Genomic DNA, 72,089 nt, shown 5'->3' on the forward strand with positions numbered 1-72,089 from the left:
TTTCCATGATGACACTTTAAGCACAGTTGAGTATAGCATTTGTGTAAAATCAGATTAATATGTCCTAAACTATCCATTATAGAGAGACCTCGGGGGATGACCATCATTTTAACTGCTAAAAATAGAGGGAGAGAAAGGTCAGGTGATAATGGAGCACATCTGAGTTCCAGCTCTCTTGACAAAAATTTACTATGATTTCTGTAAACTTTCTTTTCTTGTATTTATAACATGCATTCCTCTTTATTTTATGTCTCATGGTTTGCATTCTTCCAAATAACTCAACTATAGTTATTCTTCATTTTGGATTTGACTCTGTAGAAATTCTCTGAGCATTTTTTCACCTCTTGAGTCTTAAGAGAGTGTTACACTTTCTTAAGGTTGTATTAGATGATGCCTTCTTAACACTATGTACAACAGAAAATTCTAAGAACAAAGATTCTGAGAAGGGGTTTAATCAATTGTGTCTCTTCCCTTGGGTGAGGTAGATAGATCACTCTGTGAGAACAGATGCCAACATCCTGCTCAACCATGCCCAAAAAGACACAGTTAGCAATATAGAACTATCCACTGATGAGGTGCAACTGAATTTCATTGTATTGCACTTTTATTGCAAAATGATGTACATTATTCTAGTGTTAATTAAAATATCAACATTCAAACTTTAAATGACTCAGTGAGAATAAATGTTCACCATGATTACATCAAAGTTTTGGGGCTATAGTTAATATTCTCCACATTTTCTTGACCTTCTGGATGCATGACATAAGTCAAATATAGAAAAAAATCCTAAGCCAGTATGTTTGGTTTTCAGATTCAGAAAGAAGAGAATTAATGATAACGGATTTTGCCTAAGCATGAGTAATTCCCAGACCTCTTGGGAAGTTGTATTGTACTTGAGCCAACTTCTTCATCCATTCCATTATACATTTCTACTTTCTATGCTCCAGGCTTTGGGAATATGGAGGTGAAAAAAAGCATAGTAATTCAGGGCCCAGACCATCCCTGAGTAAGTTCTGTAGTTTGATTAGTCTGAAATGCTTGTGTGCCTTCATGAAAAATATTTATTATGCCTTAACTATACACCTGGAAACAGGTGTTGGGATATGTCAGTGATTTAAATAAAGATTTTCACCTTTATGGGGTATGTGTTCTGGTGGGGAAGGCAGAGAATAGAACAATAGACATAATAAAGGTAAATTTTATGGAGTGCTAGAAGTGATAAATGTATTTTAAAAAGGAAAGGATCCTGGCAGGGAGAATCAGTAATACAGTCATGAGGGAGCAGTGAGGAAAAATGTACAGGTTGCAATTTTAAATAAGGTGGTTGGGATAAGCCACAATGAGAAGACATTTGAGCAGAGTTGAAGAAGATAAAAGCTTATGTGCATAATTGGGAGAAAAAACATTCAGGGAGGGGGAACAGCCAGATCCGTTGACCTAAGGCAGGAGAATGTCTGCCATGTTTGAGCAACATGGATGGTTAGTGTGTATGGAGTGAATTGACACCAGTATGAATATGTGAATGTCTTTTAATGCCCAACCCAAACCTGGATGGAAGGTTTGGGTGCAATTAGCCTACAACATAATGAAAAAGGAACCAGTAAGTACTGAGCACGTCATTTTTACCCAGCACCTTATGCTTTCTTATTTCATCTTTACATTAATCTATTGAGGTCATTATTATAATCCCATTTTACAAATTGGGGTGGTAACACATAGATAGGTTATAAGACCAAGACTACAAAGCTATTAAGAAATGGGGCTGAGATTTGGTCCCTTCAAATCCTGAACTCTCAAACTACACTGTCCAACCTCACTAGTGCTTATGGCTTTGAGTTTCAGTTTCTAAACAAAGCAGCCAAAAATATCTAAGGGTTACTAAAACTCAGCCCCAGGGCTAGCACATAGTGTCATATTGGCTAATGGGGTCAGAAGTGACTGTGACTCCCACTTGTTTTCTCTCACTTGCTTATTTCCCAGAACTCCTTTCCTGGTTTACGGGAAGAGAAGTTGAAGGTGACCTATGTATGGCTCATGGACATTAAGAGTTGCAGCCTCTATGAAAAACAACCTGCCAAAGAGAGCCATATGACCAGTCTCTATGTCCCACTTAAGGTCCCCGTTAGGTCACATTCCTGAGCAGTCATCTGATAACAGCTGCTTCCTCTTCCCAGCATGGAACTGCTGGAGTATTCTGGGAGCAGTCAGCTGGGCTAAAGTCATCAAGGTCATTAACAACCCTGCCTCTAGGTAGAGGTATGAGTCATTCTGGGAGGAAAACATACCCATTTTGGCATCTCAAGATGAGCACAGATCAAGTTCCCTTTTCAAACTCCTGAGCATCTGAAAAGCATTGTTTTCAGATCCAGCATCTTTTCTGACCACAACACTATGAGATTAGAAATGAATTACAGGGAAAAAAATGAAAAGAAAAGACACATGGAGACTAAACAATATGGTACTAAAAAATCAAGAGATCACTGAAGAAATCAAAGAGGAAATTAAAAAATACCTAGAGACAAATGACAATGAAAACATGATGATCCAAAACCTATGGGTTGCAGCAAAAGCAGTTCTAAGAGGGAAGTTTATAGCTATACAAGCCTACCTCAAGAAACAAGAAAAATCTCAAATAAACAATCTAACCTTACACCTAAGGAACTAGAGAAAGAACAAACAAAACCCAAAGTTAGCAGAAGGAAAGAAATCATAAAGATCAGAGCATAAATAAATGAAATAGAAACAAAGAAAACAATAGCAAAGATCAATAAAACTAAAAGTTGGCTCTTTGAGAATATAACCCAAATTGATAAACCATTAGCAAGACTCATAAAAAATAAGAGGGAGAGGACTCCAATCACTAAAATTAGAAATGAAAAAGGAGAAGTTACAACAGACACTGCAGAAATACAAAGCATCCTAAGAGACTACTCCAAGCAACTCTATGCCTATAAAATGGACAACCTGGAAGAAATGGACACATTCGTAGAAAGGTATAACCTTCCAAGACTGAAGCAGGAAGAAATAGAAAATATGAATAGACCAATCACAAGTAATGAAATTGAAACTGTGATTAAAAATCTTCCAATAAACAAAAGTCCAGGACCAGATGGCTTCAAAGGTGAATTCTATCAAACATTTAGAGAAGAGCTAACACCCATCCTTCTCAAACTCTTACAAAAAATTGCAGAGGAAGGAACACTCCCAAACTTATTCTATGAGGCCACCATCACCCTGATACCAAAACCAGACAAAGATGTCACAAAAAATGAAAATTACAGGCCAATATCACTGATGAATATAGATGCAAAAATCCTCAACAAAATACTAGCAAACAGAATACAGCAACACATTAAAAGGATCATGCACCATGATCAAGTGGGATTTATCCCAGGGATGCAAGGATTCTTCAATATACACAAATCAATTAATGTGATACACCATATTAACAAGTTGAAGAGTAAAAACCATGTGATCATCTCAAGAGATGCAGAAAAAGCTTTTGACAAAATTCAATACCCATTTATGATAAAAAAAAAAAAAACTCTCCAGAAAGTGAGCATAGAGGGAACCTACCTCAACATAATAAAGGCCATATATGACAAACCCACAGCAAACATTATTCTCGATGGTGAAAAACTGAAAGCATTTCCTCTAAGATCAGGAACAAGACAAGGATGTCCACTCTTGCCACTATTATTCAACATAGTTTTGGAAGTCCTAGCCATGGCAATCAGAGAAAAAGAAGAAATAAAAAGGATACAAATTGAAAAAGAAGAAGTAAAACTGTCACTGTTTGCAAATGACATGATACTATACATACAGAATCCTAAAGATGCCACCAGAAAACTACTAGAGCTAATCAATGAATTTGGTAAAGTTGCAGGATACAAAATTAATGCACAGAAATCTCTTGCATTCCTATACACTAATGCTGAAAAATCTAAAATAGAAATTAAGGAAACACTCCCATTTACCATTGCAACAAAAAGAATAAAATACCTAGGAATAAACCTACCAAAGGAGACAAAAGACTTGTATGCAGAAAACTATAAGACACTGATGAAAGAAATTAAAGGTGATACCAACAGATGGAGAGAGATACTATGTTCTTGGATTGGAAGAATCAATATTGTGAAAATGACTCTACTACCCAAAGCAATATACAGGTTCAGTGCAATCCCTATCAAATTACCAATGGCATTTTTTTACAGAACTAGAACAAAAAATCTTAAAATTTGTATGGAGACACAAAAGACCCCGAGTAGCCAAAGCAGTCTTGAGGGAAAAAAATGGAGCTGGAAGAATGAGGCTCCCTGACTTCAGACTATACTATAAAGCTACAGTAATCAAGACAATATGCTACTGGCACAAAAACAGAATCATAGATCAATGCAGCAAGACAGAAAGCCCAGAGATAAACCCATGTAACTATGATCAACTAATCTATGACAAAGGAGACAAGGATATACAATGGAGAAAAGACAGTCTCTTCAATAAGTGGTGCTGGGAAAACTGGACAGCTACATGTAAAAGAATGAAATTAGAACACTCCCTAACACCAGACACAAAAATAAACTCAAAATGGATTCGAGACCTAAATGTAAGACTGGACACTGTAAAACTCTTAGAGGAAAACATAGGAAGAACACTCTTTGACATAAATCACAGCAAGATCTTTTTTGATCCACCTCCTAGAGTAATGGAAATAAAAACAAAAATAAACAAATGTGACCTAATGAAACTTCAAAGCTTTTGCACAGCAAAGGAAACCATAAACAAGATGAAAAGACAACCCTCAGAATGGGAGAAAATATTTGCAAATGAATCAATCAGTCAATGGACAAAGGATTAATCTCCAGAATATATAAACAGCACATGCTGCTCAGTATTAAGAAAACAAACAACCCAATCCAAAAATGGGCAGAAGACCTAAATAGACATTTCTCCAAAGAAGACATACAGATGGCCAAGAAGCACATGAAAAGCTGCTCAACATCACTAATTATTAGAGAAATGCAAAGCAAAACTACAATGAGGTATCACCTCACACCAGTTAGAATGGGCGTCATCAGAAAATTTGCAAACAACAAATGCTGAAGAGGGTGTGGAGAAAAGGGAACCCTCTTGCACTGTTGGTGGGAATTTAAATTGATACAGCCTCTATGGAGAACAGTATGGAGGTTCCTTAAACAACTAAAAATAGGGGCTTCCCTGGTGGCACAGTGGTTGAGAGTCCGCCTGCCAATGCAGGGGGCACGGGTTCGTGCCCCGGTCCGGGAAGATCCCACATGCCGCGGAGCGGCTGGGCCCGTGAGCCATGGCTGCTGAGCCTGCGCGTCCGGAGCCTGCGCTCCGCAACGGGAGAGGCCACAACAGTGAGAGGCCCACGTACTGCAAAAAAATAAAAAATAAAAAAAATAATGTAGATAAAATTTACTTGGAGATAAAAGCTTTTGGAAAAAGTTATGGAGCATGAAGCTTGCCAGCCCCTTCTTATATTGAACATTCATGAGAATGATTTCTATTATTTAGTAAATCAGAGATTGAGAATTTGTAGTAAAAGGTACAACCTGAAGTTAGTATAAAAATTATATTTATTATTAAAATAAACAAAACTTTAGGACAGATGAAGCACAAAGCCACGAAGATAATTAATTGCTTTTGAGTGTGATATAGGCTGAACACAATGAAAAGTAATAATAATTATTTTTTTCAAATAAAATTATTAGCCTTTTGCACTGTGCATTGAGAAAATCCCTAATCCAGGGGCACTCACTTTTTGAGCCAAATAAGAGTCTATCAATTTCCAAAGCAAATCCCCTCATTGTGCAAGTATGAACTAATGAACACGAGAGTTTATGAGCCTTCCTCCAAGATAATTCTATTAAAATAACTGGGAGGCCTGGAACTCTGAAGAATGTTGGTCGTTTTTCAAATAAAATCACTCACATTTTTGACAATCAAATATTACATGCTAATATTTTTTCTGTACAAATCTTATTATTCAGAATCTAAATATTGTTTTTAGATTATAATTCTGCTTTAAATTAAAAAATTATATTGGATACAAACTTGGACTGGATATGTTATACCAAGCTGGTTGTTTCTTCCACAATTATTATTGTAATTAAAGTTCCTTAATGTTCTTTGTCTAGTGCAATTGCCTGTGAAAAGAAAATTATTTTAGATTATGAAATACAGTTACCCTTGAATGTTATCATCTTCTTTGGTCCATTATTCTCAAATGTTAAAATATTACTTCTTCAAGAACTTCAGGGACTTCCCTGGTGGAGCAGTGCTTAAGAATCTGCCTGCTAATGTAGGGCACACAGGTTCAAGCCCTGGTCTAGCCTTGGATGGGGGAAGATCCCACATGCCGTGGAGCAACTAAGCCCGTGCACCACAACTACTGAGCCCACATACCACAGCTACTGAAGCCCTCACTCCTAGAGCCCATGCTTTGCAACAAGAGAAGCCACCAGAGAAGCCACCGCAATGAGAACCCCGTGCACTGCAACGAAGAGCAGCCCCCGCTCGCCACAACTAGAGAAAGCCCGCCATACGCAGCAACAAAGACCCAACACAAACAAAAGTAAATAAATAAACTTATAAAAACAAAACAAAAAACTTCAGTAAGAAGAAAACAAAATTGGGAGCTTTATTCATGAAACCAAACAGATGCCTGTGTTTAAAAATAAAATGAAAAATATTGGAAAATTTAAATTGTAATCCAAATAATTAACTCTAAGCATTTACATGTGCCTTTATTTTTCTAGTCTATACTAAGAGAAGAGCCAAAGAGAAAGATAGAAAAACAAAACAAAACAAAGAAAATCTCTGATCTATATATTTTAATTTAACTAGATGTTAATATTTAAAACAGCATAGCTTCAGACTCACAAACTTATAGAATCTTCCAGAGGCATTTATGCATTATCATCAATTTTGTATCTGGAGACAATGTGATAATATGATCTGGTATGTCCTAGAAACTTTTCTTTTTTTTCCAAATTCTTTATGACATCTACCCATTTCAACAAATTGACACTATCATCTCAACTGGTTCAATTTGCAGTAACATCAAATTCTCATATCATTGCATGGTCTATGTTTATAAAATAATTATAATTTCTTTTTCTTTTTCCTATCATCCATATCAGAATTTATCACACACCTAACATTTTGTTTACTGCACTCACCAGACTTGCCAGATCCTGATAAAGATATGGAAAAGGAAAAGCATGCAGGAAAAAGAAAAAACACCACTTGACATTAATATACAGAATATGATCCTGACAATCAAGTTGTCATAAAGGCAGAGCACTTCTATTCTTAACATCTGTTTGCATGAGTGTCAATGCTTCAGAAAGACAGGATGTTCCATTAAGAACTTTGAGTGGTGATCATGGAGAGGGGTGGTTAGAGATGAAGATCTGGGAAAATGAAAAAGTTAGTATGCTCCCTGTTTCCAAAGATGTTTCCATGGACGAAGTCTGAGCTGCAGGGAGAGAAAGGGTTAATGAGATAAAGATAGAGGTAGAGGTAGTGGCAGAGGTAGAGATACAAAGAAAGAGAGAAGAGAAAGAGAGAGAGAGGATACACAGAAGACTATGATAATCCATTGTATTTAATAAATACCAAAAAAAAGCATTATTGTCCAGAACATATTTTAAAAACCCTCACAAACCATTAAGAAACTGACACATAACTCAGGAGAAATTGTCAATTTTATTTCCAGACACCATGGAAGGAAACCAGTATCAATAAGACTTGGAAAGATTCTCAACCTCACATTTCAATCAGGAAAATATAAAATAAATTAACAATGAGATACCATTTCATACCTACAAGGATGTGAAAAGTTAAATCATCACAAACGTTGGTATGGTTACACAAGGGAAGTTCTCGTATGTGTGGGCATAGAAGATGCACATGCCCTTTGGCCCAGCACTTCTACTCCTACATATTTATCTTACAGGAACTCATGCAGATGTACACAAGTAAACATGTATACAGATGATTTTTTTTTTTTTACAGTGAAATGAAATAATTTTCCCTTGGCAGAGGACTGACAAATTATATTTTCTCCAAAGTATAGAATACTCCACAGCAGTTAAAATTAACAATTTAGAGCTTCATATTTCAAAATGGATAAATCTCAAGAAAATACAACTTTGAGTAAAGAAAACCAAGTAGCAAATCATACATATAATATGAAAACATATATGTAGATATTGTAAACTCACAGAACAATAGTATACAAATTTAATGGATGCATATACATGTAGTAAAAGTACAAAAACATGCATGGAAACAGGACATACTAACTTCTGGTTAGGGGTTACCCTTGGAAAAGGTATAGGAGAGAAAGTGAATGGAATGGGTTGGGAGGTGAGGTGTTTTTGTAATATTTTCTTTCTTTAACAAAAAGAAAGTTGAAGAACTTCCAATGATGTGATCTTGACAGCAAGGTTGGTTTTTAATCTCCCAAAAATTCCTCCTGAAAAATAAACAAATCAATTAGGATGGAAAATGAGAAACCCATTGAATGCATCAAAATAAAACTAGAAGGCAAGACATTTCCATAAACTTCAGATTATGAATACAAATGATAAATCACCTACAGCCGTAGGACAAGAACATGAGCAAAGTTGAGTGGCAGGAATAGTGAGAAATGAATGGGAACAACCTAGGTACCCCACAAACCCAGGGTTCAAAAAAATTGTCAGTAAATATCCATTTCTGAGGAAAGAGAACATTGCATATTCTGGGTAGAAACCTGGAAGCAGATCTGAGAATGACTAGTGAAATGGAAAAGCCCCAGGGTTTGCAATTTGCAAATGAATTTAAACAGTTGCATGGAAGCATAAAAAAATCAAAGTTCTGAGCTAATTTCAATTTATAATTAAATGACCATAAAATTAAGTCACAGTTAACTTCCATTTATAAGTTAAATGACAGAACAAGGAAGTAAACAGAGAAATCCAGAATGTGAGACATTCTATAAGACAACTAATCCAATTTCTACAAGTTAGCACCTGGAGGGAAAAGTGGGGAGGGGAGAAACTTCTCTGAATGAAAAGCAACTTAGAGACATAATCAATTAAAGTGGGGACCTTGTTTAAATCTTGATTCAAACAAACCAATAAACACATTTTGGAGACAATTTGTACATTTGACTTTGGGCTAGGTATGAGATGATACCAAAGAAATATTGCCAATTTTATTATGAGTGAGAATAATATTCTGATTTTGTTAGAAAATGTCCATAAATTTTAGAGAACCATACTGAATCATGTAGGGATAAAATTTTGCTGTGTGATATTTGCTGTAAAATGCATCAAGAAGGAAAAACGAAAAGGAGTTTTAAAAAATAAGTCAGTTATACAAAGCCATGGTAATCAAAACAGTGTGGACCTGGCATAAAAACGGCTAATGGAATAGAATAGAGAACCCAGAAAGAAACCCTTGTGTATATGGTCAAATGATCTTCAACAAAAGTGGCAAGACCACACAATGGGAGAAAGAACAGTTTTTTCAGCAAATGGTGTTGAGAAAACTGAATATCCACATGCAAAAGAATTAATTTGGACCCTTACCGTACATTATTTACCAAAAATTAACTCAAAATGGATTAAAGTCCTAAAAGTAAGACCTGAAACCATAAAACTACTAGAAAAAAACATAGGGCAAAAGTTCCATGACACTGGATTTGGCAATGATTTCTTGGTATGACACCAAGAGCACAGGAGCAAAATTAGACAAATAAAACTATATCAAATTTAAAAACTTCTGTGCATGAAAGAAATGGCCAACAGAGTGAAAGGCAAACTTCAGATGGGAGAAAATATTTGCAAATCATATATCTGATAAGGAGTTATATCCAGAATGTATAAAGGACTCTAACAACTCAATGACAACAACAACAACAAAATTTTAAAATGGGCTAAAGACTTGAATGGACATTTCTCAAAAAAAAAAAGACATACATATGGCTCACAGGTACATGAAAAAATGCTTCAGCATAACTAATTATTAGAAAAATGGAAATCAAAACTTCAATAAAATATTACCTCACATCCATTAAGATGGCCACTATCACAAAAAATACAGAAAATAACAAGGGTTGGTGAGAATGTGGAGATATTAGAAGCCTTGTTCACTGTTAATGGGAGTGTAAAATGGTGCAGCCACTATGGAAAACAGTATAGAAGTTCCTCAAAAAAATAAAAATATAGTTACCATATGATCCAACAGTCCCACTTCTGCATATGTATTCAAAAGAATTGAAAACACAATTTCAAAGAGATATTTGCACACCCATGTTCATTGAAGCAGTACTCATAACATCTAAGAAATGGAAGTAACCCAGATGTCCATCAGCCAATGAATATATAAAGAAAATGTGGTAAATACATACATTGTACTGTTATTCAGGAAGGAAATCCTGTCACGTGCCAAAACATGGATGCAACTTCAGGACATTATGCTAAATGAAATAAGCCAGTCATAAAAAGACAAATACTGTATGGTTCCACCTCCATATGGTATCTAAAATAGACAAATTCATAGTAACAGAAAGTTGAATTGTGGTTTCCAGGGATTGGGGGAAGCAAGAAATGAGAAGTTGTTCAAAGAGTTTCAGTTTTGCAAGATGAAAAACTTCTAGAGATTTGTTGCATAACAGAATGAATATAGTTAACACTAATAAATTGTACACTCAAGAATGGTTAAGATGGGACTTTCCTGGTGGCACAGTGGTTAAGAATCCGCCTGCCAGTGCAGGGGACACAGGTTTGAGCCCTGGTCCAGGAAGATCCCACATGCTGAGGAGCAACTAAGCCCGTATGCCACAACTACTGAAGCCCACTCTCCACACCTACTGAAGCCTGCATGCCTAGGGCCCGTGCTCTGCAACGAAAGAAGCCACCACAATGAGAAGCACGCGCCCCACAACGAAGAGCAGCCCCCACTCACCGCAACTACAGAAAGCCCGTGTGCAGCAATGAAGACCCAATGCAGCCAAAAATAATAAATAGATTTATTTAAAAAAAAAGAATGATTAAGATGGTAAATGTTATGTTGTGTGTTTTTGCCACAATTAAAAAAATAAATAAAAAACAGATTCAGTGAATGTGACAAAATTTTGGTAATTGTTTTATCTTATGATTGGTATTTCTTGTACTAGACTCTTTAATTTTGTATCTATATCAAATTTTAGTACTTTTTTAAGAAAAATATTGAAATAAATATAGCAAAGTATTAATACTTATTCATTCAGGGCAAGGAGTAATTGGGTGTTTTTGTATGTTTGGAATATTTCATAACTGGAAAAAAGTAATAGATATAGAAAATTGGCAATATTGGACCTTAAGTTTATCCAATTTGAGTCTATGGGTCCCAATTTCAAATTAGTATAAGAAAGAGACTCCTATACTAGATTAATCTATTGTAGAGAAGACCAGTAGAGAAGACCACATAGCTCAAACAGGGCTATGTGGGGAAGATGAGGTCAGATCCAAAGGACTGATCTGTGCTTTGTAGAAACTCTGAAAATATATATTATAGGTCAGAAGTGCAGGATAGATTTTCACTGTAGATAAGAAAATGAGACACAGATGGGGAATAAGGCCTGGATATATTTGGCTGTCACAATTAGATGCCACTATCTAGTTGTGTCAGTAATAGATCCTGAGACTCCTAAACTAGTTCTTTTTCACTTTGCTGAAAGAGAAAAAAGTGCTTGCAGAATCCCAAGGTATCTGCTGCTATGCCCTGATGGCTAAAGATAATGCATGATTTTTTCTTTAGGAAATGCTAAAAAGCTGTCAGTTACAGTCATGACCCAGCCAAGATGACTCATGAGCTTTTACACAGTTTTATTATTGAAGACATAAAAGAGCAGAAACTGATAATAACATTAACATCAAAACAGAACCGCATTCCCCAAATCAAACAGGTCATAAGTAGCTATCAAAAAATAAAAAACAAAACAAAACAAAACCTTACCAGTTACTGAGGAAATCTGCTCTATATTTCACACCCACTCTATTGTGTGTTTTTTATGTTTTCTCAGAGTTAGAAGTTTCTGAATATGGCCTATTAAAGACATGTTGAAGCTTATTACTTATTGTTTATTTTGAAATAATTAGAAATTTATAAAAGTTGCAATAATGGAAAATTCACTTCATCCGCTTTCTCCCAGCGCTTACATCTTTCATTAACTACAGTACATCAAAACCAGGAAATTTATATTAGTACAATGTTGTATAGAGTTCTATGTTATTTTATTATATGTGTAGATTCCTATAACCACCACTGCAATCAAAATACAGAGTTCTTCCATCACCACAAAATTTACTGATATCGAAATCAAATATAGAAAACTTGCCTCCCTTTAAGTCTTTTAATTTTCTTTCTTAATTAGTTCCTCTACAAACAGCGAGATTCACATCAGAGAATATTGTACTTTTTGCTTCAACTGTTTAAACAAAAGTTAGAACATTTAAGAGAAGGAGACTCTTTTGTATTCACCCATAGTTGTTCTTTCTTCCTTCTTATGTTTTACAATTTCTTCTTTAATAATTTCCTTTTATAAAATTTGTATTTATTTATTTATTTATTTATTGGCTGTGCTGGGTCTTCATTGCTACGGGTGGGCTTTCTCTAGTTGCGGTGAGGAGGGGCTACTTTTTTTGTTTTTTTTTTTTTTGCGGTACACGGGCCTCTCACTGGTGTGGCCTCTCCCGTTGCAGAGCACAGGTTCAGGACACGCAGGCTCAGCAGCCATGACTCACGGGCCCAGCCGCTCCGTGGCATGTGGGATCTTCCCGCACCGGGGCATGAACCCGTGTCCCCTGCATCGGCAGGTGGACTCGCAACCACTGCGCCACCAGGGAAGCCCAGGAGGGGCTACTCTTCATTGCAGTGCGCAGGCTTCTCACTGAGGTGGCTTCTCTTGTTGTGGATCATGGGCTCTAGGTGCATGGGCTTCAGTAGTTGTGGCACACGGGCTCTAGAGCTCAAGCTCAGTAGTTGTGGTGCACAGGCTTAGTTGCCCCACAGCATGTGGGATCTTCCCGGACCAGGGCTCGAACCCGTGTCCCCTGCATTGGCAGGCGGATTCTTAACCACTCTGCCACCAGGGAAGTCCCAATAACTTCCTTTCTTATTCAAAGACTTCCTTTAGCCATTATTTTTGTCTATATTCTGCTGTTGACAAATTCTGTCAGTTTTCTTTCATCTGAAAATGTCATTTTCCTCGACATTCCTGAAGAATAAGATACAGGATTGACTTGTGGAGGCGAGATACAGGATTTGGGGTTGATGGTTCTTTTCTTTCAGTACTTGAAAAATGTGGCATTTCTTTCTGGCCTCCATGATGAGAAATCCATTATCATCCAAACTGGTCTTTCCGCTGATAGGTCGTGTCATTTCTCTCTTGTTGCTTTCAAGTTGTTTTCTTTGTTTTTAGTTTTCTAAAGTTTTATTTTGATGTACATTGGCATGGATTTCTTTGGGTTTTTCTTGTTTGGTGTTTATTCAGTTTCTTGAACCTGTTGCTTTGTGTTTTTGTTTTTTTTTTCCATGTTGGTTTTATACCAAATTTGAGACATTTCTTTGAGTACTTTTCAACCCCACTCTCTTTCTTCTCTTTTTGGGACTCCTATGACTCAAACGTTTTGCTACAGTACTACAGATCCCTGAGATTCTATTCCTTTTTGTTTTTCAATCTATTTTCTCTCTGTTGTTCAGATTAGGTAATTTCTAATATTCTATCTTCAAGTTCACTGGTTTTTTCTCTGTCCTCTCCATTCTGCTTTTGAAATATCCACTGAGCTTTTTATTTTCAACTATTTTATTTTTCAGCTTTAAAATTTCAACCTGGCCTTGCTTTATATTTTCCATTTCTTAGCTGATATATTCCACTTTTTCATTTGTTTCAAGTGTATTTATAGTTGCTCATTGAGACATTTTTATAATGGCTCCTTTCAAATCCTTGTCACATAATTTCACCATCTGGGTCATATTAGTGTTGACATTTGTTGAATGTCTTTTCTCATTCAAGTTGAGATTTTTCTGGTTCTTAGTATAATGTGTGATTTTTTAAAATTCTATCCTGGACATTTTGGGTGTTATGTTGTGAGACTCTAGATCTTATCTAGATCTTCTGTTTCAGCTGCCCTCCATAACACTATGTCAGTGGGGGAGGCAGATACTGCCAGGTGGGGATAAAGATCCAGATTCCCCACTTGGTCTCTTTTGAGACCAAAGGCTACCTCATTACTGCTGAATGGAGGTAGGATTTCAGGATCCCCACTAGGCCTCCATGACATTTCCCTGGTTGGGTGTGGAAGGGGTGCCACTGCTTCCCACATGACCTTCACATAGCTTTGACCTCCACTGACACTGCAAGAGGGGAACTGTTTTAGTACTGGCTGGTAGTGAAAGTTCCCCAATCAGCCTCCTATCATACCACCTCATTGCTGCCAGATGGGAATCCCTCAATGGCTTCCAGTGACACTGTGGGGAGAAGCTTGTTACTGCTGAGTGAGGATGAAAGTTCCATCTCCCCACTTGGCTTCTCGGACACCATACTGTGCCTTATTACAGCCTGACAAGGGTAGAAGTCTAGGCTCCCAACTCAGCTTTTGCTGACAGTGATGGAGCTAGAGCTTCATTTTGTTCTATGATGTATTTCTGCAGTAGAGTAGTTATTGTCTAAAGTTTTTTTGTCTTGTCAAGCTGTCCCTTTCTTTGTTTTTTGCTAGAGAAAAAGGGCTTTTATGAGAGCTCTTTTTTTTTTTTTTTTTTTGTCAATTCCTACTGGCTTTTTTAGGTTATAGCTTCTAGCACTCAGTGAGGATATATGAAGTCAAAAAAAAAAAAAGTCAAGGAGTTTGCCACCATGGTCTTTCTCGGGTTCCAAGGTCTGTAGCTGGTCTTCCCTCTTCTCACTACCTTTCACAGTCTTCTTATGTTTGTTTTATATATAATGTCCAGGACTTTTACCTGTGCTTAGCAGAAGGAAATGCATCTACTTCATCATGGTCTATAACCAGACAACAAGATTTTAGAACTTTATAAAGTTTAACCTTGTTCAGACTTTTTTACTTAAGCATTAAGCAACTTCTATTAAACTTTTAAAACCATTTAATTATAGTAAATATATGTATGAGTTACAGTGGAAGAACCACCTCAGCCCAACTCTAACAGCTAATGTAATAAATTCAGCACATAGTGGCTAAGGTCAGCCATCTGGGAAGTCATCTTTCAAAGAACAACATGATTTCCTTTGGAAACCAATAGCAATAAGGCTTAAATGTGGCTCAGGTATGTACTAACATAACTAAAGAAAGAAATATGTGAACTGATTATTAATGTGAAACCTGAAAAGGGGAAGTTCTCCAAAGCCAAGTGTAATACTTTTCATTTCAACACCACAAAGTAAGAAAATGCCCTGAGCAGGGAAGTGAATTTTCCAATCCTTTATCCTTAAACATTCCATCTTTAGGCAGAAAAATATAAGCAGTGGGCTACCATAATTTGACTAACTCCTTCGTTTTGTTCTGATTCCACAAAAACAGGTAACTGCACTTATCTGTTGGACTCCATATCAGCTCCTTATAGAGAGAGAACAGCTGAACAGAAGATTCAACTTTCTGATACCTGTGGCAACTCTTTCTCATTATAGTCCTTTAACCAGCCTTCTCACCAGTGTCTCATGAGTTTGACTGGTGTGTCAGTGCCTCATTTCCAGACCTTCAGAGCTGAGGAGCAGAGAATGGAAAGAGGGGCCATGAGCAACTTACTGCCTTTTTCTGAGACCCAGCTGACCTTCTTAAGCAATATCTCTAAACTCCTCAAATTATTCCAGTTGTTACTTATATGCTTTAAAAAGAGGCACTCAGAAACAACGCTGCTTTAACATGACTATAAATATTAATACCTAATAGACATTTAACTACAGTGAGCTAAGAACCATAAAGAAAAAAATATTCTTAAAGGTTCATATCCAAAAGAGTAAATGTTTCCTGATGGTAATCTGACAGTCTAATAACAGTCATTCTTCCATTCAACAAATAGAGTGTCTTTGGTACTATCCCAGGTGCTTAAGATAGGTCAGGAAAGGCAGCAGACAAACTCATGTCCTGTGGAACTTACATTCTAGAGAGTGAAGACAAGACGGAAAGAAGACATGTAAGTCATACAGATGTTAGAAAGTAACACATGCCACAGAAAAGAAAAAGTAAAGCAGAGTGAAGGGGATCAAGAGTGTGGGAGTGGAGGGGGAGGGTGTAATGGAAAACAGGATGGTACAACTGAGGAGGTGAGATCCTGCACAGATTCAAAGGAGACGAGGATTCTCTGCATGTAACAAGGACATCTGAGGACAAAGCATTGTAAAAGGGAGATATGGAGAAGATGCTATCAGAGAGGTAATGAGAGTACACATGATGATGTGGAGACTTTGTAAGAACTTTGGGTCTTATATTGACTGACACAAGAAGCCAATAAGGATATTCTTTTATGTAACCTTTTACTTTGATATAATTTCGAACTGACAGCAACGAGAAAAGTAAAAGGAATACCTCTACTCACATTAACCTGTTGTTTATATTTTCTTCCACTGACTTTTATCATTCTCTCTCTCTCTCTCTCATTACCCCCTCTCTCTTTCTTTTTGTTTCTCTCTCTGTCTCTCCCTTTAAATAGATAATTTTTTTTCTAAACTATTTGACAATAAATTGGAGAGATTCATGACTGTTTACCACTAAATATTTCAGTGAATATTTTCTAAAAACAAGGGCATTCTCTTATATAACCACAGTACAATTAATAAAATGAGGAAATTTGATATTGATAAGCACTGTTATCAACTCCACAGTCCATATTCAAATTTTGTCACTTTTCCCAATAATATCCTTTATAGTTATATTTTGCCCTCTGATACAGCCCTGGAACCATTTCTTCTTTAAGAAGTCTAAGTTCTTTTTAATGCAAAAAGCTAAATAGAAATCAAGCTCTGGGTATTAGGTGTGCTCATTGCTAATGCTATGTCATAACTTTTAGACAATCTCAGTGAACACATCTAGTATATGTACATATGTATGTGCACATATACACTATATGCCCATATAAATATAATCATTTCTATATTTAGCTAGATAGGTAGATATTAAAAAAAATTATGAGTTTATGATAATACTTTCCTTTTCAATCCAATACTAATATTCCTTCTTTCCATATTTATAACTCCCCGTTAAGATGCTACTCCCATTACCTTCAGTATATTTACTCATTTGTGTAAGCAAGTTTTAAAATTGCTAACCCATACCATTTCAAAAAGCAAACCTATTTACTAGAGTTCAATATTTGTTTAAAGTTTTCTTAAAGGTAAATTACATGCAAAGAAATGCATAACTATTGTGTAAAGTTTGATGATTTTCTGACACATGCATACATTTATGTAACCTGCAACCCCTCCAGTTCCCTTAACCAGTCAGGCAAAAGAAGTCAAGGGTATATGCAAGGAGATGATTGTAAGGATTGACCAGAGAATTTTAGTGAGGCAAGGAGGGAAGTAAGGGCATCGGTGGTGGGGGAGGAAGGGGAGGGACAATAAAAAGGAGATAGAATCAGTAGATTTGAGATTCATGTGGGGCTGAAGGATAATATGGGACATTTTCTTATGAACTGTCATATCTCTGTGACAGCATACTTATTGACATGATAGATGTTTATTGTCAAAATATGAAAATATATTGAGAGTTTATTTGATTTGGAATAATCCTAAAGGTTTCTTTTCCTTGGGAAATGCTTTCTTTCTTGAGGCCACTTATAGATTGGTGTATGCATTTATAAATTGCTTCTCACATCTGGTAATCTAAATATAAGAGTGAAAAATAAAAGAGAACACAAAACTTGTTTTATAGTTATTATTTAGTTTAGATGGCAATTCAGCAACTCTTCTAGATAGATGCCTTTCAGCTTTACAATTTTAATGAAGAAATGCAATTACCTTCTAATGGGAGACTTTGGGGTCCTGAAACACAACTGACACATTATAAGGTCCTTTTTAACCTTTGTATTCTGAAGCAGTTTTAGTAAGTTACAAAAATCCCTCCAAGAATGTAGTGTGAAATGTAACTATACTTTCTACTGTGTTGCTAAAAGGTTAACGGTGTTAGTTTTTCTATTTTCTAATTTAAAGAGAAAAAAAAGAGATAAGTCAAGATCTCTTTATAAAGCCAATAGATTCAATTCTAAAATTTCCACAAAGGTTATTTTCAGTCTTCAGCTAACAAGAAATGTTTGTTTTGCTGCAACTTTAATATAAGCTAAAATATGTACATATTCATAGTCTTTGTTTCATTTATGTAATTTATATCACCCATATGAAAAAGCCTTCACAAATAATCAATGACCAGAGCTGCTATAAGTAAAAGTAAATGGTTGCTCACAACACACAAATTCAATCCAGAGTTTATTGGTGATAATTTCAGCTGATGTATTGTCTTTATTGCCTTATTAAACAAATTTTTATATTTTCACTACAATATACTTGGATCGAAGATAGCTATCAAAACCCACAAGTGGGGCAAGACTGTTGGTATGTTTTCCTAGCTGACTTTCAACTCTATGACCCTAGAAAGTTCACTGAATCTCTTTATAGTTCACATTTCAATTGGTAAAATGGGGTGAGAGAGTTTAGGGATTTATATAAATTACAGATTTTCTTCCTTTGCTTTTCTTTTTTCTATTTTGTTTTTGGTGCAACATGGTTTTTGCTCACTTCATTGCTCTTTAGTATTACCTCCAGAAAGTCTGTAGAAAAAGAGAACAACAGTGAAATAAATGCATCACTTTTAAACTTGATTTCTTAAATTTACCAGTAATTACAATTGAGATGTAAAATGAAAATGTTTAAAATAATCGCTTTTTCCTAAGAAAAACTTATACTCTAAAGTTTCTTCTCTGCAGGTGTAGTTCTTCTATTATTAGTAAATATGTTCAAACCTGAATTTTAGCAAAGAAAGGAGTTGGACATTGTGAAAGGGGCTTTGGAGTTAGGAAGACAATGTTTACTAGTGACTTTGGTGATAATTATTTAATCTCTTTGAACCTCAAATTTCTTAACTGTAAACTGGGGCAACAAAATCTATCCTGAAAAGATTTTAATGAGAATTAGAAATAACATGTAAAATATTTAATACTATTGGTGATAAAGAAGAGACATTAAACATCCTTATCACTGTGTCTTAGACTCAGGGAGCCTGTGTCTGATCTCTGACTATCTGAGCAGACTTGACCAATTTTTGCTTTTTCAACAGTAAAAGAAAAATAATATCTGTTTCAGCTACTTTGTAGTAATAATAACACAAAAAGGTAATGAAATTACCTTTATTTATTACAAAATGCTATAGAAATAAATGAAATTAATGTTTACCAAAGTTCTATTGAAGTTTTGAAATTAGTTTATTTGTTTTTCATATTTGAATAGAGGTGCTTAGGTTGATACTTTAATAAATTACTAGGTGTCAAAAATACACAGACCATCAGTCTTTGTGTTTTTCTCCCTTGCTATCTCACGTTGCTGATAAGGGTAACCACCAGAGTTGGCCAGAGGCAGAGCTGAGAACTAGGTGAAGGTTGTCTTTGCTGCCTCCCACTGTCTCTGGCCTGCCCCAAGATGCCCACCGGGTGAGGTACTCCTGTTTTCATGCTGACTTTCATCCTCTTGCTCTTAGCTTCCTAAATACTTCTTAGTAAAAGCAAAGAAGTTAAATAATTAATTTTGAGCATTTAAAAGCTGTATCACAATACAAAATAACACCCTTTTAAAACTTTTTGCAGTATGATCATAAATATGGTTGCTTTTTGTAATAAATATTGCAGGGATTTATCTATTTATTCCCATATTCTATTCAGTATCTTTAAGGTACCTAGGCTGCTATATTTTTATTACGTTTTTCTTCTTCAGTTTATTTGTCCATGGCTTTACCTGGGTGTTTTAAAATTATTTGACTTTATTTTCAGCAATTTCATAAAGCTTTGCATCTGTTGTCAAATTTGCAGTTGTACTTGGCATTGTACTTACTTGGTACTATATTTGCACTATATTATCAGATGTTTACAATATCTGGCAATCAGCAAAAAATAGATAAAACACTTTACATAATGGGAAAAAATAGACTAGTGATTAATTTATGAGTGAACGTGTTTCTGTTGTTAAGACTTTTGTATCCCTACACAGCCTGCAACTACAGGGAATCATAAGAAATATAGAAGATTACCCATAACTCTATGAAACCAGCACTATTACTATTATTCTCATTTCACACATGAGGAAACTGAGGCTTAACCATGCTGAAATTGCCAAGATTATCAAATTAGTTTTATAAGTGGCAGAGTCAGGGATTAAACCCTGGATCTGTTACTTTCAGAGCTCTAATGACATCATAGTAAACCATAAAGAACTTCAATTTGATTATGTGTTTTTAAGAAAAAGCAGAGGAACAGGAAACAAGTTAAGATTAAAAAACAAATCTAGATCATTAATTTTGCACGAATTCAGGAAAGGACATTGATTCATAGCCTAAGAGAAGATGGGGAATGTAGAGATTATTTAGTAATGTCCTCATTTTCTAGATGAGGAAACTGAAGCCGTGGCAGGTACATTGATTGCCCCAAACCACGTAATCTCTTAAAACTATAACCCCTTGCTTTTTCCAAGATAGATTTGTGACTAATTAAATATAATTTATATCTTAATTGTCAGATCAGAACTTTTTAATAAGGTACATCATGAAGTTAGCTGAAACTGAAGAACATGAACTTGGCACTACTACAGTGACACAGAGAGGTGGAGAAAAGAATAGGATGATTCAAACATTAAACCTGTCTATATGGAGGCTTTAATGTGTATCAGGTACTGTTGGGTCCTGTGGGGAACAGAGATATATCAACCAATAAGGATAATGTAATGCAATAAGTGCAATTTGAAAGGCAAAACGCTGTGGGCACTCAGAGTGGGGAAGAATTAATTCAGCCTGAAAGATTTCTGTTGATCCTGTTGCAATGCTCCACAGAAGAGATGATATTTGAGTTTGACAGGCATCTGGGACTGGAGGCTATTCCACTCAGAAAGAACAGCAAAGGTATCAGGTATCATACATAGAGCAAAGTGTGTTAAAGGAACAGCAAGGAATTCAACGAGGCTCTAAATGTTTATGCAAGAGCCTCAGAGATGCATTTTGAAGAGTTCTTAGCTTATGAAAATTCCAAAATCATTCTGTTCAAAAAGGTCTTGCTCGTTTCAAATCTTGCTCGAATCAAAAATCCTTTAGAATACATTTCTACTCCGCTGGTATCAGCATTAGCAGCCTCACCAATGACATGCTCATTTGAAAAATTGTCACAAGCTGTATGTGTTGACTACCTGTGAAGAACCACAGACTTTCATAACTTTGGCTGTATTTTGCCTGTATGTCTTTGGAGAAATGTCTGGACTTTGCCAGACTATTTGCTTCTCAGTTATGAATAGAATTCAATAAAAAGGTAACTAATGCAAATAGCACTGACTAAATATGAACTAATGCAATGACAATCTTTACAGTTCCATAAGCAAAAAATCTTCCTCTTATGGTATCTGCTGTTCGTTGCACATTCTTTCCTCAGACTATTTATCGCTCTTAAAGCTTTTTTTGTTTTTTTATATATAAAGCAAAACTTTCTTGTTCCTTAACATTTTTTATACCCTCTTGGAATTCTTTGGTTAAGTTCAAGTTTGCATGAGTTTGGAGGGAATCTATATCATGAGTTTAAATGTTTGTTTTCTTCCTTCCTCCTAACCCTGAATAGATTGGGTGTTGAGGCTGTGGGTGGGGAATGACATCTTACTCACCTAGTATTCCTGGTATCTGGCACTTAGTAAGTGTTTAATCAATGAGAAATAGATGAATGAGAATAAGTGAATGGAACTGGTGAAAGCTGTACCCATCTGAGGATCTAGATATTGGCCAGGGTGAGTCTGGTAAGAAATAAAACTTAATTGTCTAAGAGAAGAGATTATCTGAAATATTGGGATTTTAAGGAGCCAAAAATACCCTTTGTACCTTTTCCTAAGTTCCCTAAATTGTGACACATAAAACAGTTGGAGATTTTTTTTAAAGTAAGTTGTATTACTGATAAGCTGTTTGGAGATCGTAACTTAAATCTACAGTCAAAATAGTTTTCTGATACTTCATCCCAGTGTTGGATAGACCTCTCTCCCAGGTCATCAGCATAGCTGGGAACTGAGGGCCCTTCCACAGGGGAGTCCCCTTACCATTTGGCAGAGAGCATATCAGATATTATTTGTTCATTCTAAAAATGTTAATCGTATATTATATGCTAGGTAGTATAGATACGATATTGAATAATTCCTGTGCTAACACTATTGAACTGAAGAGATGGTTTCAATACAGCATAATGGTGAGCTCCAGGGCACTAAAGAGGACAAGGGAGGAGCCCCAAGCCTGGACTTAGGAGGCTCCAGGAATGATTCCCATGAACTATCCAAGATGTGGCTTGAAGGAAAAGTGAAAGTTCTTCAGTAGAAAGGGGAGTGTTTTAGACAAGGAATGGAGTGTTTGAGGCATAAAGAACATATTTTAATGATTGGAGGGTAAGATATGAAGGAAAGGAGAGAATGAAAATGAGGCAGGAGAGTTTAGCAGAGGACAGATTAAGAAGGCCTTTGCAAGCAATTTTAGGTACTTTCTATTGGACTCTCTCTTAAAGGGAACAGTAGTTAACTGAATGGCTTCCAGCTAGAGAATAATATATGGTAGATTGGCCACTTTGTGAAATGCACTAAGAAAGATGGCAAGAGGACCATTTGGGAGGTTTGAACATCAGTAGAGGCAGGGAGGTTGGAGAGAAGTAGACAGATTTGAGAAGCATATAAGATGTAGCATCAAGAGGAATTAATGGCAAGTGAGTTGAAAAAATGGGAGTCAAGCCTGATGCTGGTGTTCTCTGGTTTAAGTGGAGAGATGGTGTGGCCATAGGAGATACAGAAAAATGAAATATAGGAATGTAATCTGGGCTGGAGATAAAGATTTGAAAAACATTAACAAGATGGTAAGTTTATCCAGGTGTTGACATTGCAAAATCTAAAATGGAAGAAATACTGAAACACTGAAGTATTCCACTGAAACTTAACCCAAGATGTAAAGATATTCTGAAAAACAGATCCTTTGTAGAGTGGTTACTACAAAAGATTCAAATATTCCCCTTGGGCAATTATAAAGCAAATCTATCTGCAAAGGTACACTTATTGCCTAATATGAGTTACAGTTGTGTGCCATGGATTATTTGCTAGTGGAGGGGTATTTTCCCCTCAGTTATAGATAGAAGAAGTACTTTCCCATGTTCATCTTTGCCCAATATGTGATCTGGAATAGCTCAATACAATTAGCTGCTTCAGTTCAGAACATTGCCAGAACTGAAGCAGCAAAGTGTGACAACTCCTACAAATGCAAAAAGATGCATTGCTAAGTATCCTCAGGGTGACTTGACTCTGTATGATTAGCTCCCCCACTGATCATGTGCTCAAGCAGAATTTTACCATTCTATCATCAGAGAATACAGATGCCCAATAATCAAGATGTAACTGAATTAGAGGATTCTACTACTTGAAGAAAACTTAGAATCCACCAAAGCCAAGAATCATATATCTTGGAAAAATCTTTAAGGTTATTTGGGGCAACATTTTCAATTATGAGTCAAGATCCATCAGTGGGTTGTGAAATCACTTTTGTAGGTTACAACTTGCTTGTTTTAAAAACTGAAATAGAGTAAAATAGACTAGAATAGAAAATATCAAAGCACATCGTGCATTGAACAAGTAAATATTGTTTTGCAGAACAGCAAACGTGGACAGAAATAAACAAAAGCATTTTGGTGACAACAACAACCTGAATAAATGTGGAAAAGTAAAAAAAAAAAATAAGGAATGTCTGGGGAATATCAAATAGTACAAGATGGTTGTTGTTGTGTATAGATGCAGATGATTTGTGGGAGACAAAACTGGACCATTACTGGAGCCTATGTTCACTGGATCATGAAAAACAACTAAGGAGTTAGTATGTCGTTCAGCAAGCAGTAGAGAACCACAGAAGGTTTCTGAACAGGAAATTAACATGATAGAAAATTTAATCTTAGAGCTGTGTGGAGGGTCATCTTGTAAAGAGATTGGGTAGCATTTGTAGCAATAATTCAGACACAGGGAACGCAAAATCTGCATATGCTAAATTTCTTCCTGACTCTGGGCTTTGCACATGCTGTTCCCTCTGCCTGGATGCTCTCCACCACAGCTTGTACCACCTTATGCTAGTTATTTACTTCTAGTCTTTCACATATCAGTGAAATTTCTTCTCTAGGTGAAACTTCCTGACCTTTAAGACTAGGTTAAATTCCTCTGATTGTATATATCACATTTATGATCAGATAACTAATATGCTATTATTTAGTGTCTGTGTCATCTGATAGAATGCAAGGTCCATAATGAAGAGAATTTGTCTTGATCAGAGCAGTATCCTCAGCAGTTAGAGTGGTGCCTTGTACACTGTTGACTATTAATAACTTTTTGTTGAATAAATGAAGGAGTAGTGACAGTTACTACAGAAAGAAAACTAAATGCAGGGGATATTGGAAAGGAAAACCCAGCAGGACTCCGGGATTTATGACATATTGGAGAAGAAACAGGGAAAAGCCAAAGATTGTCATTCCTCCTTTCAACAAATATTTGTTCCACATACAATACTTTCTGTGTCAGGTAGTACTCTGCTGGACCCTGGGAAAACGGAAGTGAATAAGACATAATTTCCTAACATCAAGACGCTCACAGTTAAAAATCAAAGAAAATTTTTATGTAACACTGTTGAAAGCACTTGATATACATTAACCTGACAACAACTTTATAAGCCAGGTACTATTATCATCCCCATTTTGTAGATGAGGAAACTAAGACAAAGAGAGATTTAAAAACTTGCCTGAGTTCACTCTGATAAGCGGCAGAGCTGGGACTGGGCTCCATTTTCTTAATTACTCTGCTATATTGCTGCTCCACCCTGGAGCAAGGGACACAGACAGGTACGCAGATCATCACAAAATGACATAAGAATAGATATACATAAATAGTCCAGAAGTAGCTCAGAGAAGAAATTGATTATCTATCTGAAAGGGAGGGTCAATGAAGACTCACTGGGGAGAAGTGACATGAAACTGAGTTCTGAGGGATGAATTGGAGTTTGCCATGTGGGAAGAGTGCTGGGGAGAGCATTCTAGGTGACAGCAGTTTGAGGCAGGAAAGTATTAAACAATGTGATGTTTAGGGGATCTACATGAGTTTGGAATTTCTGGAGAATTCCTGGAAGAAGACAACAACACATGTGTCTAGAAGGGTTAGAAGGGGAGGTTTGTCTACCACCCTAATTTGCTGAGACCTGATTCCGCAGGTTATAGGGAGTATGGAAGCACTTAAGAAGGAAGGGTGCAGCGGCTTAGCACAGAAGGTCAGACTGACTTATTAGAAACACCACCTTAGCAGACATGAAGCAGGATGGACTGAGGGGGTGAGCTAGAAGCAGAGAGACAGATTAGGAGGCCACTGTAATCAACCAGGCAAGACATTATGAGGGACCAATTTAAGGCAGTAAGAGTGGACACAGAAAGAAAAGGATTTACAAATGCTGCAGAACTTGGAGAGGCACTGGATGTTGGGGAGAGAAAAGGAGAAGATAAGGGTCTTTTCAAGGTTCTTGACTTATAAAATCAGGCTACTAAAGGTTGGTGGGGACAACCAACCAAGGGAGGGGAGGATTTCAGAGGTTAAAGATGATGAGTTCTGTTTGGAGCAGGTTTCATTAGGGACAGGTTGACTTTCTGGGTGAAAAGTGATGTACTCGGTAATATGGTGTCTCTGCTAAGCAAAATGTTTGAGGTTTGCAAGTGGAGGCCATGGGTATGAATAAAGTCACTGAGAGGGAATAAAGCAAAGATCTGAGGGCTGAGCATAGAACCTTGGGGGACTGATCACAGCAGGAGTGGGAAGAAGAAAAGGAGCCAGAGGAAGAAAGTAAAATGTGACCAGAGAGACAGGAAGACATTCAACCAGCTTTGCATCACAAATCATAGAAACAATGGATACACACCCTCCCCCGACTGCAGTACGGCAAATTCCTACTCATTTGTTAGTCAATGTTCAAGCCTTTCCTAGTTTGGAAAGGCTTCCCTGACTGCCCCTTTCAAAGTAAATGCTTCTTTTCCTTTGCTGCCAAATGCTACTTGTGTATAACTTGCATTTTATAGAAAGTATTCCTTCACATCTCTGTCTGAACATGTCTTAACACTAAAGCATTTTGAGGGTAGAACATTATTTAATTCCATATCACATTGTCTATAGAAGATGCGCACAATAACTGTCGGTTGAATGGAACACTTTGGGAAACACCTGGTACCATTTAGACTGCCTCAGAAAGGGTCACTACAAAATCTACCTGATTCTGTTCCCACTTAATCCTTCTATAATAGGAAGTTACTTCCATTCTCCAAATTAACCCATGTTGATCTCTGTTCCTGGAAAGCTCATCTCCTACTAATTGCCTTGTGAAGTCCTAATCTTCCTTCATAGCCCAGGCACATTTTCCAGAAGGCCTTTCTTACTGCCAGGCCAAACATCAAGCTACCATCAAAGTCCCCATACCCCAAAGTTCATTATCCCTCTTCTATACAAACTGTCTTAAGCATATTCCTGATTGCACACTTTTTGCACTGACCACACACTATTATTCGGATGTGTTCATCTCTGTGTCTCACATCCTAAACTGTGAGCCTGAGTGAAAAATCAATGTCTTAAGGATCTGTGGCTCCAGCAGCTATCACAGAAGCCAGTACATGGCAGGTACTTGGGTGAGGAATTGGATGGTTTTTGTCATCTGGCCATCAAGTGGGCCACCGCTAGAGGGCACTGGCAGCTCAATCTGACTGGAGGTGCTGGAGGTGTTTCCACAGCCTGAAACAAAGGATCAGGGCTGTTTGTGAAGGCACCAGGACTCAAACCTGGACTTCTGTATTTCACCCAGGCAGAAGGACAGAGGGTCGATGCTCTTATTAGCCCTTATTTCTGCCTCGATTTCTTTGCGCTGAATGCCTCACTAGGTTTCTACCTAGTTTCTCTAACTTGCAATGTATTCTCCTTACCTCCTCAGGTGTGTCTAAGAAACAGCTCTATTCCAGTCAACTCTTCTTAGCACGTTATAGAAGGCCCTGCACTATTGCCCAAACTGCCCTTGTTGTTGTATGTCTGCCACTGGCCGTGGTCCTCCACCACCCTGGCAGTACCAAACCGTTTTGCTGTTCACTGAATAGACTGTTGACTCACACATCACATGCTATTAGCTCAGGCTGTTTCTTCATCTGTAAATAGTCTTCCCCACCTCTCAGACTCCCACTTGTCAGGTAAGGATCTTTTATAATCTACTCGATGAAAAGTTTTCCTACCATCAGGTAGATTTTGCTGTTCTTTCTTCTCTATATTTGAAGACTGTAACTTTACTGGCATTTATTATACTATTCATATTTATTTGTTCTCTTTTTCCTCTCTTCCAGTTTATACTTTCTCCTCAAGGGCAGGTATCACAATTCAGAACCTACAGGCTGTTTACTTGTAATAAAAAATGGCTGGAAAGATAAAGGAACTTTCATGGTCACAAGATATGCTCATGAGGCCAGGCTAGGTCCTAAAGAAGGTTTCCCAACTGGGGTGGCAAGAAAGAAACTTTTTTTTTATTTTTTAAATTTTATTTATATAGTTATTTATTTTTAGGCTGTATGTGGGATCTTAGTTCCCTGACCAGGGATCAAACCCATGACCCCTGCAGTGGAATCTCAGAGTCTTAACCACTGGACCACCAGGGAAGTCCCAGAAAGAAACTTTTAGACACATTATTCTCCAAATTAACAAAACTCTTCAGTGGCTCGTCTATGCTTATATTGAAAATAGGCAGCATTTGTGTCACAGTCCTCTCCTCCTTGTCTGTAATAGACTTTACTGAATACCATGACAGGCAAGAGCCAGCAAGCCCTCAAGATGAATTCCATTTGCCATTTGGGGTCTGTAAGAGAAAGGTCAAACTCCTACGCAAAACATATAAGGTTCTTGTACCGTGGATATACTAGGCCTTTGCATCTTTATAATTGTTTGCTTTCTCTTTGTTTTCCCTTTGAGACTATGTCTCCCCTGATAATAGGGTTTACTTCCTCCTATCTCCATAGCTCCAGCATCTGACATAGTGTCTGACCCAAACGTGCACTTATTAAATACTCAATGCATGAATGAATGAATGTTTTATTCCCTTACTCAATGGATACTAGCTGCCTAAGTATCTATCCTTGCGGTTTGGATGGCTTAACTTTTTGCAGCTCAGTTCCCTGGAGTTGGGCACAAGGTAATGGATAAGTGGACTTCAGAAATCCCAAAGGGTGTCCATAGGGAAGCCTGTCTGTAGGTCACAGAATCACAGCCCCCAAGGCTGTGTTCTGGATAATAATTTCCATCCCCAGGGAAACAGAACTGTCAGTTAGGCAGACTCCTCCTAAGAACAGTCTAGAGAAACATGAGGACTTCTAGAATAAGAACTGAAATGGGAGCTAAAGTGAAAGCCTTATTCTACAAAATAGAATCACTGGAGGAGACTCACGCTTGAGTTTCTCTTTTCTGGAGAAGGCTGATCCTCACGAGTGCAGAAACCTTGAGTCATAGCTGCCTTGTAGCCACACAGGAAGGCAAAAATACCAAGCCATACTTGGAGGTGGCTGGAGCCACAGGAAGTGGCTCAGGTGGTGGGCAGGACTAAGTGGCCTTGTTAGAAGCTGGCAAAGGCTGTGCCTTGGTTTTGAGATGGGGCTGCAGCAGGGACTCTGGTCCATCTCTGTGTCCTTGCTACCAGGTTTATAGCAAAGGCTCAGAAATGTTTGCTGAATTGTTAAATCATGATTTTTTCCATCATGGGCCACTGAGCAACAGACCTGAGACCGGTGATTAATTCCAAATGATTTGGGCAAGATAGAGGAAAGCAAGAATGAAGAGACCCTAAAATCATGCTAAGATTTCTAATGAGAAATCTAATGTGAGGGGCTTCCCTGGTGGCGCAGTGGTTAACAATCTGCCTGCCAATGCAAGGGACACAGGTTTGAGCCCTGGCCTGGGAAGATCCCACATGCTGCGGAGGAACAAAGCCCGTGCGTCACAACTACTGAGCCTGATCTCTAGAGCCCGCAAGCCACAACTACTGAGCCCACATGCCACAACCACTGAAGCCTGTGCACCTAGAGCCCATGCTCCGCAACAAGAGAAGCCACGACAATGAGAAGCCCGCACAATGCAACAAAGACACAACACAGCCAAATATAAATAAATAAATAAATTAATTAAAAAAAAAAGAAATCTAATGCGAATGCGAACCTGCTTACCTGATAGGCAGGTGGCTTACCTGACCTGAAATTAGCTCTACTGTTAAATGCCTGTGTGGAGTCATCCATTTTTAAGGTGCTATTTTAGCTTACCAAAAATTAAACTATGCTCTCCCCTCCCACATTCCATTTGAGCAGTGTATCTGTCATATTAAGATACTTTTATCAAGTTTACCAGCCTGTTTGTTAAAGTTTTGTTACAGTTAGTCACCAGAGAATTATAAATATCTTTAGCCCAGATGCGGTTGTGTTGAAGGAAGGGAGGGGAAAAAGGAGGATAAGGGTGGCAGTTGACTTGTTAAAAGCCATCGCTGTATTAAGTACTTTGAATTGCTTCTCTATTGTTCTTCCCCATGGGTTTGAGGTTTATTAGACATGTTGATCTGAGTGGCCCCATGTTGTGGGAGATGGTTTGTGTTTTTCTTGGCCATATTCTCACATCCTTCCTGCAAGGGATAGTGGTATATCTCTTGAAGAACTATAAATAATTTATTTTTATCTGGCAAACAGTGTGCATAACTGGTGATGTTTCTCTCTTTGCAATGGTGTGTTTGTGAATGGCTGAAAGCTTTGTGTCTCACTTCTCATAGATTCATTTTTCAAACTGAATATAAGTAACAACCATTATTGAACACTATGTTCCAGGCACTGAACTTTACATCTTCACTACTTATAGTACCTTATGAATTAAGTCCTACTTTTATCTCCTTTCTGCAGATGGTGAGAATAGAGACTTGGGGAAATTAAGTAAGGTGCCCAAGGATTGTTCAGTCCTAGTTCTAGGTGATGTCAAAGTTTGTGTGGCAGTTATGACATTCAGACCAGGAACACAGGTACATATAAAGTATCTCATTTATTTATTTTTATAAAATCAACTAAAATTGTTCTCTAAGCCTATTTTGTCAGGGTGGTAGAAAATTCAATTGCAGTCACTATTGGGACTCTTTGCACCATGGCATTGTGCTGAGGTCCTAGAGTTAGTGGTAGGTAGCATCACGTCATGTGACAGGCAGTCATTGGCCGTTGGTCCACTGGGTACCATTGAGATTTCCATTGTTCCAGACTCTGTGATCTGATCCTTCTGACGAGGCCACTCTCATGCTCCATCTCACATTCAAGGCACAGGATCTTTGGTAAAGTTTGGAACTCTGGTGCCCAGGGTGCCACTCTCCTGGCACATTAAGAGGACATTCCCACCATCATGTGCCACCTCCTTAGAATCCTACTTTTGCTATTGGAGCAACGCATGGGTCCTGACTTTGACCCATTTTTTGGTCTGGGAGACATAGCTCCCTCTTCCTGAGTTCCTCAAAGTTACTCTCTCTACCCTTATCCTCCAGTAGCATAGTTTCTTCAACTTTAATACTTCTCACTTTTACATGACACAAAGAACTATTTATTTTAAGCATCTTCTGTTTTCCACTCTGTAACAATCACAGAGGTCTGGCTGTAAGGTAGGAAAGTATAAGAAGAACAAAGGTAAGCTAGTGTTCCCATAAATTATTTTGCCATGCATATTCTTTCTTTTGGATTTATCAGATGAGGTGGTTGAACGTGTGTGGATTCCCTGGTGAGGTATAATGAGTTTTGATGATTGCATCCTTCCCTTGCCAGTCTATTTTATAGATCCCCCTGCTAGGAATAGTTGTATTTCTTCTAAACCTCTGGTTTATTTTTGTCTTACGGACACCATGAGTCATATAACAAACTACATTTCCCTTTCTGCAGGTCTTTCAGAGACATTTTGATCAGATATGTGTCTGTGTACTCTGACATTCCTAAGAAATATTTCTTGGCTGAATTTTTTGAAATAAAGAGAGATTTGTTTTAAAAATACTGCACATTATATGTCAGAACATTTTGTGTGTTTGGAGGGGAGCCTAATGAAAGTGGTCTCTGATTCAGTCTTTTAAAAATTTTTAAAGATTTTTTTTATTTTTAAATATCTAGATTGCAAATTTTTATGTTTGAGAAATATGGTGTCACTACTAAGTAACACTTGTTTTAGACCTGATATTACAAGAACAACAACAACAAAAAAAGTATATAACGCTTTCATCTTTGTCTCTCTATAGATTTTTTTTTGGGGGGGGGTTATTTATTTATTTATTTTTTAAACATCTTTATTGGAGTATAATTACTTTACAGTGTTGTGTTCGTTTCTGCTGTATAACAAAGTGAATCAGCTATATGCATACGTATATCCCCATATCCCCTCCCTCTTGCGTCTCCCTCCCACCCTCCTTATCCCACCCCTTGGAGTTGACGGAAGAGCAGGTTGCAGGACCGCCCTGGAGGCAGAGAATTGCAGGCCAGCCAGCTGGAAGCAGAGCACAGTATGGATCTGCACGTACTCTCTCCTCAGCCCCAGGTGGCTCCGCAGACTTGAACTTGCCCACCCTCCAGAACAGGGGAGAATTCAATTCATTTCCACTTTAGTTCCAGGAGGTTGCCATGTTCCCCGTGGGCATACAATAAATATTAACCTAATTGAATGTTGCCCTGTGGTATCTTCCTCTCTCTTTTTTCTCCCCTGGTCCTCTGGCTGCTTCCTTGGATCCTTGAAAATTATATATTGATGAAATAAAAATTCGTATTCTAAGGCACGTCAAAGAAAATTTGAACATAAAAAAATTTTCTCTGCCCTTTGGCCTCCTCTCTCCCCCCTACTGTGCATTGTGTATCTCCATCATGCATCGACCAAACCTCCCCATAGGCAGAAATACCTGCTCAACCATAAAGAGCAGTATTCTCCTAGCATCACAAGATAACTCCTGAGGAGATAACCTTCCTGTGTAATCTTGTAAGGGGCCACAAGGACCCATGACGCACTCACTACTCGTGTTGTACGTGAAGACCTGGATTGTGTCAACTGTCAATAATATGTCAATTAACGTATAGTCCTCTGTTTCAAAACATTGTATGACCCTGCTTTGACATCTAATGGGTGGAACAGTTCTCGGAGTTTTCTGGGAGTCTGTTCCTGGGTTATAATCTTCAACTTGGCTTGAACAAAATTTTCCATTTTTTCGATCTACGACTGATTAATTTTTTGTTGACAAAATATCTTTTCTTCCGAGTCTTGCCTTATTGTCCCTTCAGTTTTCAGTGTTAGGCCTCTCTGTGTTTCAATATCATGTCTTCTTGTTTGTTTTCTCTGTGTCTGGGTCTTATCTCACAGCTTCTCTGGGAATCTGTCCCTCTGTTTTCTTTCTCTGAGACTCTCTATTTCTCCATTCCTCCTTTCCATCTCTGTCTCTGTCTCTCTCTGTCTTTCACACATACTTTTCTATATTTGAGTTTGCTCCCCTCCAGAATTACCATCAAACTTCATTGCAGTTTTTCAAAAAGTTAGACACATTTAAAGATTTGTATAAGTGCTCAGAATAATTCATTTTACACTTTTTTTCTTGGAAACCACATTTCCATTTTCCAAATATAAGCACTCCGGAAAAGTGGATAGATCCATATTAACCACAATACACTCTTAAGTCTTATGGAATGATTGGGTCTGCTCTCTGCTGGGTTTTCTTTGTGCACTCAGCCCAGACAGGAATGCATTCCTCTGCTCCTTCTGACACAAATACAGTGACATTTCACCAGGCGACTATTAGCCTAGAGGGAATACTAACTTCTCCCTTCCCCTAGTGTTTTAGATCCCATTCCAGTAATTTGGCCCCAGATATTGGCACAGAAACGCTGGCTGCATAAAGTCCTTGGAGCCTGATGCTTACCCTGTGTCCTCTGTGTCTCGAGTGTTAAGGACTGAAATGGGACACTGGTTTGCTGCTGCTTTCCTGCAGCCGCTTTCTGGGGAGGATCTAATGGGTGTGGTCAGCCTCCCCTGTGGTTTGACACAAGCAACTATACTGCCTCTGGCATTAAAATTAATCTTTTAAGCATCATTTGTGCCTGGAAACGAAACAAACTAATTGTTATCTAAGAGGGTTTTGGAGGATTGAACTTCAAAGTGAAGGTGGCCTGGATGGACGATAAACAAAGCCTCTGCCCTTATGTTTAGGAAAAGAACTGGATTTTTTTCTTCTTTTCTTTAAGTTCTCATTACTGAGATCCTAAATGTGTCAAGCACTTTGTGCAAAATATCTCTTTCACATTTTAGGACCGCCCTGCAAGTTAATATTCTGACCCCATATTGCAAATGAGAAAGTGAAGCTAAGAGAAGTTAGGTGACTTGACAAAGGTCATACAAAATAGCAGGGTTGAAACTTGTTACACATGAGTATTTTTATGCTCTTGAGGGCAATTTTTATGCCTAGAAAAGAACTATTCAAGGTTATTTTGGTGCAAAATTAGTATTCAATACATTTGAAACCCTTGTCTTTCTTAAGCTTGTATGTTTATAAATTTTATGAATCCATTCATAAATCTAACAAATTTTATAATTATTTTGAAGGAAGATTTCACAACCTAATTAAATTTCTTGAATATTTAGCCACATTTATTAAGGTAATATATCTTTATTTCCTTTTTTTTTTAAGTACATTAATCACATGACTTAACAAACTTCCCAAGAACTTAAGTAATTCTTATAAATCTAATAAATTAAATTTATAGATCTGGTGAACTTTAAATTCTCTTAAATGTTCCAAGTAAGATTTCAACCTGAAATTTCAGGTCTAAAGCAATGACTCAATTACTCATTTTAATTTGAAATTGCAAGGTTTACTTGTTCCTCTAATAGGCCCAATTTTTGTAAATAGTATAAATACTTAAAATTCAAAATAAGCACAGATTCTTAAATTCAGATATTTTACCACTGATTTTTATATTTTGGGTTTTTTATACATAATTCTAAATTATGCCATTATTAAAAGATAAGGACACAATTCTATCATCCCCAATAATTTTGATGTTACTTTCCTAAGTAATTCTTGGGGTTGCCTTCTAGTTTGCTGAGGTTTCTTAAAAAAACAGAATTACTAACTGGACATGACTGGACCCTTATCAGCAATGTCGTTGGGACACACTGAGTCCCATTTACCTCAGTCACTGTTCTCTGTGGTAGGTAGACAGCCTTCTGAGATGGGCTCCAAGATTTCAGCCCCCTGGTGTACACGACCTATATAATCCTCTCTCCTTGAGTATGGGTAGAACATGTGAATATGATGGGCAATCACTTCTGTGATTGTTATGTTATATGGCAAAAGGAATTTCCCAGATGTAATTAATTTCCAGATGTAATGAATTTGAGTTAATCAAATGGGAAAAAATTTCCTGAGTGGGCCTGACCTTTCCAGGTGAGCCTCAAAAGAGACAAGAAGCAGTGAGGGTACCCTCCTGCTGTCCTTGGAAGAGGCCAAGCCTCAGTGTGCTCAAGCCTCAGATGAGATCACAGCCCTGGATGATATCGTGATTTCAGTCTGAGGAGACCCTGAGCAGAGGATCCAGCTACCATACACAGATTCCCTGCCCAGGAATGGTGAGGTAATAAATTTGTGTTGTTTTAAGTTGTTAAGTTTGCAGTGATTAAAAAACTAGTACACCCTCCAACTGGGAAGGTCTCACCACCTGTGTCCTTCAAGTTCAAGCTCTACATACCTGATTCTTCTGTCCAGTCACAGAGATTTGGCGCCCGACCCCCTCAAGCTGCTACATCCCTTGATAGAATTTTGCACAGAATTTGCCAGCTAAGGTACTTATATGTCTTACTACCTACAGAAACTCCATCAAGTTTTTAAGTTCCTGTAGATAGGAACTTGAGGAAGATCCCCTCTTATTTGTTGTATTCTTACTGTTCTTGTTATATTCTTATACAACTCTTCTAGATATTACAATGGCATTCCATTGAATTCTGTGTACCTTTCATTATTTTGTCTAACTGTTTCAACGTCATTTTCCTTCTGAAAACACCAGAGCCCAAGTCTATCTGATTCTAGAGTCAGACTCTTTCTATTGGTGCCTTTAACAACCAGGAAAAAGCTAAGCTTTTATGAAAAGTCTTGAGGCTGAAATGTCCCTCTATTTTCCCTGTGACTCTGAAAGCATTCTAAAATTTCTCTGGCTTGTGCTTCTGGGGTAAACTCTGGTTTCTCTGAACCAATAATTGTTATATTATAACAACATCACTCACTCAGTACATCAAAAATATGTAATACCCTTTCTGTCAAATCATTCTTAAGTCAATTCTGTGTCTTTACTTACTAAGCTTTTCCTTTAACAATACAATAATAATTGATCCATGAATGTACATAGTACGCTGAGACATACAAAGAATAAAAGATACAATTCCTGTTCGATAAGACTTTATGATTTAGTTGGAATCAAGGTATAAATGCAAAATATTTAATAATTTTGTGTACAAAATAATATAGGTTAAGTGATACACGTTTAGTGATATGACTGGTCCAAATAATAAGTGGAGGTACAGGTGAGGGTAAGTTAAGAAAACCTCACGGAGCAGGTAGGATTTAAACTCACTCATTCAACAATCTTGTATTTAGAAACTTTGGTGTGTTAGACTCTGAGGGCCCAAGAATAAGGCATAGTCACCCTCTTCCGCAAGCTCACATTCTAGCTGAGAAAGCAAAAGCATAAATACAAGGGTACATGCTATGATAAATACTCTTGCAATGGTGTGTACAATATGCAGGGCAAACCAAGAGGATTGTACTGGCAATGAGGGTGGGTGGAAGTAAGTAGTGAGCGAGCCTTCAAAGAGGTGACATTTCTGCTGAGCCTGATAGTAAAAATAACACTGTCTTTTTGTTAACCATTTCCTATGTGCCAAGAACTGCCCTAAGCACTTTACACTAATGAACCTCATATAATCGTCACAGCAACTTCATTTGATCGGGGATATGATGACAATGACAAGTAATTCCCGAAGAGGATACTGGAGTCATCCTACCATAGAGCATCACCTCCTCCACCACTATTCCAATCAAAGCCCTTCTCATCTCTCTCTCTCAAACTCTTGCAGAAGTCTTTTAACTGGTCTGTCTGCTTCTGCCATTGCTTTATACCCAGTCATTTTGCGATCTTTTAAAAACACGAATCAGATAATGTCAGTGCTCTGAACAAACTTTCCAACAACTTCCCACCTCATATGCATTAAAACACAAGGTTCTTATCACGGCTTTCAAGATCCTACGTTATTTTGCCCTCACTCCTCTGTGACATCATTTCCTACCACTGTCTCCTGGATCCACCGCCCAACAGCCATCTTTCCCCGTCTTTGCTGCTCCTCAAATACAGTAGGAATGCACCTTGCTCATCCCTCTGCCTGAACACTGTCTTCCAGATATCCGCAAGCTCACTTCCTCCTTCATTCAGGTTTCTGTTCAAAGGTCATCTTATCAGAAAAGCCTTCCTTGACCAGCCTGTGGACAACACAAGCCTCTCTCTTCTCCACACCCATCCTGACCCAGCTGTTTTTCATCATGACATGTATCAGACATTTTCTGTCTCTCCCAACTAGAATAAAGACCTTGTGAGGACAGGGATTGTGCACTATTTTTTTACTCTATCCCCAGTGTGGAGCACAAAGCCTGGCACACACTAGAGGCTCAATAAATATTGCTGAATTTATGAATTCATTAATGACTGAAATGACTTCCACGGTCATACTCTGAGCATATGGCAGAGCTGACCCTTGGATCCTGGTTTGTCTAACCCCAGAATCCAATTTCTTAAATACTTCTTGCTACTGAAGTGGAAGAGGAAGAATACGTTAACAAGGGGGAAAGCTGGGGCATAAGGGTGTGAGAATGAGGGTCCTAAAGATGAAACTAGGAAGATAGTTTGGGACAGATAATGAGGAATCTGAAAGTCTTGGAAAAGTAGCTTACTATTTTCCCTGTGGGCATGAAGAGAAGGCTTGCAACATGGTGTTAAGAGTCCCTCTAAAATGCTAATGGTGAGACCACCTGAAATGGGGAAAGGACATTTATATAAACTCTAATAACCTTTAGATCTTTCTTCATTTCCGTTAGAATTCTACAGAGCACTGCAATCTAAAAGTGGAGAATTTAGTAAATATATTCCTTCCTGGTTTGTCACACATGACTTGGTATAGATGTTTAATTGCTAAAGCTTGAGGTTGTGGTTGGCTTTGATCTCCAAGCCCTTTGGCTGATCATTCTGTGTGTAGTGTATCATAATTATTATAATTCTTTTAACCCAAATATATATTTTGTCATTGTTGAGCAGCATCCTTTTTCCCCCCCTTTGGTGGTGGGGTAGATGAGGGGGAAGGTGAGTCTTACATTTCTAAATCCATACCTCTTGATATTTCTTACGCTGTGGAAGCAACAAGTTGGCTTCCTTTCTGTTCAGTTCTAGGTCTCTATATGAGATTTTGTTTGTTGAAACTTGATACTTATTTTTCAATGAAGCCTCTAAATAATTTCTCTCTGTTTTAAAATTCCCAAATCCTTGGTATCTTCTCTATGGTGCATTAGAGAAAATAAAGCATATTTTAAAAATCTGCTTTACATATGAGCTGCCTGATTCACATCAGCTACTATTTCCTAGTTGGGTGATTTCTTTGCTGGGTTTCATAATACGCCAAAACTCATATTCAAACACGAACTATAGACGATTATGTAAACAAGAGCAAAGAAATATTTTCTTTCTTCCATTATGTTTGGATATAAAATTCTATTTAGAACTCTCTGAGGAACTCAGAATAAGGGTGGGAACAGACAGTTTCATGGGATTTAATCCTGGTTGGAAAGCAATGAAGCAACAACACTGTCTCCATCTCTCTTTCGTTCTGGTGGTAATCAAAGCATGCAAAGCTGTGGGTGTTGACGCTTTGAAAATCAGCAGAGCTGTACCATGTACGCTGGCAAGCAGTACCCTGGCCTTTCTCCAAGCTGAGTTTCTGGGAGACAGAGAACAGTCCCAACAAGCCCACCAACCGAGCAGAAAAAGCAGCAGGGATGGTCATATTGCGGGAGACATCTGACGGGCATGAAAGGCACCAAAGAGATAGACTTTTACAGTCTCAGGCAGATCTAAAGCCTCTGAAAATCCACGCTGTAAAGGATAAATAATATATGCTAGAGAGAACCACAGAGAGGGGCAGGGAGGCTCAGGAACACCAAATGTACCTACATCGATCCTCATTTTCCAGTCATCCGACCAGGCTTTTAAACTCATCTGAGAGGCTTTTAAATTCATCATAGAGTGTGCCATTCTATAGTGAGAAATGAGGCCTTGATTTGTGTATTTGGGGATTTTTTTTTTTTTTAATGGAAAGACAATGGGGAGCATGGGATCTAGCCAGGCTGTTATTTACCCATGCATTTGTGCAAAGGAGGAAAAGATCCTTCTTTCTTAGGGATCCCTTCCCTCTCTTCTGCCTGGCACCCTTGTGCTATGAACAGTGTGCATACAGTTTGCAGCTGCCCTGGGTTAGAGTGGGTGGTCATGCACTGCAAGAGTTTGGGAGGTTTGTTAGAAGATAAAGTGTTTGAAAGCTGCTGAATTCATCTGGTGTTAAAGAAGTTTTCCCCCTTTTTCAGGCCACCTTGTCTTAGATTTACATGCTGCTGACCTATTATAGCTAGATCTATGCTAAATCGCCCCTCTGCAACATGCACATTAACCCCCCAAATCTAAATCCAGTGCACCAAGAGAATTTCCACTTAAGGTTGTGCTCCACCTTGTTGGTTTATACTTTATTTATGTTCTGTTAATAATAAATATAATTATTTTATTTCTCTGCTGGACAAGTTTAGTTTGAAGATGCAAAAGCAATTATTTTAATTTTTTTATTTATATATAAAGTTTAAAATGGCTCACATTCAGAAAAGATTAAATTACTAAAAGAAAAATAAAACAAGAGTCATGATGCCAACTGAACAATATATCAGTGTTCAGAATAGGTTTCTATTCTAGGCTGGCATATGATTCTTTTTATAAGGTTTATGCCCTGTGGTTTTCTTCTAGAAGTAATATGTTAGATGACTTCTGATGTGATGTCTTGGTAGATCCTTGAGCTGAGAAAGAAAAACATCAAGTCACTAACTCCTCTTGAGTTAGTCTGGGAGGACTCCTTCTGAGGCCCCTTCCCTTGGGTCAGTTTGCTTTCTTTACTGTTAGGAGCCATCTTCCATTTCACTTCATTAATACCATTGCTCTTTTCCTGTCCTTCATCCCCAAATGTCACTCTTGACCTTTACTGTGTGACATTTACCTGAATTTGTTGTGCATTAAACATGCATGAATCCTTCTCCATCTCTTTCAGAAACTTCATTTGGTGCTTCCATGTTCCACCATTTCAATTCAGTTCAATTCAGCAATTATTTCCTGATGGACAATTACATACAGACCACTAGAGAAGGCACTTGGGGGGCACAAAGTCAAAGGAAACAAATTTAGACCCTGCATTCAGTGAACATTCATGGACAATAAATAGCAAGAGTAGTAATAATAACTGGCATTATTATTCTTCAACACTCACTTGAAGGCACTCTGTGTGGATTTTCTCTTTTAACCGTTTCTTGTGACATCCCTGTGACATAAGTATTCTTATCATCATTTTACCAATGAGAACACTGACGCTTATAGAGTGTAAGTGGTCTTCTTAGGATCAGAAAGCCAGTAAGTGGTAGATTTGAGATCTGAAATGATCCCCCAAATCATGCTTCTAACCTCTACAATATACTTAAGGATGAAAGAAGTAGACATAACACTGTAACACAAATATTGGCCTATTAATTCATGCTACAATCCATCTTGAGTGCCATCCCTTGCAAACTCTCTCTTATACATGGTATCTTGGTAAATGGCACTATCATCTACTTAGCTGTCAGGTCCATCTAATCATTTCCCAGCCATTTATGCCATTTTACCAATTGCATCACTTAAATATCCATCCTCCCTGACAAATATTTTTTTCTTACTTTAACTGCCGGCTCTCCTTCTCACACATAGCCTTCCCTGACCTAATCTCCATGTTGCTACAAGAGAAAATGGTTTTATCATGTTCCGAGTAATAATCTTTCAATCATTCTTCTTAAGACAAAGTTCAAACTTAAAGCCCTCTTACTTTCTTCAAACACATCTGCAAGCTATTCTCTCTGGAACCTGCTTCTTTGCCACAGTGACTTCTCATCTTGCAAAATTCCCCTTTATCTTCTCTGGGAGGGGCTTCCCTGACACACTTCCTACCAGGTAGGATTAGGTGACACTCTAGAATTCACGTACAACAGGCAATGCCACTATCATATCCCACTTACCCCACTCCATCTTTGTCTACTTCTGACCCTAGACCATGAATTTCTAGCAGGCAGGGACTATCATTCATCACACAGGCACTCGATCAATGATTGCTTAATGAAAGAATTTTGGAAGAATAAATAATCCAAAATTATTTCTATTTGATTTTGGTATGCATTTCCTGTATTCCCATTTGATATAAACACACTCAGCCATGACTGGAGATGTCGGCCTCAGACTGACAGCTAAATATTGATAAAACAGCCAGAAATATTTCAATAAATTTTAAAGGCTTAACACTTCAAGCACTGTTCCCTCCCTCCCTCCTTGCTACCCTTTGTAGAGATTCTTTTTTCTCTCTCGCTTATTCTAACTGATAAAAGTGAATCTTCCCTGGCAGTCCAGTGGTTAGGACTCCATGCTTCCAGTGCAGGGGTTCCAGGTTCGATCCCTGGTCGGGGAACTAAGATACTGCATGCCAAGCAGTACAGCCATAAAATAAAATATAAAATAAAATACATTGGAAAAAAAAAGAAAGAAAAAAGCCCCTCCAGTTTTAAAATATGGTGACGTCGAATGATGTCTGCAACTGCTTGAGGAAAGCAAATCAGTGCCATGTTACATCCATTTGTGGTTTTAGATCAGATGCCCTTTAGGGCTGGAACTGTGTTCTTGATCCATTTGGCTTGGTTTCTTTTTAAAAAAATAAATTTATTTACTTATTTATTTTTTGGCTGCGATGGGTCTTCGTTGCTGTGTGCAGGCTTTCTCTAGTTGTGGCAAGCGGTGGCTACTCTTCGTTGTGGTGCGCGGGCTTCTCATTGCAGTGGCTTCTCTTGTTGCAGAACACGGGCTCTAGGTGCACGGGTTTCAGTAGTTGTGACTCTCGTGGGCTCTAGAGAGCAGGCTCAGTAGTTGGGGTGCACGGGCTTAGTTGCTCCATGGCATGTAGGATCTTCCTGGACCAGGGCTCAAACCCGTGTCGCCTGCATTGGCAGGCGGACTCTTAACCACTGTGCCACCAGGGACATTTGGCTTTTAGAGCTTGCAGACTTGCATAACATTCTTTTCCTCTAACAACAAAAATCATAAAAATAGCGTGGTCTTTCTTGCAACCTACTCATAGCCTAAGGAAGGGAAGATTGCAAAATTACGCCAATGTCAGATCATTAAGGGAGATCCCAGAAGGTCCTAACAAGCTTCGCAAATGCTTTATATAGTATGGAGAATCAGGTAAAAGGGCCATGTTCTGTGAGTCTTAGACAAAGAAATTTGAAGCTGCGTTTAAAAGTGGGAATGCAGCAAATCAACAAAATTTTCGCTATGAAATCCCAGCTAACTGGGAAAAGGAAATCCAAAATAGGCCTGAGTCAATTTTGAAAGGGCTTCCTTTAGGCTAGCGACTTATTTCTTTATAATCAATCACGAATAAATATTTTGGAGCACTTACTCTATGGCCTCTAGTGCGAAGTACATAGAGGTGAGATAGTAGAACACGGAGTTTCAGGACAAAAAAGACTGGAAGCAGACAGATCTGCATTTCAATCTCATTTCTGTCACTTATTAGCTGTAGTGTTGAGGCATATCAGTGAACTGCTCTAAGCCTGTGTTTCCTCATCTGTAAAATGCTGATAATAACCCTACCTCACAGGTTTGTTCTGAGGTTTAAACAAGATAGTGTATTCATAGTGCCTGGCACAGAGTGGGAGCTTAGCAAATGGTGGCTGTTATCTGCTGACATCTATTTAACGAGGCTGGCACCGAGTGCCATTCATCTCAAATGAGAAGTACACAGAGAAAAACTGCTACAAGAGAAAGTACGTCTATCATGTGCATGTACTCATAGAAATTACACCAGGCCCTCCAAGGATAAACGTAACCCTGCCTTCTGTCTTCCTCCACCACTAATTACAACCTTCATTGAAGCAAGAACATTCAGATAATACCATACCCACAGCAGATCTTAAAGTATATATTAAATAATATTTCATCTATGTGCTTTCTGTGGTTAGGAGATTGGCTCCTGGAAAGCACAAACAAGGTCCACTGTTTGTTTGTTTGTTTTTATGCTTGATGGCTACAACCTTGAATTAAACTGAAAACAAAACAGCTCTAATTGGATCTAGTTTATTAGCTCCAAATCCACAGCTTCTCGCATCATCGTCTTCTTCACGTAGTTTGAATGTAGGTACTCTTTTATGTGCCAGGCACCTTATACTTGTCACCAAACTTAATTTTAGAATAATCCTTGCGAGGTAGATACTGGTTTCCCCACAGTATAGAGGAGGCTGAGGCTCAGAGCAGTGCAGACCTTTCTAAAGTCATGCAGCTGAATAAGTGGCAGCGCTGTGGTTTAAATCTAGAACAGGCTGATGATGCGTTCTCCCTCAGCCACTGCCTCTTGTTTCAGCTGTGGGACGGTGGTGTGGAGAAAGATATCAGGACAGTAACATCTGAGAATTGTGGTGTAGGGTCTGGGAATGTGCTGGGAATCGTAGTGTAGTGTCTTGATTGCTCTGTTAAGTGTACATCTTTCCCTGTGATATCGTGATTTCCTGATGAGGTTACCTCACCAGGACTTTCGGCATCATCTGGCTTACCCAGTTAGGTGACAAGATCATAGAGAGAAACCATTATTTTAATTAGAACCCAGTTCTCTGAGCTCATATGTCAGTGTTCATGAAGGAACGTGAAATGCTTTTACATGACTAAGAACTCTTCCCTGAAGAGTCAGGACTTTTCTGTGAATGGATAAGATTTTATTATACAACTTTTTCAAATAAGTGAGGAAAAATTCCTTTGAAAACTGCTGCCAAGGTGAAATTCTCCAAATGTTCTAGTCAAAAGTGCATTTGGTGCTAGGAATAAAAGCAACAGAGAAAGTTCATTTGTTGGTACCTTCCCTGATATTTTAATTATATCTTCTACATTCTCCAAATCCTATTTAACAATTTCTTCAACCCAACAATTTTATTCTTCAAATAAAAAATTTTAATTCACTTGTAACAGTAAAACCAATGCACATCTTTTGCCCTATTCAAAAAGAAACTACAAATGCCAAGAAGCGCATTTTGCTTCTGGTTAGAATGGAAAGTAACGTTTTGAAGGGCCTGATAAATCTTATTTCTTATGTAGTTTTGCGATAATCATCAGCTTAACTCTGTTAAATACCAAATGGCATTTTGATCCTGGAAGTCTGCCAGAAAACTACTTTTAATTCCCAGTTTCTTATGTGACCTTGAATAGCTAGACGTATCACAGTATCCATCTGGTTGTTTGATATGAAGAATATTTGATTATTTTCTACTCTTGTTGAAGGCGAACTCATCATTTCTTTCAAAAGATATCTTCCATAATTGCTCGATTCATAAAAAAATATTAGATTTTTTTGGAGTGCTGTCATGAATCACAATTTCTGTGACATTTAGGTTAGTCAAGCCTCACCTTTAGGCAAAAGTACATTAAACTTACTCTTGGCTTCTTGAAAGCCCTCCCTGTATCCCAGTCCCCTCCCCAACAGAGATACATTAATCTTTACAACAGCCTTAAGAAGTAGATGTTATTAATTCCATTTTATAAATGATGAAACTGAGACTCAAGGAGAGTAAATATTGTGCCCTAGATTATGCAGCTATAAAGTGGCAGAGACAGGGGTCAAAACACCTAGTCCAGTCTTTTCACCTACAGCATGACTCTTAACATTTCCTTATTTTTCCTCTCTTTAAAGGTTTTCTCTTCACACTTCAAATTTGAGTATTTGTACAGCACTAAGAGTGAGGGGATAGAATCCTGAAAAAGAAATAACAAATAGGAGAAATGATCAAAAAATATAAGCCATGATCTTTACCCATCCTTTCCTTTTTTTCTGAAAACTACTTGAGAGTCCATAGTCTACCCTCTGTGTATGTATAGGGCTTTCTGAGCAGGTCAATTGCTGGTCATGAATAGCAGCTCTAACAATCCAAGGTTAATGTGGTTAGTATTCTGAAGGTTCAAGCAAGCTTGTCACTGCTCCCACATAAGAGAAGAGCGGTCCCAGAATTCAAGTGGTTGCTTTTGATCAATCATTGCCTTTGAATAAAGGTTACTGCTCCTCCTATAAAACTTCAAAATCATTCACCCAAAATCCAATGAAATGGCTGATTAAATCAACATCACTTTGTAAACCAGGCAGGGAGACTCAAAGCTGAAATTTGGATTCCAGATGCTACAGAGATGTTTTAGAATGCTCTGCAGGGGCAGTGAGATTTCACAAAGACAAATTTCTGTTTCAGAGAAACAGACCATAGCATACTTGTGGAAGAAAATACAGAGAACAGGAAAGGAACCAGGTCTCATGTAATCTCAGGTACAGAAGTGTGAGCAGTGTACATTTTGATAGTCTGTGTCATTTGCATGTGAGAACTACAGTTTCAAAACTCAGGCTAAGGTGGTTGCAGGGCAGTTTCAGCAGTGGTCAAGCAGTTGTAATAGATCAAATACGCCAAAGAAATCCTTTCCACAGATCTCTGCTGACCTGTGTCGAAGTCTCCATTAACCCAGAGAACGATTAGGAAGTAGGAGCTACACAGTCCATGCACTCTTGTTGGTTGATGTAAGGTTGCAGCTGCTCTTTCTGGGAAAGGCTGCCCTTTGCAGTGAGATGATAACATTCCTAAAATTTTTGGTGTTAAATTTTCTTCTTTTTGAAGTAATGAAGATAGTAGACTGCAGGGTTCTTTTCCGAATGTCCTTAGTTAACTAAATTATTAGTTGGCCATTGTTGTTGGTTGAATTTAGTCCCTGCAAAAGATGTTGAAGTACTAATCCCCAGAACCTGTGAATGGGATCTTATTTGGAAATAGAAGCTTTGCAGATGACTGAGTTAAATTGAAGGCATGGGGGGGGGGGGTGTCATCCAAATGACTGTGTCCTTATAAAAGGGGGAAATTTGGACACAGGGACAGACGCATACAAAGTGAAGATGAGGTGAAGACACTAAGAGAATGTCACCTATAAGCCAATGAATGCCAAAGATTGCCATCAAACCACCAGAAGCTAAGAGAGAGACATGGAACAGATTCTGTCTCACAGACCTCGTAAGGAACCAAATGTGCTGACATCTTGATCTCAGACTTTTAGCTTCCAGAACTCTGAGACAATAAATTTCTGTTGTTTAAACCTCCTAGTTTGTGGTAATTTGTTACAGTAGCCCTAGCAAATTAATACAGCCACCCTAGGTCAATTCCCTATTTTTGTTTCTATTTTGTTTTGCTTTATGAAATTTTGCTAGGTCTTAAAAGACCCAAGTCTTAGAACCCTTAAACTACATGAAATTATGTCCTGTCCTACCCTGAGATTTTTATGATATCTTATACTGTGAAATCTCTTTTCCAAGTTTTCTGGTTAGTCATCAGTTTACCTAGGATTGGAGCCTTCCAGATAACGGAGCAATATTTAAGTGTTTCAGAGCTAAACCTGAGAAAATATCTCACTGCATGGCTTGAGATTCTACACATGGATTCTGGATTTCTTTCCCTGTAGTTGGAGTAGAAGTAAAACTCTAGGTGCTCCTGGTATAGAATATAAGGATCAAATGCTCTTCCATCCATGGATCTGGTGTTTCTCAGTAGGCTAAGGATTGGTGCCCAAAGTCTGTGGAACACTTCTTCCTTTCTCTGTTTGGTTCATCAGACAGTCCGCATCCGTCATGGGTCTTGGGAACTCTTTCTGTTTTCCTTTCTCCTCCTAGGCAAGGTACACAAGAGGAGATTAGGGACAGTGAGTTATCTTTTAGCAGACCATGCTTGAATCCACTGGTGAGCACTACATTTCCATTCCTTAGATGGACTTGAAACAAATCTCACCCACTCATTTATTCACTCATGAATTTATTCAATGAATAGTTAAAAAAAAAAAAGAGGAGACCCAGGGACCCATTGTCACAAAATGACTCTATAAATTATAATAACTACTATGTGTCAAGAACTTCTACCCTCATTTTATAGATGAGAACACTTGGACTCAAATAATGGAACTTGTCCATGTTCCCATAGCTGATGAATCTACCTGCTTGACCTTCTGTATGACTCTCATGTCTCTGCTCTTTCCTCCATATTAAGCTGCCTGCCCATAAAACCCACCAAAAGGGTATATACACACCACAGTATGTAAGACATTCCTCCATTCAGAAACTCATTTCTCCCAGTTCCTCTTTGTCTCCAGCCAAAGTCCATCACCTCACCAAAACCTGCTTAAAAACTAACGTGATCCAGGAGATGTCCAGACTCCCTTGTTCCCATCTTTACTCAGTCAACCCTTCAACACTTAGATTTTAAGTTGTGTAACTTCTGTTCATTTGTCTGTTTTTTGATATCAGTATGTTTCTGTACTTGATCTTTATCTCCCTGCAAGATCAGCATCTCTTCAAATAAAGATACTGTATCTCTTAGCTTCTAGTCTTAACCCTGCTGCTAAGGAGCTGTACAACCTTGGTTATGTCACTTAATCTATTTGGACCCCCATTGTCCTCATTGATATAAAAAGGGCACAGTGGGAAAATGCTGTCTATGAACATTTCTTACCCTAATAGTTTATATTTAGTGTCTCCCAAGCATCCCAAGCTCTGGGAAGTGCCCAGATGAGGTTTGTGGTGAGGCTTACTCATGTGAAGGCTACTCTGGTCTTATCAAAGCAGACTCTCCCCATATTCCTGCTGGGCAAGCTAAGCCAACCCCACTGAGTGTAGACTCAGGCAGCCCACACTGCTGCCCAACTTGGTCTTCCTATTTCTCTCCTCTCCCTTTCACTTGATATATAGCCGTAAATATGGTTCCATACCAAGAGGGTAGAGTCTTCTTCACATCCTCCTCACTTTTACAGATGCCATTCTCTCTTTATAAAATACTTTTACACTTCCTGCCCCCTTGGTCAATTCCTGCTCTTCTAAGACTTGGTCATTCTTCACCTCCTTGGTGAAGCCTTCCCTGACTACTAATCTGCCATCAGAGTCTGTGCAACTGCTATAGCTTGCTCCAATATTTGTCCTTCTACATATGAAATGCATCATGTAAAAAGAACATAGTATAGTGGTTATGAACATAGTGTCTTGGTTTCAGACTGCCTAGGTTTATAATGATCACTGTGCCATTTACTAGCTAGATGCCTTAGACAAATTATTTCTCTGTGCCTCTGTTTCCTCATCTGTCAAATGAGGATAGTGATGGTAGTGATCTCCTTGAGAGTTTTTGAGGATGGAATGAGTTAATGCATGAAAACATGTAGAATAGTAAACATATTATAGGGTTAACACCATACAATAATACCATGTCATGTTTCTTTTTTTCCTCTAGGATGTCAAATAAGGAGAGAACTATGTCGTTATGACATCAGAGTAGCAAAGTCTTAAGATCTCCCTTTTTATCTGTCTCTTAACTATCTCCCACTTTCCATCTCAGCTTACTCTCTCTCCTTGAATTGTCTGATGTAATAATGTTCACCTATACCTCATCCTTACACTTGAAGAATGCTCCAAGAATTGGACAAATCCTGTGTAACAGAACAGGGTTAAATTTGTTACTGGAAAAATTAAAAGACATGAAATATGTGAAAATTCCCAAGGAAGAATTTGGCCCAGTAAGAGCATGTGGAATCATTCAAGGAATATTTATTAAACACCTGCTCTATACCTAGCATGTGCTTCCAGATGCTGGGGATATAGTCCTTGCCTTCACGTTTACTGTTTAGTGGCAGATACAGACAATTATGTTTACAGTTGGGATGCAATGTGATTAGTTGTGATAAAGGGAGGGAACCAGATGCCATGGCAACACACGGTACATATTACTCCAAATGTAGGAGAAAGCTTCCTAAAGGAAATGGCACCCAGGCTGAGTCTCAGGAGAAGAGTGTCCCAGGCTAAAGAATAATCACATGGGAAAAGACACAGAGGCCTGGAGCAATTGTGCTTGGAGCAACTGCAAAATCTGAGAGGTTGAGGGGTGGGAAGAGATAAGCACAGGCCAGATTATGAAAGGTTTTTATGCTCCGGCCTGGATTTTATGCTGCAGGCAATGGGGAGCTCTTCAAGAACTTTAGTCAGGAAACTAGCAGGGTCAAATCTGGGTTTATACTAGTACTAGTGTGAAGGATAAGTTGGACTGCAGCAGAAACAGAAAGCATTTTACAGGGTTATTGCAATAACTGCTGTGAAAAAAATATGCTAAAAACTTGAACTAAGGGATGAAGATGAAAAGACTAGAAAAGAGAAGACAAGTTGAAAAAATAAGCTAGGAGAGGAAATACATAAAGTTCCCACCAGTTGTTTCAGGGGTATAATTGTCCTTCAGTGATTCGATACTAGACTCTGAGGAGAGAAGGGAGACTCACACAGTCTCTATATGCGCTTTCCCCTCCCTCGTGCAGTGTTTACTAAAGTAAAATGAAATAAGAAATATCAGCTATCACTAATAGTAAAGCTATAGACTTTCCATCAAATAAAAATACTTTCATAGAAGAAAACCCAGAATGGAAAGAAGTTAATTACCACAAAATAAACTAGCAAGTGAGAAAAAGAAGTAAAGGGGCCTATAAGTCAACTTTTCTAAATAATAATAATAATTTTTAAATGTCCAAATAAAGAGAATAAGACAAATGTGTCAGTAGAATTTGCACCACTGAAAAGAGAATGAGACTCCAGTGTCCTTATTGCAGTTGCTCCACATGGAGTGGACTGGAGGAACCTGGGGGAAGTGCTGTCAATCATTCCCTGTGGTCACTGAGCTCTGTTGAGAACCTACCGGGTGCCTGGTTCTGGGCCTCATGCAGAGGGCAGTACAAAGATGAATGAGTCACCATCTGTATCCTGAGGACATAATAAAACCGAAGCTCAGTCTAGTGGGAAAGCCAGTAAGCGCTCAACTAAAACAGTAAAGGTCAGCCTGCAGTACGTGCTAGAACCAAAGGTAGGAAGCCAAGCATCTAGAAGCTTTGGAAAGAGAAGAAGGAGCAGTCATCTTTGATGATCAGTAAAGACTTCACGAAAGAGGATGAAAAATAGTGATGAGGTCCAGAAAGAGAGGGAAGGTACACAACAGAAATGGCACACATAAAAGGCACAGGAGTAGCAAAGTGTGAGGATATTTGGGAAATGGCAGAAAGTTCTGTGTAGTTATTTGGGGAATGAAGCAGGGCTGACTTGTGAACCATAAAAAGAATTTGGAACTTATATTTATTGGTAAGAGGCAGCTAATGAGTCAGAGAGTGGAATATTGAGTTTAAAGAAAGAGAAGTACTTATAATATCTACAGTGGTTTGAAAGGTTCGCCCGGCCCCACCAAAAAAAGAGTCCATGGCATAACTCCTGAAACCTATGAATGTTACCTTATTTGGGAAAAGGTTATTTGCAGATGTCATTGTTAAGAATTTTGGGATGAGGCAATCATCCTGTATTATCAGTGTGGGTCCTAAATCCAATGACAAATATCTTTATAAGAGAAAGGGACAGATATATTTGAGAAAGACACAGAGGAGAAGGGGATGGAAAGACACAGGCAGAGACTGGAGTAATGTGGCTACAAGCTGGAGAACACCAAGCAACACCAACAGCCACTAGTAGCTGGAAGAGGATTCTTTCCTAGAGTTTTCAGAGGAGGGTTGGCCCTGCTGACACCTTAATTTCAGACTTCTTATCTCCAGAACTGAGAGTGAATAATTTTCTGTAGTTTTAAGTCACCAAGATTGTGATAATTTGTTATACTAGCCCTGGAACACTAATACAACACTTCAAAACTAATCATTACAAATGAAATAGTAATTACTAGAATAAGAATAATGCCTTTCAATTCACAAATCCCTATTATATACATTATCTATTCTTATTTTCATGACGAAACCGTGAGGTGGTACTATTATTTTCCCCATTTTACTGTTGAGTGTGAGCTTCAAAGAAATAAAACCATTTTCTCAAAGTGTCAAACTTCTACCTCTAACTCTGTTTTCACTACTAACCTATGTTGCTTCAGTAATGAATCACCATCCTCACAGCCACCACTCCCTTCCATCCACACAGAGCTGAGAGCTTCCAGTGGCATCCAAGGAGCTCTTGCAATCCTGGGCTGGGGAGCAGACGGTAGCAGGAGGGAAAAAAAAGAAGGGATCCAAAAGGGAGCAAGATTAGGAGATTCTAAACAATAATAAAAACATTAGGGTGGTCCTCTTCAAATTTTATTGGATTTCAGCTACTGATAATAATATTGAGTAAGATTTAAAAATTTTTTTGCCTCTTTGCTTCCTATTCTACGAAATGGGCATGATAATCCCTAACTGGTTTGGTTTAATGATTAAATGAATTATGCATTTAAAAAAAACTTTGAAAACTGTAAGGACACTGCATGAATGTTAGATATAGTTATGAAAGTGAAAGCGGAATAGTGCTCTGGTTCAGACCAGATTGCACATTAGTATCTCCTGGGAAACTTTTAAGACTTGCTGATGTCTAGATTCTGCCACAGAATTATTAAATCAGAATCTCTTAGAGTAGGCCTCAAGCATCATTATATTTAAAAATCATCTTAAATTATTCTTATACATGCTGCCAGTTTTGAGAACTCCTGCTGGAGTGGGAAAAGGTGAGCTCTAGGGCCAGATTGTTCTGGGCTTAAATTTTATGGGATTACTTTATAAGTTGCTACTTTATAAATTGTGTGACCTTGAGCAAGTTACTTAACCTCTCTAAATCTCTGTTTCTTCAATTTTAAAATAGGTACAATAATACTTAGCTCTTAATGCTGTTGTAAGAATTGAATTAAGTGTATGTACAAATGCCTTTAATATGTACAGTCTGTTCAGCTTTGATTTCCCCCTTCCCTTTTACATCAATAAAGTCAATGGAAAACAAAGAAAGGACAGAAGGAGGGAGTTGCATTGAGCACATGACATGTATTTCCAAAAATTAGTGTTAAGTTATGTTTGCAAATCAATAAATGCAAACAGCATACAGAATGGGTTTCTTATAAAACAGTTTCCCAGGGGTTATGATAGTTCACATTAATTGTGAAACCAAGTGTTTCCTCATTAATCAATGTCCTAGGAAAGTGCCAAGTGTTTCCTGTGTTTAGCAAATCAGATTAGATTAGAGCCACAAGACAGCACTTTTACTGTCAAGGACATTTATGGTCATTGAATGTTAGGTCACCTGTAATAACCAAATGTCACTCTGCTCACCAATAGTAGGATTGTTCAAAAATTGGTAACAAGGTGGGGTGATAGTCACAGCTTTTGTTGTTATTTTAGTTATGGAAAAGCTTCTCCACACTGCAAGGCATTTCAGGGTCCATACTGACATTTTTATCCTTATTCTCTAGTCTGAAAGAACTAGAGCAGCTGAATCTCAGAAAGGTGCTTCTTTTCTCTTAGAAATGTACAGTCTGTTTCTGCACACACTTATAAAGTTCTACACCATGCACATAATTGGACATGCTGTAACAACCTTAGGAATATGCTTTAAATTTGTAATTGTAGCTAAAAGAGAATACTTGAATTTATGAAAAAATCATTCAAGAAATATTGATTGTCAGAGGTTATTTCTGTTGTTCTAAACTCATAATTCAAGCACAATCAACATATTGTGAATTACTTTAGGAACTTGTTTATTAAATAAACTATATTGTGTTGGTTTACCAAGTCGAAGCCCAGTAGTAACAGGTGTATTGGGAGCCCAGATCTTGGTTTCTAATACTGTTCTCCAATAAAGGGAAAAAGGCCTCCCCAGAGAAATAGCTAATTCTAGGACTAGGGCAGAAAATATACAAGATAAGCCTAGAAAATCTTGGAGTGTTAAAAAGTAAAGAAGTGTAAAAAACAAAACAAAACACACAATCATGGGGATAGGTCAAAGGAACACAGAAGCCAACTGAAAGAACTCCCACTGGCCAAGGAAGAAACATTTTGAGCAACAAAATAAAGTCATTTTAGATTATAATCCAAAGTATAAAATATATATCTGTGAGTCCATACTGATATAAATAAGTGATTGAATAAATAAATAAATGGGGAAGAACAGACAAATCTCTCAGCAGAAGAATTCCAAATAATTTATGTATTTCATACACATGTATATGGAGAGAGAAAGAGATTTATTATATGAATTGGCTTATATGGCTATGGAGGTTGGGAAGTCCCATGATCTGCCATCTGCAATGCAAGCTGGAGAACTAGGAAAGCCAGTGGAATAATCAATCCAAGGCTGGAGGCCTAAGAACCAGGAGAGCTAATGGTATAATTCCCAGTCTAAGGCCAGAAGCCTGAGAACCAAGGGGCTGCTGGTGTAAATCTTGAAGTCCAAAGGCTTGATAACCAGAAGGTGTGATGCCCGAGGTAAAGAGAAGATGAATGTCCCAGCTCAAGAAGAGAGAGAGTAAATTCACACTTCCTCTGCCTTTTTGTTCTATTTGGTCTTTCAACAGATTGGATGCTATCCACCCACATTGGTGAGGGTGGATCTTTACTCATTCTACTGATTCAAATGATGATCTCTTACACAAACACCCACATAGACACACCACAAATAATGTTTACCAGCTATCTGAGCATCTCTTAGTCCAGTCAACTTGATACATATAATTAACCACCACAAAGAGTAACTTTACAGTGGAGAAGTTTGACAAATGCAAGCCAGCTGATCTAGGCCAACATCAACAGTGATAAATCATGTTGATAATATGTGCTGTTGATATGATGCAATGAAAATGGTATTTTACATCTATGATTCTTCTCCCAGAAACCCATAATCCCAGTCAAAGCATGAGAAAAATATCAGACAATCCCCAATACAGGGACATTCTACAAAATGCCTGACCAGGAACATCTGAGAAATTGTCACAGTCAAAAGGAGCTTAAAAGGATGCATGATAGCTAAATATAAAGTGGTATCCTGGATGGGACCCTAGAACAAAAAAAGGGCATTAGATTAAAAACTAAGGAAATCTGGGCTTCCCTGGTGGCGCAGTGGTTGGGAGTCCGCCTGCCGATGCAGGGGACACGGGTTCGTGCCCCGGTCTGGGAAGATCCCATATGCCATGGAGCGGCTGGGCCCGTGAGCCATGGCCGCTGAGCCTGCGCGTCTGGAGTCTGTGCTCCGCAATGGGAGAGGCCACACAGTGAGAGGCCCTCATACCGCAAAAAACAAAACAAAACAAAACAAAACTAAACTAAGGAAATCTGAATAAAGTATGAACTTCAATTAAAATAATATATCGATATTTGTTCATTAATTGCAACAAATGAACCATACTGCAGTATTGTGATTTATAAAATATATATATATATTTGGTCATTCTGTTGACCAAAGTATATTTTTCATATATATTTGATCTTCATCCACATTTCTTGGCTCACAGCTCCCCAAACCCTTGGAACCTGCTGAGAGATAAGAGCAGTGGGAGCATCTTTTGTTATAATATTTGGTCTCTTATCCTCAGTTCCTGAAAATACTTCAGAACCAGAAAGCTGAAATGGGTATCTTGTTATTTATAACAAACCCCTTTCAACCACAGGTGGGTTGATGTTAATGAGGTGACTTTTGGAAAGTACCTAAGAGTGGGGGCTGTGTGCCAGGGAAACCAACCAGAATCGTGGAGTGGGGCTTTCAGTCACACTCCCTGACTTTTGAGGAGGGGGGTGGGTCTGGAGTCTGAATCAATCACCAATGGTCAATGATTTAATCAACCATGTCTATGTAATGATGCCTTCATAAAAACCCAAAAGGAGAGGGTTCAGAGAGCTTCCAAGCTGGGAAACCAGAATGCTTCCACATGCTGGGCCCCAATCTCCATGAAGACAGAAGCTCCTTTGTTGAGACCTCACCCTATGTATCTCTTCATCTGGCTGTTGATTCATACTCTTTAATATCCTTTGTAATAAACTGGTAATCTGGTGAGTAAATGGGTTTCCTGAGTTCTATAAGTCACTCTAGCAAATTAATCAAACCCAAAGATGGGGTCATAGGAACCCCTAATTCATAGCTGGTCGGTCAAAAGCACAGATAACAACCTGGGCTTGTAATGGGTGTCTGAAGTGGAGGGTGATCTTTTGGGAGTGAGTGTTTTACCTGTGGAATCAAATATTATCTCTGGGTAGGTAGTGTCAGAATTGAGTTAAATTGTAAGACAACTAAAAGGTTTTGGAGAATTGCTTGTTGGTATGGAACCCACCCCCCCAATCCCCACATTGTAATTGGGTGATCAGGGCCCAAGTACATACTAACTGAAGATATTAATAACAGGGGGAAATGAATATGAGGTCTACGGAAAGTGTACTCTCTTCACAATTTTTCGGTAAATCTAAAACTGTTCTAAAAAATAAAATTTATTAAAATATAAAAAAGTCTATGTCATTTTTTCATTCTTGGAGTAAGCAAGAATTGATTGACAACTCAATACACCACAAGAACAAATTGAAGAATAAAAATCATATGATCATCTCAATAGATGCAGAAAAAACTGACAAAATTCAACATCCATTTTTGATAAAAGAAAACTTCTCAACAAAGTGGGTATAGAGGAAACATACCTCAACATAGTAAAATACATTTATGACAAACTCACATTCAACACCACACTCAATGGTGAAAAGCTGCCAGAATTTCCTCTAGGATCAGGAACAAGACAAGGATGCCCACTCTTGCCAATTTTACTCAATATAGTATTGGAAGACCTAGCCACAACAATCAGAAAGGGAAAAGAAACAAAAGGAAGCCAAATTGGAAAGGAAGAAGTTAAACTGTAACCATTTACAGATGACATGATACTATATGTAGAAAATCCTAAATATGCCACCAAAAAACTATTAGAACTAATAGATGAATTCACTAAAGTTGCAGGATACCAAATTAATGCACAAAAATTTGTTGTGCTTCTATACACTGATAATAAGCTATTAGAAAGAGAAGTTAAGAAAACAATCCCATTTATAATCATATCAAAAAGAATAAAATACCTAGGAATAAATTTAACCAAGGAAGTAAAAGACTTGTACAGAAAACTATAAGACATTGATGAAAGAAATTGAAGATCAGATTGGTTCAAGATGACGGAGTAGAAGAATGTGTGCACTCACTCCCTCTTGTGAGAGCACCAGAATCATAACTAACTACTGAACAATCATCAACAGGAAGACACTGGAACTCACCAAAAAAGATGCCCCACAGCCAGAGACAAAGGAGAAGCTGCAATGAGATGGTAAGAAGGGTGCAATCACAATAAAATCAAATCCCATAACCACTGGGTGGGTGACTCGCAAACTGGAGAACACTTCAACCACAGAAGTTCACTCACTGGCGTGAAGGTTCTGAGCCCCACGTCAGGCTTGCCAAGCTGGGGGTCCAGCAACATGAGGAAGAATTCCTAGAGAATCAGACTTTGAAGCCTAGTGAGATTTGATTGCAGGACTTCAACAGGACAGGGGGAAACAGAGACTCCACTCTTGGAGGGCACACACAAAGTAGTGTGTGCATTGGGACCCAGGAGAAGGAGCAGTGACCCCATAGGAGACTGAACCAGACCTACCTGCTACTGTTGGAGGGTCTCCTGCAGAGGCGGGGTGTGTCTGTGGCTCACCGCAGGGACAAGGACACTGACAGCAGAAGTTCTGGGAAGTACTACTTGGCATGAGCCCTCCAAGAGTCCACCAGTAGCCACACCACAGAGCTGGGTAGGCTCCAGTGCTGGGTCGTCTCAGGCCAAACAACCAACAGGGAGGGAACCAGCCCAATCCATCAGCAGACAAGCAGATTAAAGTTTTACTGAGTTATGCCTACCAGAGCAACACACTACATAATGATCAAGGGATTAATCCAAGAAGAAGATATAACAATTATAAATATATATGCACTCAACATAGGAGCACCTCAGTACATAAGGCAAATGCTAAGAGCTATAAAAGAGGAAATCTACAGTAACACAATAATAGTGGGAGGCTTTAGCACCTCACTTACAACAATGAACAGATCATCCAGACAGAAAATTAATAAGGAAACACAAGCTTTAAATGACACAATAGACCAGATAGATTTAATTAATATTTATAGGACATTCCATCTGAAAACAGCAGATTACACTTTCTTCTCAAGGGCACACAGAACATTCTCCAGGATATATCACATCTTAGGTCACAAATCAAGCCTCTGGAATTTAAGAAAACTGAAACCATATCAAGTATCTTTTCCGACCACAGCACTATGAGATTAGAAATCAACTACAGCAAAAAAAACGCAAAAGACACAAACAAATGGGGGCTAAACAATACGTTACTAAATAACCAAGAGATCACTGAAGAAATCAAAGAGGAAATCAAAATATACCTAGAGACAAAATACAATGAAAACACGAAGATTGAAAACCTATGGAATGCAGCAAAAGCAGTTCTAAGAAGGAAGTTTATAGCTATACAAGCCTGCCTCAAGAAACAAGAAAAATCTCAACAGTCTAACCTTACACATAAAGCGTTTAGAGAAAGAGGAACAAAAAAAGCCCAAAGTTACCAGAAAGAAAGAATAATAAAGATCAGGTCAGAAATAAATGAAAAAGAAATGAGGAAACAATAGCAAAGATCAATAAAACTAAAAGCTGGTTCTTTGAGAAGATAAAAAAATTGAAAACCTACTAGCCAGACTCATCAGGAAAAAGAGGGAGAGGACTCAAAACAGTAAAATTAGAAATGGAAAAGGAGAAGTTACAACAGACACCACAGAAATACAAAGCATTGTAAGAGACTACAAGAAACTCTGCGCCAATAAAATGGACAACCTGGAAGAAATATATGAATTCTTAGAAAGGAATAACCTTCCAAGACTGAACCAGGAATAAGTAGAAAATGTTAACAGGGCTTCCCTGGTGGTGCAGTGGTTGAGAGTCCGCCTGCCGATGCAGGGGACATGGGTTCATGCCCCGGTCTGGGAAGATCCCACATGCCGCGGAGGAGCTAGGCCCCTGAGCCATGTCCGCTGAGCCTGCGCGTCCAGAGCCTGTGCTCCGCAATGGGAGAGGCCACAGCAGTGAGAGGCCCGCGTACCGCAAAAAAAAAAAAAAGTTAACAGACCAATTACAAGTAATGAAATTGAAACTGTGATTAAGGATCTTCCAACAAACAAAAGTCCAGGACCAGATGGCTTCACAGGCGAATTCTATCAAACATTTAGAGAAGAGGTAACACCCAAACTTCTGAAAATCTTCTAAAAAATTGCAGAGGAAGCAACACCCCCAAACTCATTTTACGAGGCCACCATCACCCTGATACCAAAACCAGACAAAGATACTTAAAAAAAGAAAATTACAGACCAATATCACTGATATGCAAAAATCCTCAACAAAATACTAGCAAACAGAATCCAACAGCACATTAAAAGGATCATAACACCATGATCAAGTGGGATTTATCCCAAGGATGCAAGGATTCTTCAATATATGAAAATCAATCAGTGTGATACACCATATTAACAAACTGAAGAATAAAAACCATATGATCATCTCAATAGGTGCAGAAAAAGTTTTTGACAAACTTCAACACCTATTTATGATAAAAACTCTCCAAAAAGTGGACATAGAGTGAACCTACCTCACCATAATAAAGGGCATATACAACAAAACCACAGCAAACATAATTCTCATAGTGAAAAACTGAAAGCATTTCCTCTATGATCAGGAACAAGAAAAAGATGTCCACTCTCGCCATTATTATTCAACATAGTTTTGGAAGTCCTAGCCCCAGCAGAGAAGCAAAATAATAAAAGGAATATAAATTGGAAAAGAAGAAGTAAAACTGTCACTGCTTGCAGATGACATAATACTATACATAGAGAATCCTAAAGATGCCACCAGAAAACTACTAGAGAGAATCAATGAATTTGGTAAAGTTGCAGGATACAAAATTAATGCACAGAAATCTTATGCATTCCTAGACACTAACAATGAAAGATCAGAAAGAGAAATTAAGGAAACAATCCCATTCACCACTGCAACAAAAAGAATAAAGTACCTAGGAATAAACCTACCTAAGGAGGTAAAAGACCTGTACTCAGAAATCTATAAGACACTGACAAAAGAAATCAAAGATGACACAAACAGATGGAGAGATATACCATGTTCTTGGGTTGGAAGAATCAATATTGTGAAAATGACTATACTACCCAAAGCAACCTACAGATTCAATGCACTCCCTGTCAAATTACCAATGGCATTTTTCACAGACCTAGAACAAAAAAATCTTAAAATTTGTATGCAGACACAAAAGACACTGAATAGCTAAAGCAATCTGGAGGGAAAAAAAACAGAGCTGGAGGAATCACACTCCCTGACTTGAGACTATACTACAAAACTACAGTAATCAAGACAATATGGTATTGGCACAAACACAGAAATATAGATCAATGGAACAGGATAGAAAGCCCAGAGATAAACCCACACACCTATGGTCAACTAATCTATGACAAAGGGGGCAAGGATATACAAGGGGAAAAGGCAGTCTCTTCAATAAGTGATGCTGGGAAAATGGGACAGCTACATGTAAAAGAATAAAATGAGAACACTCCCTAACACCATACACAAAAATAAACTCAAAATGGATTAAGGACCTAAATGTAAGACCGGACACTATAAAAATCTTAGAGGAAAACGTAGGAAGCACACTCTTTGACATAAATCACAACAAGATCCTTTTAGTCCCACCTCCTAGAGAAATGGAAATAAAAACAAAAATAAATAAATGGGACCTAATGAAACAAAAGCTTTTGCACAGCAAAGGAAACTATAAACAAAACAAAAAGACAACCCTCAGAATGGGAGAAAATATTTGCAAATGAATCAACGAACAAAAGATTAATCTCCAAAATATATAAACAGCTCATGCAGTCCAATATTAAAAAAAAACATACAACCCAATCAAAAAATGGGCAGAAGACCTAAATGGACATCTCTCCAAAGATGGCCAAGAATCACATGAAAAGCTGCTCAACATCACTAATCATTAGAGAAATGCTAATCAAACTACAAGGAGGTATCACCTCACACTTGTTAGAATGGGCATCATCAGAAAATCTACAAAGAACAAATGCTAGAGAGGGTGTGGAGGAAAGGGAACCCTCTTGCACTGTTTGTGGGAATGTAAATTGATACAGCCACTATGGAGAACAGTATGCAGGTTCCTTAAGAAATCAAAACTAGAACTACCATATGACCCAGCAATCCCACTACTGGATATATACCCTGAGAAAATCATATTTCAAAAAGAGTCAGGTACTGCAATGTTCATTGCAGCTGTATTTACAATAGCCAGGACATGGAAGCAACCTAAGTGTCTATCAACAGATGAATGCATAAAGAAGATGTGGCACATATATACAATGGAATATTACTCAGCCATAAAAGGAAACGAAATTGAGTTATTTGTAGTAAGGTGGATGGACCTCGAGTCTGTTATACAGAGTGAAGTAAGTCAGAAAGAGAAAAACAAATATGATATGCTAACACGTATATATGGAATCTAAAATAATAAAAGGTTCTTAAGGACCTAGGGACAGGACAGGAATAAAGACGCAGATGTCGAGAATGGACTTGAGGACACGGGGAGGGGGAAGGTAAGGTGGGGCGAAGTGAGAGAGTGAAATGGACATATATACACTACCAAATGTAAAATAGATAGCTAGTGGGAAGCAGCTGCATTGCACAGGGAGATCAGCTCGGTGCTTTGTGACCACCTAGAAGGGTGGGATAGGGCGGGTGAGAGGGAGATGCAAGAGGGAGTAGATATGGGGATATATGTATATGTATAGCTGATTCCCTTTGTTATAAAGCAGAAACTAACACAGCATTGTGAAGCAATTAAACTCCAATAAAGATGTTAAAAACATGCACCCCAATGTTCATTGCAGCACTATTTACAATAGCCAGGTCATGGAAGTAACCTAAATGCCCATCGACAGATGAATGGATAAAGAGGATGTGGTACATATATGCAGTGGAATATTACTCAGCATATAAATAAAATTGGGTCATTTGTAGAGATGTAGATGGACCTAGAGACTGTCATACAGAGTGAAATAAGTCAGAAAGAGAAAAACAAATATCGTATATTAACGCATATATGCGGAATCTAGAAAAATGGTACAGATCAACTGGTTTGCAAGGCTGAAATAGAGACACAGATGTAGAGAACAAACATATGGACACCAAGGGGGGAAAGTGGTGAGGAGGGGGGTGGTGCTGGGATTATTTGGGAGATTAGGATTTACAGATGTACACTAATATATATAAAATGCATAACTAATAAGAACCTGCTGTATAAAAAATAAATAAAGCAAAATTCAGAAAAAAAAGAGAAATTTAAGATAATACAAACAAATGGAAAGATATACCATGCTCATGGATTGGAAGAATTAATATTGTTAAAATGACCATACTCCCCAAGACAATCTACAGATTCAATGCAATCCCTATCAAAGTACTATGACGTCTTTCACAGAAGTAGAACAAATAATTCTAAAATTTGTGTGGAAGTACAAAAATCCTGAATAGCCCAAACAATCTTGAGAAAGTAAAATAAAACTGGAGGTATCATGCTCCCTGATTTCAAACCATACTACAAAGTATAGTAATCAAAACAGTATGGTACTGGCACATAAACAGACACATGGATCTATGGAACAGAATAGAGAGCCCATAAATAAACCCACACCTTTATGGTTAATTAACCTATGACAAAGGAAGCAAGAATATACAATGAGGAAAAAAAAAATTCTCTTCAATAAATGGTGTTGAAATACTGGACAACTACGTGCAAAAGAATCAAAATGGACCACTTTCTCATATGCACAAAAATAAACTCAAAATGGATTAAAGTCTTGAATGTAAGACCCGAAACCATTAAACTCCTAGAAGAAAACACAGACAGTGTGCTCTTTGACTTTGGTCTATCAATATTTTTTTTTGATCTGTCTCCTCAGGCAAGGAGAACAAAACAAAAATTAAAAAATGGGGCTATATAAAACTAAAAAGTATTTACATAGAGAAGGAAGCTATCAACAAAATAAAGGCTTCCTAATGAATGGGAGAAGATATTTGCAAATGATATTGGGGTTAACATCCCAACTATACTAAAGAACTCATACAGATAGCTAGTGGGAAGCAGCCGCATGGCACAGGAATATCGGCTCAGTGCTTTGTGACTGCCTGGAGGGGTGGGATAGGGAGGGTGGGAGGAAGGGAGATGAAAGAGGGAAGAGATATGGGAACATATGTATATGTATAACTGATTCACTTTGTTATAAAGCAGAAACTAACACACCATTGTAAAGCAATTATACCCCAGTAAAGATGTTAAAAAAAAAAAAAAAAGAACTCATACAAATCAATATCAAAAAAACAAACAACTTGATTTAAAAAATGTGCAGAGGACCATAATAAGACTTTTTCAAAGAAGGCATATAGACGGCCAACAGACACATAAAAAAATGCTCAACATCACTAGTTATCAGGGAAATGCAAATCAAAACCACAACGAAATACCACCTCACACCTGTCAGAATGGCTATCATCAAAAAGGTAGCAAATAACAAGTGATGGTGAGAATGTGGAGAATAGAGAACTTTCAAACATTGTTGATGGCATTGTCAATTGGTGCAGTCACTATGGAAAACAGTGTGGAGGTTCCTCAAAAAATTAACAATAGAAGTACCATGTAACTTAGCAATTTCACTTCTATGTATTGTATTCACCTGAAAAAATCAAAAACATTAATTCGGAAAGATATATGCACTCAATGTTCATTGCAGCATTATTTACAACAGCAAAGATATGGAAGCAACCCAAGCATTCAATGATAGTTGAATGGATAAAGAAGATGTGGTGTATATGTATAATGAAATACTTTAGTCATAAAAAAAGTATCAAGAGGAGCTTCAAGATGGCAGACGAGTAAGATGAGGAGATCACCTTCCTCCCCACAAATACATCAGAAATACATCTACACGTGGAACAACTCCTACAGAACACATACTGAACGCTGACAGAAGACCTCAGAACTCCCAAAAGGCAAGAAACTCCCCATGTACCTGGGTAGGGCAAAAGAAAAAAGAAAAAACAGAGACAAAAGAATAGGGACGGGACCTGCACCAGTGGGAGGGAGCTGTGAAGGAGGAAAGGTTTCCACACTAGGAAGCCCCTTCACGGGCGGAGACTGCGGGTGGCGGAGGGGGGAAGCTTCGGACTCACGGAGCAGAGCACAGCACAGCAACCGGGATGTGGAGGGAAAAGCGGAGAGATTCCCGCACAGAGGATTGGTGCCGACCGGCACTCACCAGCCCTAGAGGCTTGTCTGCTCACCCGCCGGGGCGGGCGGGGGCCGGGAGCTGAGGCTCGGGCTTCAGAGGTCATATCCCAGGGAGTGGACTGGGGTTGGCTGCATGAACACAGCCTGAAGGGGGCTAGTGCACAACGGCTAGCCGGGAGGGAGACCAGGAAAAAGTCTGAAGCTGTGGAAGAGACAAGAGACTTTTTCCTACCTCTTTGTTTCCTGGTGCGCGAGGAGAGGGAATTAAGAGCGCTGCTTAAAGGAGCTCCAGAGACGGGCGCCAGCCACGGCTAAAAGCGCGGACCCCAGAGACGGACATGACACGCTAAGGCTGCTGCTACTGCAGCCACCAAGAAGCCTGTGTGTAAGCACAGGTCACTATCCACACCTCCCCTCCCGGGAATCTGTGCAGCCCGCCACTGCCAAGGTCCTGTGATCCAGGGACAACTTCCCTGGGAGAACACACGGCGTGCCTCAGGCTGGTGCAACTTCACGCTGGCCTCTGCAGCTGCAGTCTCGCCCCGCATTCCATACCCCTCCCTCCCCCCATCCTGAGGGAGCCAGAGCCCCCGAATCAGCTGCTTATTTAACTCCGTCCTGTCTGAGCGAAGAAAAGACGTCCTCAGGCGACCTACACACAGAGGCAGGGCCAAATCCAAAGCTGAATCCAAGGAGCTGTGTGAATAAAGAAGAGAAAGGGAAATCTCTCCCAGCAGCCTCAGGAGCAGCGGATTAAATCTCCAGTCAACTTGATGTACCCTGCATCTGTGGGTACCTGGATAGACAACGAATCATCCCAAATTGAGGAGGTGGACTTCGGGAGAAACTATATATATATATATATATATTTTTTCCCCCTTTTTCTCCTTTTGTGAGTGTGTATGAGTATGCTTCTGTGTGTGATTTTCTCTGTATAGCTTTGCTTTTACCATTTGTCCTAGGGTTCTCTCTATCTGTTTTTCCTCCCCTTTTTTTAAACTATAGTTTCCAGCACTTGTTATCATTGGTGGATATGTTTCTTGGTTTGGCTGTTCTCTTTTTTCCTTCTTTCTTTTTTTAAAACTACTTAAAAAATATTTTTTAATAATTATTTTTTGTTTTTTATTTTAATAACTTATTTTATTTCATTTTATTTTATTTTATCTTTTTCTTTCTTTTTTTCTCCCTTTTATTCTGAGCCTTCTGGATGACAGGCCCTTGGTGCTCCAGCCAGGCATTGGGGCTGTGCTTCTGAATGGGAGACCCAAGTTCAGGACATTTGTCTACCAGAGACCTCCCAGCTCCACATAATATCAAATGGTGAAAATCTCCTAGAGATCTCCATCTCAAGGCCAAGACCCAGCTCCATTCAACAACTAGCAAGTTAGAGTGCTGGACACCCTCTGCCAAACAACTAGCAAGACAGGAATACAACCCCACCCATTAGAAGAGAGGCAGCCTAAAATCATAATAAGGTCCAGACACCCAAAAACACACAACCAGACGTGGACCTGCCCACCAGAAAGACAAGATCCATCCTCATCCACCAGAACACAGGCACTAGTCCCCTCCACAAGGAAGCCTACACAACCCACTGAAACAACCATAGCAACCGGGGGGTAGACACCAAACACATTGGAAAATACGAACCTGCAGCCTGCAAAAGGAGACCCAAAACACAGTAAGTTAAGCAAAATGAGAAGACAAAGAAACACACAGCAGATGAAGGAGCAAGGAAAAAACCTACCAGACGTAACAAATAAAGAGGAAATAGGCAGTCTACCTGAAAAAGAATCCAGAATAATGATAATAAAGATGATCCAAAATCTTGGAAATAGAATGGAGAAAATACAAGAAACGTTTAACAAGGAGATAGAAGAACTAAAGAGCAAACAAACAATCATGAAAAACACAATAAATGAAATTAAAAATTCTCTAGAAGGGATCAATAGCAGAATAACCTAGGCAGAAGAACAGATAAGTGACCTGGAAGATAAAATAGTGGAAATAACTACTGCAGAGCAGAATAAGGAAAAAAGAATGAAAAGAATTGAGGACAGTCTCAGATACTTTTGGGACAATAATAAATGCACCAATATTCGAATTATAGGGGTTCCAGAAGAAGACGAGAAAAAGAAAGGGACTGAGAAAATATTTGAAGAGATTATAGTTGAAAACTTCCCTAATATTGGAAAGGAAATAGTGAATCAAGTCCAGGAAGCACAGAGAGTCCCATACATGATAAAGCCAAGGAAAAACCTGCCAAGACACATATTAATCAAACTAACGAAAATTAAATACAAAGAAAAAATATTAAAAGCAGCAAGGGAAAAACAACAAATAACAGAGAAGGGAATCCCCATAAGGTTACCAGCTGATGTTTCAGCAGAAACTCTGCAAGCCAGAAGGGAGTGGCAGGACATATTTAAAGTGGTGAAAGGGAAAAACCTACAACCAAGAGTACTCTATCCAGCAAGGATCTCATTCAGATTTCACGGAGAAATTAAAACCTTTACAGACAAACAAAAGTTAAGAGAATTCAGCAAAACAAAATCACCTTTACAACAAATGCTAAAGGAACTTCTCTAGGCAGGAAACACAAGAGAAGGAAAAGACCTACAATTACAAACACAAAACAATTAAGAGAATGGTAATAAGCACATACATATTGATAACTACCTTAAATGTAAATGGAATAAATGCTCCAACCAAAATACATAGACTGGCTGAATGGATACAAAAACAAGACCCGTATATATGTTGTCTACAAGAGACACACTTCAGACCTAGGGACACACTGAATGAAAGTGAGGGGATGGAAAAAGATATTCCATGCAAATGGAAATGAAAAGAAAGCTGGGGTAGCAATTCTCATATCAGACAAAATAGACTTTAAAATAAAGACTATTACAAGAGACAAAGAAGGACACTACATAATGATCAAGGGATCAATCCAAAAAGAAGATATTACAATTGTAAATATTTATGCACCCAACATAGGAGCACTGCAATACATAAGGCAAATGCTAACAGCCATAAAAGGGGAAATCGACAGTAACACAATCATAGTAGAGGACTTAAACACCCCACATCCACCAATGAACAGATCATCCAAAATGAAAATAAATACAGAAACACAAGCTTTAAATGATACATTAAGCAAGATGGACTTAATTGATATTTATAGGACATTCCATCTAAAAACAACAGAATACACTTTCTTCTCAAGTGTTCAGGGAACATTCTCCAGGATAGATCATATCTTGGGTCACAAATCAAGCCTTGGTAAATTTAAGAAAATTGAAAACGTATCAAGTATCTTATCCGACCACAACACTATGAGACTAGATGTCAACTACAGGAAAAAATCTGTAAAAAATAAAAACACATGGAGGCTGAACAATACACTACCTAATAACCAAGAGATCACTGAAGAAATCAAAAAATACCTAGAAACAAATGACAATGAAAACACGATGGCCCAAAACCTATGGGATGCAGCAAAAGCAGTTCTAAGAGGGAAGTTTATAGCAATACAATGCTACCTTAAGAAACACGAAACATCTCAAATAAACAACCTAACCCTACACCTAAAACAATTAGAGAAAGAAGAACAAAAAAACCCCCAAAGTTAGCAGAAGGAAAGAAATCATAAAGATCTGATCAGAAATTAATGAAAAAGAAATGAAGGCAACGATAGCAAAGATCAGTAAAACTAAAAGCTGGTTCTTTGATAAGATAAACAAAATTGATAAACCATTAGCCAGACTCATCAAGAAAAAAGGAAGAAAACTCAAATCAGTAGAATTAGATATGAAAAGGGGGAAGTAACAATTGACACTGCAGAAATACAAAGGATCGTGAGAGATTACTACAAGCAACTATATGCCAATGAAATGGACAACCTGGAAGAAATGGACAAATTCTTAGAAAAGCACAACATTCTGAGACTGAAACAGGAAGAAATAGAAAATATGAACAGACCAATCAAAAGCACTGACATTGAGACTGTGATTAAAAATCTTCTAACAAACAAAAGTCCAGGACCAGATGGCTTCACAGGCAAATTCTATCAAACCTTTAGAGAAGAGCTAACACCTATCCTTCTCAAACTCTTCCAAAATAGAGCAGAAGGAGGAACACTCCCAAACTCATTGTACGAGGCCACCATCACCCTGATACCAAAACCAGACAAAGATGTCAAAAAAAAAGAAAACTACAGAGCAATATCATTGATGAACAAAGATGCAAGAATCCTCAACAAAATACTAGCAAACAGAATCCAATGGCACATTAAAAGAATCATACACCATGATCAAGTGGGGTTTATCCCAGGAATGCAAGGATTCTTCAATATATGCAAATCAATCAATGTGATACACCATAATTAACAAATTGAAGGAGGAAAACCATATGATCATCTCAATAGATGCAGAGAAAGCTTTTGACAAAATTCAACACCCATTTATGATAAAACCCTCCAGAAAGTAGGCATAGAGGGAACTTACCTCAACATAATAAAGGCCATATATAACAAATGCACAGCCAACATCATCCCGATGGTGAAAAACTGAAAGCATTTCCACTAAGATCAGGAACAAGACAAGGTTGCCCACTCTCACCACTATTATTCAACATAGTTTTAGGAAGTTTTTGCCACAGCACTCAGAGAAGAAAAAGAAATAAAAGGAATCCAAATAGGAAAAGAAGAAGTAAAGCTGTCACTGTTTGCAGAAGACATGATACTATACATAGAGAATCCTAAAGATGCTACCACAAAACTACTACAGCTAATCAATGAATTTGGTAAAGTTGCAGGATACAAAATTAATGCACAGAAATCTCTTGCATTCCTAAACACTAATGAAGAAAAATCTGAAAATGAAGTTAAGAACACACTCACATTTTCCATTGCAACAAAAAGAATGTAATACCTAGGAATAAACCTACCTAAGGAGACAAAAGACCTGTATGCAGAAAATTATAAGACACTGATGAAAGAAATTAAAGATGATACAAATAGATGGAGATATATACCATGTTCTTGGATTGGAAGAATCAACATTGTGAAAATGACTCTACTACACAAAGCAATCTACAGATTCAATGCAATCCCTATCAAAGTACCACTGGCATTTTTCACAGAAGTAGAACAAAAAATTTCACAATTTGTATGGAAACACAAAAGACCTTGAATAGCCAAAGCAATCTTGAGAAAGAAAAACGGAGCTGGAGGAATGAGGCTCCCAGACTTCAGACTATACTCCAAAGCTATAGTAATCAAGACAGTATGGTACTGACACAAAATCAGAAATATAGATCAATGGAATAGGATAGAAATCCAGAGATAAACCCATGCACATATGGTCACATTATCTTTGATAAAGGAGGCAAGAATATACAGTGGAGAAAAGACAACCTTTTCGATAAGTGGTGCTAGGAAAACTGGACAGCTACATGTAAAAGAATGAAATTAGAACACTCCGTAACACCATAGATAAAAATAAACTCAAAATGGATTAAAGACCTAAATGTAAGGCCAGACACTATAAAACTCTTAGAGGAAAACACAGGCAGAGCAGTCTATGACATAAATCACAACAAGATCCTTTTTGAACCACCTCCTAGAGAAATGGAAATAAAAACAAAAATAAACAAATGGGACCTAATGAAACTTAAAAGCCTTTGTACAGCAGAGGAAACCATAAACAAGACAAAAAGACAACCCTCAGAATAGGAGAAAATATTTGCAAATGAGGCAACTGACAAAGGATTAATCTCCAAAATTTATAAGCAGCTCATGCAGCTCAATATCAAATAAACAAACAACGCAATCCAAAAATGGGCAGAAGACCTAAATAGACATCTCTCCAAAGAAGATATACAGGTTGCCAACAAAAACATGAAAGAATGCTCAACATCATTAATCATTAGAGAAATGCAACTCAAAACTACAATGCAGGGCTTCCCTGGTGGCAGAGTAGTTAAGAACCTGCCTGCCAATGCAGGGGACACAGGTTCAAGCCCTGGTCTGGGAAGATCCCACATGTGCAGAGCAACTAAGCCCGTGCACCACAACTACTGAGCCTGTCCTCTAGAGCCCATGAGCCACAACTACTGAGCCCACATGCCACAACTACTGAAGCCTGCATGCCTAGAGCCCGTGCTCTGCAACAGGAGAGGCCACCACAATGAGAAGCCCACACACCACAACAAAGAGTAGCCTGTGCTCGCTGCAACTAGAGAAAGCCCGTACGCAGCAAGGACCAAACACAGCCAATAAATAAATGAATAAATTTATTTAAAAAAAAAAACTACAATGCGATATCATCTCACACCAGTCAGAATGGCCATCATCAAAAAATCTACAAACAATAAATGCTGGAGAAGTTGTGGAGAAAAGGCAACCCTCATACACTGTTGGTGGGAATGTAAATTGATACAGCCACTATGGAGAACAGTATGGAGGTTCCTTATAAAACTAAAAATAGAGCTACTATACAACCCAGCAATGCCAGTACTGGGCATATACCCTGAGAAAACCATAATTCAAAAAGAGTCATGTACCACAATGTTCATTGCAGCTCTTTTTACAATAGCCAGGACATGGAAGCAACCTAAATGTCCATCGACAGATGAATGGATAAAGAGGATGTGGCACGTATATATAATGGAATATTACTCAGCCATAAAAAGAAACTAAATAGAGTTATTTGTATTGAGGTAGATGGACCTAGAGTCTGTCATATAGAGTGAAGTAAGTGAGAAAGAGAAAAACAAATATCATATGCTAACACGTATATATGGAATCTTAAAAAAAAATAATAAGTTTCTAAAGAACCTAGGGGCAGGACAGGTATAAAAACGCAGACGTAGAGAATGGACTTGAGGACATGAGGAGGGGGGAGCGTAAGCTGGGATGAAGTGAGAGAGTGGCATGGACATATATACACTACCAAATGTAAAATAGATAGCTAGTGGGAAGCAGCCACATAGCACAGGGAGATCAGCTCAGTGCTTTGTGTCCACCTAGAGGGGTGGGATAGGGAGGGTGAGAGGGAGACACAAGAGGGAGGGGATATTGGTATATATGTATGCATATAGCCGATTCACTTTCTTATAAAGCAGAAACTAACACACCATTGTAAAACAATTATACTCCAATAAAAATGTTTAAAAAATAGTATCAATAATTTTTCCATTTGCGACAATACAGATTGGCCTAGAGAGTGTTATGCTAAGTGAAAGAATTCAGATAGAGGAAGACAAGTACTATATGATCTCACTTATATATGGAATCTAGAAAACAAAACAAACAAAACAAAATGAAAACAGAGTAATAGATACAGAGAACAAAATGGTGGTTGCCAGAAGGGAAGGGATGGGGATGTGGGTGAAATAGTGAAGAGGATTAAGAGGTACAAGCCTCCAGTTCTATAATAAATAAGTCATGGGGATGTAATACACAGCATAAGAAATGTGATTACTTATATTGTAATAACTTTGTATGGGGACAGATGGTTACTAGACTTATCATGGTGGTCATTTCGTAATATATGCAAATGTCAAATAATTACGTAGTACACCTGAAACTAACATAATGTATGTCAACTATATTTCAGTAAAAAAGAACTGATTGAGCACTTACTATATACCAGGTACCTTGATAGGTATTGAGGTTAGAAAAAATATATAAGATAGAAAGGAAGAAGAGGGGAAGGAAGAGAGGGAACCATCATTAATTTAATGTTTTCTATGTCCTGGAAATGTGTTTTTCAGGTTGTTAAAGACTAGCAAGAGAGATCAGAACATAAATATTTAAAATACAACAATTAAAATAAGTAGAGAAAACCAGGGGAGAGTTGTTTTTGTAATTTTAGTAATAGGGATATCTTTATAAGCAAGAAGCATTAAAGAAAAGATTAAAGCACATAGCTATATAAAAAGATTTTCAGGAAAACAAGAAATATTATAAACAACAAAAGAAGACAAATATAAAAGTGGGAAAGAATTTATTAGACATTTGACAAAAGACTAATTTCCTTAGTACAGAGAGAATTTTGACAAATCATTAGAAAAAAAGGCCAACAACCAGATAGACAAAATGGCAAAGCATGTAAAAAGGGATTGCCAGTGGAGTTTTTCATAGTGAAAGACATATCAGTGGTTTTCATATGTGTGAAAATAGATGTAACTTCATAATACAGAAATGCACATAAAAGAATGAAGTACTATTTTTAAAAGCTTATCAGATTAGGCTTTGATATTTGATAATATATTGAGATGATAAGGATGCATAAAAACAGCCATCTTGTGTTTTGTTAGTGGAAATGTAAAATGAATACCTTCTCTGGAAGATAATTTAGTAATATCATAGCGGAAGCTGTTGACTCCCTGCCTGTATCCCCATGCCCCTAAGTTTCAGCATTTGCAGGCCTGATTTCCAAATTCCATCATCACCTGCTGAAATAGGTTGGGATATGGGATGAAGGGTATATACCGGCTTGTGCAATATTTCTAGAGTATAAGAGATAAGGGAATAATGGGAATTGTAAGGACAGTGGAGTTGGCTGGCTGCTGTTAGTGTCATAGGTATGCTGAGGAAAAAAAGTGAGAGACTCATCTATCAATCAGGATACAATATGAAAGCCAGAAGTCTTCAAAAGAACTGTTTAACATTCAGAAAACAGCTCTTCGTTTGCTACTGGATCTAGTAGAAACTGGGCCTCATTATGGGATATCAAGTGATTGACTGGAGCTGGTTATTGTCAGACTCTCCAACTCATTAGGCTGGGCAGGCACAGCAGTAACCCATCATACAAGAGTACATTTACGATCAGATGTGAGCATGTCCGGCAGAAACAACTAAATCACATGAGCTGGCAGTCCAGCCCCCCATATTTCTTAACTTGTTAAATGAATTTCTCTCCCTCAGGTCACACCTATGACTTCACAGAGAGATCCTATAACCAGTTGTCAGAGGACAATAAAACCCAGGTCTGATTCATAGTGGCGTTGGCTCAGTATATCATGTGAGATGAAAATAGACTCTTATACAACACAGCTCTACTCAGGGGTGGTCA

General features: G+C 38.2%; 1 long non-coding RNA gene across 1 annotated transcript; it reads right to left on the reverse strand.

Annotated features, from left to right (window-relative positions):
* Positions 1–7,721: 7,721 nt before the first annotated feature.
* Positions 7,722–29,602, reverse strand: LOC307176126. Its single transcript, XR_013824613.1, has 3 exons — positions 29,524–29,602; positions 25,044–25,121; positions 7,722–8,503 (listed from the first exon to the last, which is right to left on the reverse strand). It is a non-coding gene; the product is annotated as an uncharacterized lncRNA (long non-coding RNA).
* Between the last annotated feature and the right edge of the window lie 42,487 nt (positions 29,603–72,089).

Source organism: Stenella coeruleoalba (genome assembly GCF_951394435.1).
Source record: "Stenella coeruleoalba genome assembly, chromosome: 1".
In the NCBI taxonomy this organism is placed as follows: Eukaryota; Metazoa; Chordata; class Mammalia; order Artiodactyla; family Delphinidae; genus Stenella; species Stenella coeruleoalba.